This window comes from Musca vetustissima, unplaced genomic scaffold, assembly GCF_032173495.1.
Source record: "Musca vetustissima isolate MV318-11 ecotype Yass unplaced genomic scaffold, APGP_CSIRO_Mvet_v1 utg37816, whole genome shotgun sequence".
Classification (NCBI taxonomy): domain Eukaryota; kingdom Metazoa; phylum Arthropoda; class Insecta; order Diptera; family Muscidae; genus Musca; species Musca vetustissima.
Window position 1 is genome coordinate 1 of NW_026886553.1, and position 72089 is coordinate 72089.

At 32.8% G+C, this 72089-nt stretch overlaps 4 protein-coding genes across 4 annotated transcripts; 2 read left to right on the plus strand and 2 right to left on the minus strand.

Moving 5' to 3' along the window:
• Positions 1-8904: 8904 nt before the first annotated feature.
• Positions 8905-10200, plus strand: LOC133334058 (threonine aspartase 1). Its single transcript, XM_061542356.1, has 3 exons — positions 8905-8932; positions 9047-10023; positions 10100-10200. Exons 1-3 carry the CDS (start codon positions 8905-8907, stop codon positions 10181-10183), a joined length of 1089 nt encoding a protein of 362 aa, XP_061398340.1. The 3' UTR covers positions 10184-10200.
• A 2175-nt stretch (positions 10201-12375) lies between these two features.
• Positions 12376-29797, minus strand: LOC133334059 (girdin). Its single transcript, XM_061542357.1, has 12 exons — positions 29670-29797; positions 19541-19957; positions 19160-19470; positions 19002-19083; positions 18749-18945; positions 18400-18685; positions 16597-18333; positions 15671-15909; positions 15505-15580; positions 14047-14213; positions 13880-13984; positions 12376-12817 (listed from the first exon to the last, which is right to left on the minus strand). The coding sequence occupies exons 1-12, from the start codon at positions 29736-29738 to the stop codon at positions 12376-12378; spliced, it is 4128 nt and encodes a 1375-aa protein (XP_061398341.1). The 5' UTR covers positions 29739-29797.
• Positions 29798-41779: 11982 nt separating this feature from the next.
• LOC133334057 (uncharacterized protein DDB_G0292642) lies at positions 41780-50283 on the minus strand. The gene is made up of 8 exons (XM_061542355.1): positions 50259-50283; positions 48785-49088; positions 45878-46287; positions 45222-45733; positions 42602-42907; positions 42329-42518; positions 42010-42246; positions 41780-41945 (listed from the first exon to the last, which is right to left on the minus strand). The coding sequence occupies exons 1-8, from the start codon at positions 50281-50283 to the stop codon at positions 41896-41898; spliced, it is 2034 nt and encodes a 677-aa protein (XP_061398339.1). The 3' UTR covers positions 41780-41895.
• An 18556-nt stretch (positions 50284-68839) lies between these two features.
• On the plus strand, positions 68840-70391 carry LOC133334060 (electron transfer flavoprotein subunit beta-like). Its single transcript, XM_061542359.1, has 2 exons — positions 68840-68913; positions 69708-70391. The coding sequence occupies exons 1-2, from the start codon at positions 68840-68842 to the stop codon at positions 70381-70383; spliced, it is 750 nt and encodes a 249-aa protein (XP_061398343.1). The 3' UTR covers positions 70384-70391.
• Positions 70392-72089: the final 1698 nt, after the last annotated feature.

The following is a 72089-nucleotide window of genomic DNA, read 5'->3' on the forward strand; positions in this document are numbered from 1 at the left end:
TTATTTTTTAAAATGCGAACAAAAAAATCTTCATGTTAGAGACATGGGACACCAATAGTGTCATATACCAATAGATTCGTGTTGAGGAGCCCATTAAGGATATTGAGTGATCTTGAGAAAACACTCTCAGTTCCCATGTTAAGGATTATTTTTTAACGGAAAAAATAAACGTTGATTTTTAACTGTTAAAAATGATTTTTATTTTTTCCGTCAAAAATAAAAGTCTTTTTGGGATTTTTATTTTTTCCGTCAAAAATAAAAGTCTTTTTGGGACTTTTATTTTTTCCGTCAAAAATAACAGTTTTTTTGGGACTTTTATTTTTTCCGTCAAAAATAAAAGTCTTTTTGGGACTTTTATTTTTTCCGTCAGAAAATAAAAGTCTTTTTGGGATTTTTATTTTTTCCGTCAGGAAATAAAACTCTTTTTATGTAAAGAAGTTTATACAACTTGTAATCAGTTATAAAATTACAATTTATAAATCTCTGTCCTTATTACAATAAGTGTACACATAAGTAATCAAGATCAAAGGTAAAAAATATTTGTTATAAATTTTTAAAAAATAGTCTAGTGTACCAAATCATGAATATAAATTAAAGAATCATTACCCTGACTATTAGGTCAAAGGTTATATAACTGGTACCAAACTCTATATGTTTATTTACGTAAAAAGACTTTTATTTCCTGACCGAAAAAATAAAAATCACAAAAAGACTTTTATTTTTGACGGAAAAAATAAAAGTCCCAAAAAGACTTTTATTTTTGACGGAAAAAATAAAAGTCCCAAAAAACTGTTATTTTTGACGGAAAAAATAAAAGTCCCAAAAAGACTTTTATTTTTGACGGAAAAAATAAAAATCCCAAAAAGACTTATTTTTGACGGAAAAAATAAAAATCATTTTTAACAGTTACAAATCAACGTTTATTTTTTCCGTTAAAAAATAAATAATTAAAGTGGATTTTTTTATTTAGGTCACATAATAACAGTTAATAATGTAATATCACAATCCTCCTTACGGTCCCCAAATAAAACCTATGCCAGTATTCTTCAACCTACAAGTGTCTACAATACCAAACCATCAATTGTGAACGAGTTTCTTAACATTTTTCTTCAACCGGATGAGCTTACTCTCGAGCAAGAAATCAATATTTTCCTAGCGGAATTCAACAACATGTCAAAGGCAGACGCTAAAAACGAGTTTTTGCGTATTTTGAAAAAAGTCAAATCTACTTATGGACCATAGATCTTTAAATCTGCTAACATTCAACGTTCGATCTCTTTTGGATCGCAGCAAATTAAACTTAGCAACTGTCTTGCAATTAATTGCTTTTATACAGAGTGCCATCTCCGTACTAATAGGAGAGTCAAAATAAAAGATTACACGTTTATATATGATTACTCATCAATTGGGGTAGCTATATTATTAAAAAAATCGCAAAATTATAAACGTATTGTTGTTGACGATATACATTTCAATTCAGTTTTTATAGAAGTGGAAACCAACCGAAATAGCATTAAGTCTAAATATTTATTTGGATCTCTTTACATCCCATGCAATTACAGTACTCAGAGGATTACTGCGGGGTAAAATAAGTGTCTATTAACCTCGACTGAGTACGATTGTTTCATTCTTGGTGGTGACCTCAACGCTAGACACTATTCTTGGGGTGACTCAACAGATAACACCAATGGAAGGTCGATTTATAATTGGATATTGGACAATTCTACAGATGTAACTCGAATATGTAACTCATCTCCGTCATATCCAAACGGATCGTCATTCCTGGACCATTTTTTGTTAAGCCCAGGTCTGACTAGAAATATTAAAATATCAAGTCTTCCATCGTTTTCGGATCATTTCCCCCTTAAGTTGGAAATAAAATTCAACTTAGATAGCGTGATCCAGAGATCATCTCAAACAATTACGTCATATAAGTCCACGGATTGGAATATTTTTCGTCAACAATCTGAAACAGCTTCGCGTCGAATTTTGCCTCCTGAAAATAGAAATCTTATGAATACGGAAATAGACAATTATATCAAAGTTTTTGAGAATACATTCCACTCAATACATGACCAGCACTACCAGAGAATCGAGCTAAAAGACCACAAAATACCTCTACCTGAAAATATAAAGAAATTTTACAAAATCAAACATCAGTGGCAAAAAGAAATCAAAAGAATATTTCACAGGGATGGTATCAGGCTGAGCAGAGAATATAATATTATTGTCTAAACAAATTCAACTGCTGAAATTGATAATCAGAGATCTGGTAAATAAGGAAGAAGCTAAAATGTTTAGTCATAAATTGAAAAAGATAATGCCGGGGCCTTCGGCTTTTATTGAAGTCAACCAAATTATTGGCAAACACAAAGCTCCATTCTGTAATAAACTTCAAAAAGACAGTATGATAGTTACAGATACTACTGAGATAGCCAATATTTTTCATGACTATTACGTCGAAATTTTCAAAGAAAATATCCCAAAAACCCGTCTTTTTAACGTTGATGATAGCATCAGAGTGCACATGGAACCTATTCCAAACCATATTTATTCTTTCAGTGACGAATTTAACTCATTGCAAAATTCTGATCATTACCATCTTACTGATACTGCCACCGTTAAAAGTCATATTGGCTATGTAAATAAGAAGAAATCCAGCGGTATTGATGGCATATCCAATTATGTAATAAAAAATTTCCCGGAATCCGCCTTAAAGTTTCTCACAATAATCTTTAAAATTTGCTTAAATAATGGGTATTTCCCAAAATCTTGGGAAGTGGGTAAAATTATACCAGTAAAGAAGAAACCTAACAGCATAAAACCTGAAGAGTTCCGACCAATATCCTTATTATCTAATATTGGCAAAATTTTTGAACGCATTCTTCGTGAAAAACTTGAGAACGAATTTATAACATCAACATTGATCCATTTTTGAGAAGCTACTCATGAATTTTTTGACAGACAGAAAGTTTGCTGTTCTCATAAATAATTGTATGTCTATGTTCGGATCTGTTGGAAGTGGAGTCCCACAGGGAAGTGTTCTATCTCCGCTTCTTTTTAATCTGTTTTTATATGATTTCCCCCATCAAGCTGGAAACTCAAAGGCGATGTTGTATGCAGATGACTGTATAATATATAGTCATAACAGTTCACCTATTCGGGCTCTAAACGATGCAGCTTATCATCTTCAAAAAATAAAAGCATATTATGATACTTGGGGAATCTCTATAAATGCAGCTAAGTCTGAAGCAATATGCATTAGAAACTCTTCCGGTAAATTCCACAGAAGCGTAGTCCCGGAATCAAAAATTCGGCACCTTACCCTCGATGGCGTGGAAATTCCGTTTAAAAATAACTTTAAATATTTAGGTATAAATATCAATAAGTTATTCAAATTCAATGATCACGCTAGATCATCTCTGAAGAGAGCCAAAAAGACCGCTGGTCGTTTTTCATATTTGATGTGCAATAATTATCTACCACAGGAAACCAAATTACTGTTGTACAAAGTGGCCATCAGACCAATTGTTAGCTATGGCTTTCCAATTTGGTTTACAATCTCTCCGACAATCACCAAAGAAATTGAAATTTTTGAAAGGAAGATTATAAGGAAGTGTCTTGGGAAGAGCTTCCAAAGTCCCACCAAGAGATATTCAAATCAGCAAATTTACAGTACTGCAAACATTCTACCTTTTTGCAGATATGTCCTTGGCCTCCAAAAAAGATTCGTGGAAAGATTATCTGGGCATGAAAATAATCTATTAATCGAAATTTTTTATTCCGAAGAACATAGAAATAGGATTGAAACTACTTATCTATCGCCTATTGGCATCATAAATGAGAATTTGGAAAACGATCTTGATCCCTATGTACTACCAAATTTCTACATGAAGACAACTCCTGGAACACACAGAGGATAACTAAATAATGACTGATTTTTTTGTGATATATATAATAAGTACCTATTTATTAATTACCCACATTGTACCTGATTCCTTTGAGGATGAATCATATAGTTATTATACATTAAAAAAAACTCTGATGACATGAATTAAGAATAGTGTTGTATACACAGGTCAAGGTGTATTTAATAAGGTGTATGCATCAGATACAACAACAAATATTTTACAAAAACAACATTGTTGTTATAGAAATTAAATTGTCATGCTGACAATAAGTTTTAGACAAAAATAAACAAAAACAATGATAAATTCTTTGAGGAATAATAATTAATGAATTCGTGTATTCTTGGGTTATTGGCAGTTTTAGGTCAGTGAAAAATAAAGTTTAAGACCTGGTCGCGATTAATTTTGAGTTTCCCACATGTAGCCCATGGCTTCTTGTGATGTTGTGTATATTGTGGATTAAAATCTATTTTTTCTGCGGAGTGGCTTCAAATGTTGCAATCTTAAAGAAAATTGAAGGACATAAATCCCCGGCCAAAGACCAAACGTAGACGTATTTAACCTCCGCCGAGTATTGTGAATAGCACCAAGGGCTAACATAATATCCTCGATTTTATGAGTAGCTGGGATTTCTAGACAGATTTCAACACATAACATAAAATATGTGGACCATTCGGTGTACGGGGTTATAACTGAGCCTAGGTTTCCTTTTCGTCCTCCTCTTTGAATGTAGTTTTCTTGAATTTTTATAATTTAAAAAGCATCAATTTAAAGACCCTTTTTGAAATCGAAATGTAATATTAAAAATGTTTTTGACAATTTACTTTACAAACAATAAAGAAAAAAGTTTGAAACCATATGATTGTCACTTAGACCTTATTAAATACACCTTGGAACAGGTTAATTCATGTACGTAATTCAGAGAGCTAACTACGTTGTTCGAATGCCCGTCAGAACATGGCATAAGGTAACGTCCCTCTCTGTGAAGTATCGTCTGTTCTGTTTGTCAAGTGTTGTTATAAGTTTGAAGTGTGTTTTAATTCCAGTGGACATCGCTGGAACATTTAGAAAAATAATTTCAACACCAATCGACATACATAAAATTTTATGGAATTTATTTTTCATATATATAGATGAGTACATGATGCAATAATAAGGTGATGTATACCGACAAAAACCTTTGTTTTTGTCTCGATTATCTGTCAAATTTTTCCATATAATATTTCAAATGGTTGGTAACACAGCACATCGAATTCAAGTAGAAATTCATGGTACAATTATAAAAGGTAACAGCAAATCCCAGCTGATTTGATTCCAACGTAATACTAGTGTCAATAAGAATTTGACAAATTATGTTTTAAAAAACCACACAATAGGAAAATTGGGAACGCATACAATTTGAATTTGTTCTTTATTAAATGTGCTCATGTATTCAATTTACTCAATCCGCCTGCTGGGAAAGTCTGAGGATGCAAATCTTTCTTCAAGGAATAACTCGCTATTCCCAGCATTTTCATATGTGTTACACATATATATGGCAATGACTCAATTATAGGAAAGATGTGGAAGCGATAGAAATATAATGTTGAAAGATTTTCATTCATGTTTTTCAATTTTTATTTTGAGGATTCGAAAATTGTTCATTTTCAAAATAAAAATAATTTGATGAAAGTTTGTTTGTTTACATTTTTCTGTGAAATGAGTTGACACTAGTAGAACTTACAACAACAAATTTCCATGTGGTTGTTGTATCGTTTTTTGTACAACAACACTTGCTGTTACCTTTTATTATTATACCATGGTAGAAATTATCCAATTTGACAGTTAATCAAGACACCAGCTGCGCTAAATGGACTACCTATTCATTGTGCCATGGATGAGTACAAATTAAAAAGGGTTGTCAACATAAAATTCACAAATGAGACTACCTTCTTCAATTATCCCATGAATATGTATTTTTATTTGAATGAACAAGCCTGCTTGAGAGTACTCAAAACAATACAAAAAATGTATAATGTTGTTAAAAGTTACAGAATAGGCCTACAGATATGTTATTTATTACAGAAACCCAATCTAATTCGAGGTAGAGGTGTATTTTCCCTTTGTTGACGAAGGGAAAATACCCTTTCTTCTTCTAAATCGACTTTATTTGTAAATCGAGATTCTGGTGGCAAAAAATATTCAATCAGTATTTTCATAATTTGTGTAGGAATTGCTCTCCCTTGGTCCTAAATTACATATTCGTTAAGGGGAGAACACATAAGAGGACTTCAGGCTTGGCATGTTTGGCTTACTTTTTGTGAAATAATAAAGGATAACGGCGTCCAAATTAAAGTTTGATTTCATAAAAAGCAAGGTAGATATATAAGGTAGCCGCATCGCCGAATATCTACAACAAACATCGGTTGTTGTAATTTGATATGTCAAAAATATTTTGCCAAAACAAAAAGAATCATAAGATTTTTTTACACAAATTATTGTAGAAAATGTTAAAAAAAGTATTGCCAAAAAAGATCTTCAAAATTCGGAGATTTTCATTCATAATTTTGTTTTTTATTTTTTGGTTCTACATCACAACAACATTTTTGACATTTATTTGCCAATGCGGCTACCTTATTAAATATACTGTTACGAATATAACTTTAGATTTAAGTTAATTTAGATGAATTCCGTTAATTTAAGAATTTGAATTGTAACGTAAATTTCTACTATGCAGTTTATTTGAATAACTTCACAACAACAACCACTGTATAGATTTTTCTACATCCTTCCATTTCCTCTTTCATTTTCTATTTTGTTATTGTCGTACAATTCTTGTTAAACGTTATTCCTCTTTCTTTGTTATTCCCTCGCCTGTATATGTGTTGTTGTTATTCCTCTTTCTTTGTTATTCCCTCGCCTGTATATGTGTTGTTGTTATTGTAAGTTTGTTTACTCAAGTTTGTTGTTATTGTTCACTCAGTAAGTTTGTTGTTGTTATTGTTACTCAATGTGTTTGTTGCATTGGTAGATTGTTCGTGATCTAGGTGTTACCAGATCGTCTAGAAACTTCTGTAGCGACAGGCAGGGCTCATATAAATAGAGGGAATGGAAAGGCAGTGAGTCAGTTGTGAATCAGATCGCGAATTGAAACCGTCGTGTAAAGTAAAGTGCAAAGTAAAGTTGTGTGAATAAAGTCATTGTAATAATCGTAATCTGAACGAACCCGCGTTTTATTTGGTACGAACTGTATCGGGAAATAAAACAACGTCTACACGGGAATAAGTGAAGTCCAAGAACGTAACAATACCTTGATACAAAGCCAATATCAGCAATATTTTTTGATATGCTATTATCATGGTACAATTATAAAAGGTAACAGCAAATCCCAGCTGATTTGATTCCAACGTAATACTAGTGTCAATATGAATTTGACAAATTATGTTTTTAAAAATCACCCAACAGGAAAATTGGGAACGGATACAATTTGAAATTGTTCTTTATTAAATGTGCTCCCGTATTCAATTTACTCAATCTGCCTGCTGGGAAAGTTTGAGGAAGCAAATCTTTCTTGAAGGAATTACTCGCTATTCCCAGCATTGTCATATGTGTTACACATATATATGGCAATGGCTCAATTAAAGGACAGATGTGGAAGCGATAGCAATATAAATTTGATAGATTTTCATTCATGTTTTTCAATTTTTATTTTGAGGATTCGAAAATATTTCATTTTCAAAATAAAAATAATTTGATTATAATTTGTTTGTTTGTTTACATTTTTCTGTCAAATGAATTGACACTACTAGAACTTACAACAACAAATTTCCATGTGGTTGTTGTATCATTTTTTGTACAACAAAACTTGTTGTTACCTTCTATTATTATACCATGCGCTATTATATTGAGTTTTAACGTATTTTGAAGCATAATTTTAGGAGAAGAGATTTTTTGGTGCAAAGTCAGGGCTGTATTTGAAATTATCTCGATTTAGTATATGATTTCGAGCAAATCGAGATATTGAGTGGATTTAATTTTGAATTAAAAATCGAGATAATGCACATAATCACGGTAAGGCTAACGCCATATTTGGTAACAAATGTTACTAAATGTTGTCTGTTTACACAAAAATCCAGTAAAAGAGAGTCAAGTGAAAGAGCAAGTTTGACAGTTCAACAACAACAAACTTACTGGAGTTTACTGAAATTTTATGCAGTAAGATTTTGCAAAGTCAGCATTTTTGGATCAGCTGTTTTATGACCAAACACAAAAATTATTCAAAACATTTTTTTAATTTGCAAAGGCATGTTCCAGATAAAGGGGAATATATTGATGCAGGGAGCCTAAATGTTCCCGGGGAACTTACCAAATCAATTTTTCTTTTATTGTTCATTTTATTTTTAATATTAATTGCAATACAAACAATTGTGTTTGTCCTTTGTTTGTTTGCTTATTTTGGCGCAAATCAAATTTTTTCTTGAATCAGCTGTTTGTTTGCTAAATCTTACTAAATGTTGTCTGTTTACAAAAGAGAGAAAAATGGCTTACTCTCTGAACTAGAACTTACTGAATAAATGTTACTGGAAAAGTAACCGAACACACCTAATGTGACAAGATCTGCTGAACGAGTGATACAGAACGAAGAATAGTGGAACGTGATTATCTAGTTTCAATCGTTTTATCTCTATTCTACACTTCGCACTAAAACACTAGTTCACGTTCAGTTTTCTTTGAACATCAACCATTCTTTTGTCTATCTTTCTAAACAAAGGTATTGATATTTGCGTTGTGCATTACACTCGTTCGTAAACAATATCATCATCGCCCTTTTGCTTCGAGTTCGTTCTTTATCGCACGTTCTCCCGTTTCTCCCTCTGTTCGTTGCATGAAGACGCCTTTAAATTAGGTCGCCTTCGTATGAAAGAAATGTTTTAGTTAATGTCTTCATTCGGTAAAGGGAAGACATCATTCCGCCGATATCATATTGGTTATTAATTAAGTGAAATAAATATGCAAAATGTCCGGATTTATAGCAGTTCATACAGGTGAATATTAACTTAGCTTGGAGCGAAAATCATAATTAAGAGGTTTTTGAAATTAGGATGTATTGTAATTGGTCCGTTCATTGTGTATGTATATGTGTTTGTTTCGGTTTGTAGGTGCGGGCAATATCGTCGATGAGACCAAGTATCAACGAGTGATTAAGGAAGCCTGTATAGTGGCAACGGACATTTTAAAAAATGGGGGTTCTGCAATGGATGCTTGCGAAGCTGCCATTATCCGTCTTGAGAATTGCGGTAACACAAATGCTGGCTTCGGATCCAATTTATGTTGGGACGGATACGTCCAGTGCGATGCTTCCATTATGAATGGCTCAAATTTGCATTTTGGTGCTTGCACAAATGTATCGACAGTCAAAAACCCCATACAGTTGGCAAGAGTATTGTGTGAGAGACAGGAGAGAATGCTGTCAATGGAACGCATACCCCCAATGGTCATGGCCGGAACTGGCGCTGAACATTTTGCTGAAGAAACGGGATGTACTATGATTGACGCAAATGCAATGATATCGTCCAAGGCTAAGTTTACATACAACCATTACAAATCGAAGGTGGGTGACGGAGCAAAAGTCACAAGCACCAAACTAGAGAATAACACCGAACAGTCGGAAACAGTGGAAGCCTCCGAAGTAAGTCCTCTGGATACTGTTGGAGCTGTATGTGTTGATAGTACTGGCAACTCAGCAGCTGGATGCAGTTCCGGTGGTTTGATATTGAAAGTTCCCGGGCGTGTTGGACAGGCTGCATCTTATGGTGCTGGCTGCTGGGCCACGGACACCGATGACCTATCCGTTGCGACTTGTACTACGGGCAATGGGGAATACCTAATGAAGACGTTTCTAGCAAAAGAAATATGCACAGACCTATTTACCTCCGACTGCGCCGTTACTTCTCTGCACAAAACATTTAAAACCAAGTTCCTTGAATCTCCGTTTCTTCCGGCAGACCAGTGTCTTTATGGCGGAGCTCTGTCACTACTATATTATCCAAAAAATAACTGCGGAGAGGTGCTTTGGAGCCATACAACCAAGTCATTCTGTGTCGGCTATATGTCAACACAACAAAAAACGCCAAAAGTTTGTGTCAACCGTTCTATATACCGTCTACATCGTTCATATTGTTATTGTTTGTTTTTTCTTTTCTCCCATACAGTTTGTCTATTCACCATTGCCAGCGTACAGTCAGCCGGGGAAGTCAAGTGTAGTGAATGGACACAATTTCCATTTGCGTGTATAATCTGTTTAAATGTTCCTTTCCATGTGACGTGCGTTCATACATACAAGCATGTTGTATACAAAGCGATGGACTGCTCGACTCTGAAGATATTGATGTCTCTGATGGTCAAGATTAGCGAACATGACAAAATTATAACAGTGCCACTAATGCTAAGACTAAGAATACGACGACGATGATGATGATGACAATGACATCTTTTATTGAAGATTATGTTTTCCAAGCACAAAAATAACACTTGCGGTTCTCTCATACAAAAATACATACATATATCTCATCACAGTATTTAGCAGTCGCATCAATGAAACATAAAAACGAAAACAAACAAACAATATTGTATGATATATGTATTAATACCGTTTAGTAGCAGCATCATCATATGTCTCGAGTTATATAGAGAACGCATATGAAATTTCTTGAATATGGAAAAGATATTATTCTGGCATTTGTTCTCTTTCTCTTAGCAGTGTACTATGTTTATATGTATGTTTATTTGTTTGCTTCTCTGTGCTGCATCATGAGTTTAAATTTGATTTACGTTCTGTCTATGTATACTTCAATAAAAATATATTTCCACACAGACACACGACTGACTGGGCACACAAATAGAGCAATTAATAAAACAAAAACACCCAAGGAAAACTATTGGAGGATAAACAAATGTTATGATAGATTTCTTCTAGTTGTATGTAGAGGGTGGGTGTGCATTGGCAAGGTTTTTGGTATGTTTGTTTATGTGTGCATCTGAATCCGACAAAATCACCACCCTCTGTTAGGATGTGTAATACATATGTATATTGAATTCTCTATTGTTTAAAATATTTTATATTAAACCAAAGACACTATAGACAAGTGATAGACACCACACAACAGCCAGCCTATATGTTCCTTATGTATTACATATTGGAATGATTGATTTTTAAAACATTTCGTCTATACACCTCTCACATGTTCAGTTTTATTTGTATGCTTGGTACATTCCATCATTTTATTTGTTTGGGAAAGTTTAAACAAATTCGGTCATAAATTCTAATTATTCTTGTTGTACCCCCAAACATCACATTGTATTTTATAAGTGAGAACACTAGTATTTTTTAGAAATAAAAAAATGGTAATTTAGAAATGTACACCACACAGCAACTGTGTTTTATTTTTATTATTTGTTAATAATACAGTTATAGAAAAAGTACAAGTTATTTTTTAATGAAGTACAGTGATAGTAGTTTAAATTTATTGTCATGTATACATTGGAGATTTTAAAATTTTTGTTTTCAAAATTACAAAAAAATTCTGTTGTCGGCAGTATTAGTAACAAACAAGTTCGTGCGTTCATTTTATCGCATTGGATTTTTTTACTTTTGTTTGTTTTGAAAATGTAATAAATTAATAATTTGTTTGGAATATATTTGAGGATAAAATTGCATTTAAATTAATACTTATATTCGAAGTTTTTTCGTTGCTTACGATGAAATATATAACGGTTTTATACAATAAATGGTAAAATAAGACACTTTACAATGCGTATTCTTTACGAGGTCTAACCATTCTAATAAATGCGGCCAGAATGTGTTTTTTTATATTAACAATTTAAAAACGTAAGGCGATCATGTACATGTACACATTGTAGTTATTCGAGCAACTATTGTGGATGGATTTCTGTATCAAAAGCACTTTTTAAGGCGAGAGTAACTTCTAATATATGAGTATATGTTATCTAATGCTTAATCAATTCAATTCTTAATCTAATAATGAGAATATTTATTGCATGTGGATGGAGGGGCAAGGGATATTTTTAAATGAAGCACATAGTACCGTCGTATGTCTTCAATGTCTATTGTTGTTTGCGAAATGATTGTATGTATTCTAATACTGGGTGTTTGTAAATGCTTATCCTTTGTATTGTATGCAAAATTGTTATGGTCATTTTAAGTAAATTCATATTTCTGAGAACAAAAAATAATCAGACTTATTACAACTGATCGTTTAGACATATTTTCGTTTATAGGAGTTTTAGATTGGTCCAGAATATTTCATGGCAGATCAATATACTAAAATATTAGGAAATTTCAATAAGGCTGATGAAGTAGATATTCGCACATTATTCTCATTGAAATAGTGCATAATTGTGCGTAACATTATTGTTCTCTTGGCAAGTAGTTTGCTTTGTTCGCTTTGCTCTCATTGTATTGAGCTTATTATACGCAACCGTATTCATACCAAATACTATTATTTTTGTCTTCTGTCCGTTTCCGTGCCATTTTGTTGTCCTGATCGTGTTGTGCATCTATATCACGGTTATTCGCATGACTTCCAGAGGGTGTATCACTATTGCTGCTTACATTTAAAGAATTTCCACCGACAATGTTATTAATACGATTGTACATTAGAAATGTTGTTGGATTTTCCATTTTGTTAGTTCCACTTGGTGTCTGTGGTTCAGCATTGTTGTTTGGTGTAGCACTTAACGTTGCTGTGGAACTGCTGTTGCTGCTGCAAGCACCTGGCCCATGCAGTGTTGGCGACGTTGATTGATTATTTTCGGGAATTTTTTGATTCTCATCGATCAGATACACGGTCCGCCTAGAACCAGCCGTGCCTAGTGTTAAACTGCTTCCTGTTACATCAGGCGCCTCCAAACTGTCGTTGAAACAAAACGAATGACAACAAGAAAAAAAAATTAATAATTCATAAACATTTTGTGTTAATTATTAGTTACGAGCACAGAAGCTATTAAAAAACTATTCACAATGAGCGCTCAAGCGTAAAAACAAATGCATTCGTCTATCGTTAATTATTTGAAAATATTTGTGGTTGTTTTTTTGGCAATATTTCGGTGTCTATTTTAACAATATTACGTTAGACAATTTTAACCCGTCTTTTACTAGCGTACTATGTGGATGTATTTATTTCTTAAATATTACTTTATTGATCTTCGATATAAAGTGCACAAATTATACAAATTTGGAGTATCGGTTGGGTTCTACAGAAACCTCTCGCAAGTCTATAATCATTGGACGGCAGAGGGTTAAGCAACGACTATCACGTGAATATAATTGGAAATCATAATAAAGGCCAAATACAAGAAAAATATTAGATACTATGTAAATTAAAAAAAAAAACACCCACGCGACGGCATTAATTGTTTTTATGTGCATTTGTAAAACAGAACACTTTACACATAGAGTAAAATAATATATTTTAGTTGAAAGCGTCCATTCTATGTCTCTGCTAGCAATAATTGTCATTTATAAGACAATAAGCAGCTTTAACATATGTATTAATAAAAATATAATAACCAAACATAGATTTATCTTTGGGTTAAAAGTAGCGTTTCCTCGTTAGTTTAGCTTCTCCCAGAGGCAACATGGGAATGTTAATTTCGCAATAGCGTAATAAGAGACAACAATATATATATTTACCTAATCACATTAAACATTTCCAGATTTTAAAAATAATTTTACTAAATGAATAATGATTAAAAAATATTGAAATTCATTAAGATTTGTGATGAGGGAAAGTGTTTTTTTTTAATCAACCAATTTCTAGTCTTTAAATAATAGATAACCTGTTCAAAATAATGACTTTATTGTTCCATGCTAAAGTCATTATTAGGCTATATCCAATCTCATTGTTAAAAAAAAAATAAATCGATATGGCTAGACTTAAATTAATATTAATAAACATCAAAAGACACATTACCCGTGCACACTATTCCTACGAGAATTATTCAAATCCGTACGTTTTTGTGTTTGCAAGCTACTTCTCATCGTGCCACCACGAGAAATGGAATTGTCCAACATGTCACTACATTGAATAAATGTTTTATATTATAATTAAATTGTAACGCAGATTAATATAAATCATACCGCTGCAAGCTTTGACGGATTGGTATATTTCGTTGAAATAGGTGAGTATCGGAATTGATGGAGATGGGCTCTTCAGCGCTATTGTCAGAATCATTGCCACCCGATTCAGATCCAATCATAAATTGGGATTGTGTTAAGCGAGAATCATCAATCCAAGAACGGCGATTCTATTAAAACAAGAAAAAATCAGTAAGGAAAGTAGTAAAGTCGAACTGGGCCGACTATATAATACCCTTCACCACTTTGGGTATATTCTACATATGTATCCTAACAGACGTCGCGTGTTTGTTATATATCTATATCTAAACCGATTTTAGGCAAATTTGCCAGAGACTTATGTATATTACTTCAGTACGTTGTGTCAATTGGCCTAGCTACGGCATTTTCACGAAGCTTAGCAACATCATTCTAAAGTTAATTCAGTACGCTATGCCAAAATTCGTGCAAATGAAAAGATTTCCAGGGACTTTGGTGCACTATTTACCTAAAATCAGGCGAAACTATATATGGGAGCTATATCTAAATCTGAACCGATTTTCACGAAACTTTGCACACATTATTCTAGACTTAATTCAGTACGCTATGCCAAAATTCGTGCAAATGAAAAGATTTTCAGGGACTTTAGTGGACTATTTACCTAAAATCGGACGTAACTATATATGGGAGCTACATCGAAATCTGAGCCGATTTTCACGAAACCTTGCACACATCATTCTAGACTTAATTCAGTACGCTATGCCAAATTTCGTGCAAATCGAAAGATTTATAGGGACTTTAGTGGACTATTGACCTAAAATCGGACGTAACTATATATGGGAGCTATATCTAAATCGGAACCGATTTTCGCGAAACATCTAGACTTAATTCAGTACGCTATGCGAAATTTCGTGGAAAACGAAAGATTTATAGGGACTTTGGTACACCATTTACCTTAAATCGGACGAAGATATATATGGGAGCTATATCTAAATCTGACCCGATTTTCACGAAACTTTGCACACATCACAGTAGACTTAATTGAGTACGCTATGCCAAATTTCGTGCAAATCGAAAGATATATAGGGACTTTGGTACACCATTTACCTTAAATCTGACGAAAATATATATGGGAGCTATATCTAAATCTGAACCGATTTTTCCCAATTTCAATAGGGCTCGTCCTTGGGCCGAATAAGTGAGCTGTGCCAAATTTCATCCAATTCGGATTATAAATGGGACCTGTACTTTGTTTACAATTTAACATGGACAGACGGACGGACGGACATGCATAAATCGACTCAGAAAGTGATTCTATGCATATTCTAAAAAGGAACCATGGGTCTATCTCGATTATTTTTTCCTGTTACAAACATATGCACAAAGACATAATACCCTGTACCACAGTGTGGTGAAGGGTATAATAAAAATGCTCATAAATATATCAATGCAATAGAAACCAAATATACTCAAAACACTCACTCTACTCGGAACTTTATTCATTAAATCTGAACTGGCCTTTTTAACTCTCCTAACCAAATTACTGCCAAATGGTTTTCTGTAAATAAACAACGTGTTTTCATATTACTGCAGCCAGATTCTTAAAAAAACACACACACACAATAGAACAAATTGTCAGATGACTTACTTCTTTGGAGCAACAGCCTCCGATTTTTTAAAAAGTTCCATAATTTTTTCCTCTAATTTTTCTTTTTGACGATTTAGATTATGCACACATTCCGTATAGCTTTTTTCTTCTTCGTGGAAATGTTTTTTGTCTTCTAGACTTAAGTTCAAGAGCTCATGATATTGTTTAAGTAAATGCGAAACATTTTCCATTAGAGTTTTACGTTCAGCATCCAAATCGACATTTTGAGTCACCAACATCTGAAAAAATCATAATAATCAACACATAACATCGATACAATAAGTGACATGAATATGAATTTCATTCACGGCTTATTGACAAAATGCTGGAATTAAATTAAACTTCATTATAGTTGCTGAATAATATAATTGGCAAAGGATATTTCCTTGGAAATTATTGGAATAAATAGAAAATCTGAGACGACCTTCTAACAAGTCCAGTGTATTTTAGTGAACCAAACTTTCAGGCAGCTTTTTGGTGTAGGGAAATCGTACACATGTATTGTTTCCATGTGATGTGGCAGCGCCAATCTCCCGTATTGGGTGAATTTTCTATTCCCACTAATAGCAGTTGGAATAGGAAAATTAAATTTGGTCTGCTAGTGCGTTAGTTAAACAAATTTGAGATCAGTCAAAAGTTTACCACATTAAAAATGAAATTATGTTTCAAAAAACTTTACGAATTACTTATCAAAATGTTAAGTTTACCGTTACTTTTCATAAATATGTTTCGATTTTTTCCTTTAAAATATTTATTGAAAATTGCAAAAATGGGGCTAAAATATGACTTTTCTTGGAATTTAGTTCAAAAAAATTTTCTAGTTTTTCCGAAACTGCTCTATGTTACAAAAAAAAAAAAATAAAATAATATAATAATATAAATTTGTGCAACAATAAGTTTTTGATTAATATTTTTTAAATAATTACCTCACAACGTTGAGCAGATTTGGCATATTGTATTTCCAAAATTTTCATTTGATCATTCTTACTTCCCAGTTCGGTGGTAAGTTCATTGTTTTGCAGCTTCAATTTACTATTTTCCATTCGGATCATCTTGTATTGTTCTTGAATGTTTTTGTACTCGTTCTTAAACCGATCGCTGGTGGCAAACAAATTACGGAAATCGTCCGTAAGTTTTGAATGTTCGGTGCGTAGGATGGCAAGATCTTCGGCGCATGATTTCATCGATTGGTTTTGTTGCTTAAGATCATCGATTTGTGTCTCCAGACTTACGATTTGCTCACGTAAATCCCTTGTTTCGTTTCTTAAGTCACGGACAACCACCTTAAGATGCTCCTTGCCCTTGTTTAGCGATTCATATTCGGCCGATAGTTGATCGTGCAAGCATTGCAGTGTCACCTGATCGTGTATAAGATTCTTATGTTCCTGCTTCAGAGCTTCGTTTTCTTTTAGCAAGACGTCTTTGTCGGCAGCCAGCTGGGAGTTTGCCAATTGCAAGGCAACATGCTGGGTATTCAACGAAGTGATTTGGGAACCCAGTGTGGCCACATCAACCTTGAAGCGGGCATTTTCTGCCTGTAATTGGTCATTAGTTGATTGAAGGGCCACATTAAGTGCACTTAGCTGTGTGTTCGCTTCGGACAGTTTTGCAACTTCGGCTATTTCTTTGGCGTCTGGCACTGATGACAACTCGATATTTCTCTCGACAGTGAAGACTTCCTTTCGATGACATAGGACACAAATGTCTGATTTTGAAGATTGCTCTTTTGAAACACTAAGCATTATTTCGCGCACGGTCTTGAATGTCTCCGGATTGCGGACAAGTTTCTCCACCACTGTCTCAACATTTATTTCAGCTTTGTCATCTGTAGGGTCAACATTCAATCCTAGTTTTTCCAAGTTATGCCTGACTTTGTTTGTCGCCAAAGTTCCTGTGACCAGATCCTGTCTTAAAGTTTCAATTGTTTGTAGGTCGATCTCATGCTGGGACATCAAATCCTGATTTTGGGCTTCCATTTCGTTGAAACGAGATTTTATTAATTCGGCCTCTTCTAATGCTTTCGACAATCTTGTCAGTTCTTTTGATTGGGTCTCTAACAATTCGACCGATTGATCCAGTTTAACCGATTTCTCTTCAAGGTTTTCTTTCAACTTGGACACTTCCTTGGATAGACTGGCGTTCTCGCGTTCGTATGTACTTAATTTGGCTTGAAGTTCATAGAGATTTTCTTTAGTTTTTTCAAATGCTTCCAACTTCTCAGAATACTGTTCGATTTCTTTCGTGCGCGAATCAACCATTCGTTCCAAGTCGTCGGCACGACGTTGAATGCTTTCGTTCAGAGTTTGAATGCGTTGTTTTTCTTTGTTCAAGGTCTCGACATGTTTCTCCAAATCGATTATCTTACTGCGTTCCACTTCCCGCTCTTGGCTTTGCTTCTCGTAAGCCTTTTGCCTCTGATCCAACGTAATTTGCATTTTTTTGTTTTCCTCCAAGGCATTTTTAAACACATTTTCCAGTTCATTGTTCTGCTGGGAAAGCCTCTGGATATTTTCCTGCATCTGTTCTACTTTTATGGTAAGTTTTTTCTTCTCCTTTTCCAATTCCAGTAATTTGTTTGTCGATTCATGGAATGAGGATTCTTTCAGCTGATCTAAAGCAGCGACCAAACGTCTATTTTCTAATTCAAGTTTGATAGCACGTGTCTGAAAATAAAATTGTGAAACGTTTACGATTTACGATTAACGAGTATGTGACTAGAAGATATTTACTTGAGCGTTGTTAGTCAGTTGCTCAGATAAGCTGTTGTCTCCCGAATTACACTCCTCATCGTTGTCGGAAAATGATTTGTCAATATCCAAGGTGGTATTCAGATTTTTGGCCACTAACTGCAGTTGTGTGTTCTCCTCAATTAACTCCTCCAGTTTGGAACGGTCCGAATCTCGTTCTAGAGCCATATCGTTCAGTTTTTGTTTATATTTGATTATCTCTGATTCCAAAGTCATTACGTGTTCAGACCGTTTTCGCCACCTCTGCAATTGTTCTTCCAGCATTTCCCTAGTGAATAAAGTATAATAAGTAACTGTATTTTTATATATGTAGTTTTATTTGGCCAATTACTTAGTTTCGAGTAGCATGCGATTGTCTTCGCGCAATTCCTCAACGCGAGTCTTATAAAATTCCGAATCTGTTAATTTCTCCTTGAATTTTTGAAGTTCGACTTCTAGACGATCAGCTCTCTCAGTTCGTTCTCTCAAAACATCAACTTCGTCTCTATAAGCGGCCGACCTTTTGGCTTCATTATACCATTCTTGACTCTTAAATGGAATACATCAACATCGGGTCCAGAAATTGTACAATTAGAAATACTTACTTCGTGGCGCAGCTTTTCATATTGGCTATTTTTATGTTCCAACTCTTCTCGCAATTCCAATAGACTTTCGGATTTTTCTTCCCTATTACAAATTGAATATTTTAAATAATTAAGTAGCGTGGGACCCTGTAGGCAACTTATATTTAATTGGTACATACAATTCTTGACGTAATTTCCTCATTTTCGATTTGAGATCTGCCAATTCCACTGCCATGTGATTGTTGTCCGCATTAGATGCAGAAGATATGGGTGTTGACGTTTTGCCACTAGACGACGACATTGTCATATTTAATGCATTATCTTCGCAATCCGACGCATTGACATTACGTTCGGCACACACGGACGATACCCACTTCAAATACATATTGTCACGCTCCTTTGTTAAACGTAGAATGTGATCATACATATCCTGTGGCGTTAACAGCCCCAGCGATTCTTCTGTCAACACCAAGCTATGATTATCGGTAACCTGCCGTTTATTAGATGCTCATTAAGTACAAATATTTGTCTAGTTATATACAATGAATAAAATTTATCACCTGCTTTATTAATTCAACGATAGCATGTTGTGTTTCCAAGTCTAGTTCCTTGATGCGAGCAATAAACAGTTCCTTGTTTGGGCACTGAACTGCAGCCCCTAAAAGCAGTGTTAGCAAAATTTTCATTTGCTCCAAACCTTGTTTCGTTTCTGGACTATGACCCAGAACATAACAATCAGGTAGTGCCAAAATGGTTTGTCCTAATTCTTCCTCGAACAATGATTTGAGATTGCGCACAATACACTCAAAGTTTTTAACACGACCATTGCAAAGTGCGATACCCTCCAATTCATTAATATTTGCGGGAATATGTTGGGGTTCCGGATCAATCTGTAACCAGACATTGTGAATGATTTGACCGTCCAAAAGCGATGAATATCCCGTTAATATTTCCGGACGGGGAAGACATGATTCCAACTAAAACGAGAAAAAATATCTAAATGTTCTACACTTTGCTGAAAATTGTGTAAAGTTAGGTAACAATTCAGGTATAAATTGAAAATAGTTTCGTGCAAACATACAAATGTTTACATGTGTTTCTAAATTATTATAATAAAATATAAATAATAATTATAAATTATAAAATTGTTTCGTGCAAACATATACATGTTTAAATTTTCTTCTAAATTGTAATAATTATGTATGATAGATAAATTTAGTAAAAAACTCGGTAACATTCGAATATAGAATTCACGAAAATATATTGCCGAAAGATAAGAATGAAATTTATAATCAATTTACAAGAAATCAGCTCGCCATAAAGAAATCGATTTTCACAGGTTTTCAGCGTCCTTTTCCAATTTTATTTTTTTTTATTTTCAGAGAAAACTGCATATGTCAGAAAGAACAATCCACACATTAATATCGACAATAAATTAAATTTGGGTAACATTTAGTACCAAATTTCATGATACTAGCTCTAAAGGTTCACCCAAATCCAAATTTTACAAATTTTCCATTTAGCACACATTATTTCCATAAGTACCCTCCTCAATAACCTAACTAAACATCCTGCATACCCCGATCAGGATTCCAACTCCATTAATTCACTCACAATAAAAATTTAACCGAATTTAGTAGTAGAATTTTCAAAACTTCCAACTTAACCCAAACCTACACCCCGACTGTGATTCTAAATCCAAGTTTCAGGATTTCAACTCCATAGGTTCACCCACAATTCAAATTGTACCAAATTTAATACACAGTAGTATGAAGTTCCAAAACCTCTTAGTTACCCCAAACCTACACCACCACAGTGATCCAAAATATAAGTTTCAGGATTCCAATTCTATCGGTCCACCCACAATTCAAATTATACCAAATTTTGTACACCGTAGTACGAATTTCAAAAACTTCCACATATCCCAATTCTACACCTCCACAGTGATCCTAACTTTATCGGATTCTAACTTTATTGGTTGACCCACAATTCAAATTGTACCAAATTTCCAAAATTTCCTACTTAACCCAAACAAACACCTCCACAGTGATCCTAAATCTAACTATCAGGATTCAAACTCTATCGGTTCACCCACTACTCAAATTGTACTAAATTTAGTACACAGTAGCATGAATTTCCAAAACCTCTTACTTACCCCAAACCTACACCACCACAGTGAACCTAAATATAAGTTTTAGGATACCAACTCTATTGGTTCACTCACAATTCAAATTGTACCAAATTTAGTACATAGTTGTACCAATTTCCAAATTTTCCTACATACCCCAATCCTACACCCCCACAGTGATCCTAAATCGAAGTTTCAGGATTCCAACTTTATCGATTGACCCACAATCCCAATTATACCAAATTTAGTACAAAGTACTACGAATTTCCAAAATTTCCTCCTTAAACCATACCAACACCCCCACAGTGATCCTAAATCTAAGTTTCAGGATTCAAACTCTACCGGTTCACCCACAATTCAAATTGTACCAAATTTGGTACACATTAGTACAAATTTCCAAAACATTCTACATACCCCAATTCTGCCTCCCACACTGATCCTAAATCCAAGTTTCAGGATTTCAACTCTATCGGTTCACCCACAATTTAAATTGTACCAAATTTAGTACACAGTACTACGAATTTCTAAAACATCCTTCTTACCACAAACCTACACCCCCACACTGATACTAAATTCAAGTTTTAGGATCACCCACAATTCAAATTGTACTAAATTTAGTACATAGTAGTACCAATTTCCACATCTTCCTACATACACATGATTGTAACTCTATTGGTTCACCTAAAATTCAAATTGTACCAAATTTAGTACCATTTAGTACCCATAAGTATTATTTTCTTAAACTGAATCCTGACCCCAATCCCACACCCCTACAGTGATCCTGACTCCAAATTTCATTGTTCCCGCTCTATAGGATCACCTAAATCCAAATTGTACCGATTATAGTACGATTTAGTACTTTTCGTACATATAAGTAACAAATTTCCAAAATTACGTTCATATCCCAATCCTACACTCCGACGGTAATTTTAATTTCAAATTCCAAGATTCCAGCTCGATTTGTATCTCCAAATTAAATTTGTACCAAATATAGTACCAAATAGTACTTTTCGTACACATGAGAACACGCATTCAAAACCATCTCCTTAAATGGACTTCTCAACCTTAATTCACACTCCAAATTTCAATTTTTTAACGCAATCCGTTTACATGCTACATAACTGTACCAAATTTAGTACATTTTCGTACTTTTCGGATAGTTATAGCTCGAGTTTCCAAAAACCCTTTGGTACATCTATCCTACACTCCAACAACGACTACCAAACCCAAAGTTCTAGCTGCACCGGTATCACATTTAGTACTTTTTGGTACTCCTTGTACCGTTCGAGTACGAATTTAAAAAACACAGCCTTATCTGTCACATTTGGACCAAGAGTGACCCTCACTCAAAATTTCAAGATTCCAGCTTCAGCCGTTTCTTTGGGCGTTGATGAATCGTTAAGTCAGTCAGTCAATCATTTTACTCTTTTATTAGTATAGATTTTGGTAACCAAGCTGATATAGCCGTACTTATACTAAATCTTAAAAATAGAATAACCAGTTCGTCCTCGGACGGCTCACAAGAAAGACGTAAAAAAAATTTTAAATGAGTACTACACGCCCACGGGCTTAAAAATAGATTTTTACAAAATGGCGGTTGTTAAGCGTTCGCTTAACTAACACGTGTGTTTTTAAATACGGATAACCTATAAATTACGAGTCGTTCAACAAAATCCAAACAGCTGCGCATGAAATTTTTAATTTTCGTAAATTTAATAGCAAAAGAAGATGCTTTTCGCTACTATGTGACTCCTTCACAGTAGAAGAGTTCACTGATACACAAGGCTTAGAAAGTCTGAACATTGTGGTCAAATTCTTAAAGAAGATAGTCAACCTGCAAAACACAAACCACCATCTATGGATAAAGTCAAATTCGTAGCAAAGCTACATACGGATACATGGCACTAAACCTTCTATCCCTATAGAAAGTGGGCCAACCAAAATAATAAAAAAAAAAAAAAAAAAAAAAAAAAAAAATAGAATAACAAAATTTGAACAATTTTTAAAAAATAAAAAATATTTACATAAAAAGATTAAGATTTTTTAAGTTAAAAAATATATATAATAACAAAATATATAACATTGTATAACTCTGAAAAATAAAAAAGGAAATATATTTTTAGTGATAATTAATAAAAATAATATTAATGCATACTCAGCTATGAGAAAAATATTAAAAATGGATACAAAAATAATAGATATTTAAATATCATGAGGTAGTGCAAGTCTGGGAATAACAATTGGACAATTCCTAGCAGATTTTCTTAAAGAAAATAAATTAACAACCCTTAGCGGAACCTGCAACAGTAAAGTTCATTATGAACATTTGTCGGATTCGTCAGAAATATTTACCATAAATATATTTCATTTGTTCTGTTCCAGTACTTTTTTCATAATAAAACAAGTAAAAGGGAAAAATATCAAAATCGCTCTTAGAGTACAAACTCATACGAAATGTTCTGGAACGGAAAACTAGTAAAAATGCCCAAATTATATGGCAGTACTTCAAAATCAACAGAACAATCAGAAGTAGGCATTTTTACTCGGCCAAATTTCTCGAGTAAAAAGTTTAGAAAGAGAAAGCCATATTGTTTTCTGTTCTCTTCAATTTGGTTGAACATCTTACTAGTTTTGTGGGTTCTCGAACGGGTTTCGAGTTAAAAGTTGGAAAACTTGTAAAATTAGTAGAATCTTTTAGGTTCTGGAACGGAAATATTATGTTATACACGTACGTAACATTTATTAGCGGGAAACAGATCCTGATCGTAAACTTTTTAATCGGATTTGCAAAAATATTTCCCACATTCCTCAATTTGACTAATAACCTGCAAAATGTTGCAAAGCATTTATATATGGTAAAGGAAGGAAATTTATCAAAGCTGTCAAGTTACCACAAACCAAAAAAAAAAAAAAAAATTATCTGTATAGTATTTGTGAAAAACGTGCTGGCCAACAAATAAAAATAATTATGTCTGTTGTGTACATCCGCAAATTCCATGTTTGTAGCAAAACACAAGGTTGTTATAATCTAAACATGTGGGGAAAGCAAATGAATTTTTTTTTAATGTAAACAGTAATTTTTACATAAACAATGTACTCGTTATATTAAAAAATTACCTTTACTATATAGTGTTGTTTCACAGTTTGACAAAAGGAATGTAAGCAAGATTAATATCAGTATAACCACTTCAGAATCAGTACGACGAAATGTTTAAGAAGATTAAGGCTATAATCATGGTAGAATTGAACGAGGAAAATAGGAAGAAAACAACTCCGTAGTTGGATTTTTAATGTATATTTTCTTATAAGCACATACAAAAGGTTGATTTGTTTGACTATAATTAAACATTTCGTGTTCTTTGAGGATAAAATACCACTTAACAGAAAATTTGAAACATATAGCTCCCATACAAGAGTACTTTGGTATCTAATGTACATTTTTTTTTTTGAACAAGTAGTAACCTTTACATACAGCTCTGCCAAAGAGCATTAGAATTCAGTAGTACCGTGCATTCGGTAATCCACACTTATTGTACTGTACTGAGGTTATAAGTCGTGATCACATTTGTCCTTATGCGAACGAGTTTTCGACTGAACGTTTGATAGTTTTTTGACTCTATAAAATATTTTTATTTCAGACGCAGTCCTGTTTACATTTTCTAGATTGGTGAGAAACAAATCTTTTTGTACGAATATCTCATAAAAAATACAAAATAACTGCTGTTGTTTGTTGTGTTTCATAACGATATGTGATCCGCTCCCAAACATGTTGCCTTACAGCAAAATTGTGATTACAGCAAATTTTTGATTTAGTGATGCAGAATTGTTCGCTATATTATAAATCATGTTGTGTGAAAAATTCAAATGGAAATCTCTTTCACACTCTGATTGGGAAGCTGTAAAAGTTCCTTGGAAGGTGTGAGTCAATTGAAAACTTAAAACCCATTTTCTAAAAAACAAATTTTTTGATTTATGCCGGTCTTGCAGCAAATGAGCGATATTCACACGCATTAAAGTGTTTAAAGGAACATTATATAACAAAAAAGTGGACCTTGTTTTGCATTAAATTGATTTGACAAAGGTAATTTAATTTAAGATAATTTTGAGATAAAATATTACAATTTTAAAACATGGTGCCAACTTTGCCGCGTTATCCAATTCTCGGCATGGCTAGATAAGGGATTTCAGAGGTTAAAAGAATTTAAGATTAAAATCATGTCTTCCATTATGTAAAACCACTCAAAACTGATTTTTTATATAGAAAACCCTTAAAAAATTGTGTTCCTAAGGGCGACATCGATAAAAAAAAATACAGTTACAAATATAATGATTTTAAATTATTAAGTATTCTTCTCTATGTTTTTTACCATTATGAAGAAGATCCTTGTGAAAAATATATAATTTTAATATAGTTACAAGTCTTTTGAAATCGATATGCCCAGTATTTTTTTCATAAGAAACATGAATTATCGCTAGTGTTGACAGACCTCATTGAACAAATGCCAAATTTTGACTGAATTAATGTACTTAGCTCGATTAAATTGTATACATAGATAGGTTGCAGTATTATTGAAGGTTATTCAAGGTAATTTTGAAAATTTTGTATGATTTTTTAGTTATTTGAAGTTATATAAAACCGATGCCGACTATTGGTACATGCCGGAATTAGGTGCGTGTACTCTATATTGGACGAATATTCACAGCATTCTTTGAAATTACTCCAATCGAGCGAAACAATTTTTGCATACACGGTTATCCATTTCGTGGATTTAGATTTATGGGACTGGAATTTGAGATTTCTCAGTTGAAAGTCTGACATTGATAAAAATGGATCGCTTAACTATATCACAGCGCTTAGCAATTACTAACTGTCACAGCCACATATCTAGATTTAAGGGGAGATTGAGGTAAGGTAATCGTTGTGCAGTCCCGAAATTTTAAGACATATTTTTCATACAAATCTTTACTGTTATAGCAAACTACTATATCGAACTCAGTTTGCACCAATAGTCGGCACTTTAAGGATTTCCGTATTTTAAACGTTTCACCATTCCGAGAGGATTTTTTCACTATATTGTATATAGATTCACCTGTTTCGAAATTTGGTTTACTCCCCGATGGAATACAAATTTGTTTAATTAATTTGTATTAAAGTAGATTAAATTAATAATTATGTAAAATAGTGTCTTTGTGCCAATAGTCGGCACTTTTTTCCAATTGTCGGCATTTTATGTTCCAATAGTCGGCATGCCGCATTTTAGTTTAACAAAAATTATATATTTAATAGATTTTTCTGCTATTTGCATTAATAAATTATTATTATCGGACGTTCCATCAGTGTTGTATTGAAAAAGTTATATAATGCCATGTTCTGACGGACATTCGAACAGCGTAGTTCGCTCTCCAAATTACGTACATAAATTAACCCGTTCACACAACACTATTCTTAATTCATGTCATCAGAGTTTTTTATTTCAAACTTTTGGTTTTTTGTTTTACACCAGTGGTGGTCACAGAATTAAAACATTTACTGTGGTAAACATTTTTTGATCAGCCCTCGATTCGTTTGAAGTATTTTTGAAATTTTTTTAATTCAGAACACTTCGATATACTGCACTTAAAAGATTTAGTGCGAAAATAGAAAATTATTGCATGCAATTTTCCATAAATAACGGTTTTTATGAAAATACATCGATTTTGAAGTGGCCATTTAATTAAAACATTGTGTGATTTTTTACTTTACTGTATTTTTTTTTTGAAAATATTTTTAAAAAAGCTCATTAATTTAGTTCAATTATGTAAACTAAGCACTGATAGAATCATTTACAGATAAAAATATCTGAAAAAATCTGTAAAATCTATCAAAATTGCCAAAAAATTTGTACAGTACACCTAACATTCAGAAAACACCCTTATTATAGAAAATAAAGGTCCGAATGCACTAGAAATTGCTAGAATTAGTAAAAAACAATTAATAATTTTCAAAATGAATAAATATTTGAAATAAAAACGCAAAAAAATGGAATTAACCTAAAGGAACGATTCAATTTCAATAGCCTTTACTAAAGAAGGCCGGAATATTTTTGCAGTATGTGAGAGAAAATATCGATTGATATTGGTATTTATTATATCAAATCGATTGTTCGAGTAGTACAGAATATATTTTATCAAAAAATATATCAGTCACAACAGAACGAACAGAGATCAAGGCCTATGTTGACGAGTAAAGGTTTCTGGCACACAGCAGTATTTTTGATGTTCAACACAAGTCTTCAAATATTTGTCAAAGTGTAAAATTTTTCCTAATTTTTTACTAAAATAGATTAAGTGGAAGTTATTCTCTTCATAAAATATTATTTTGGAAAAATATTGTCATGTTCAATAGATTTTAAGGGTTAAGAGTTGACCATCAATCATGCTGCTGTGTGCCAGAAACCTTTACTCGTCAACATAGGCCTTGATCTCTGTTCGTTCTGTTGTGACTGATATATTTTTTGATAAAATATATTCTGTACTACTCGAACAATCGATTTGATATAATAAATACCAATATCAATCTATATTTTCTCACATACTGCAAAAATATTCCGGCCTTCTTTAGTAAAGGCTATTGAAATTGAATCGTTCCTTTAGGTTAATTCCATTTTTTTGAGTTTTTATTTCAAATATTTATTCTTTTTGAGAATTATTAATTGTTTTTTACTAATTCTAGCAATTTCTAGTGCATTCGGACCTTTATTTTCTATAATAAGGGTGTTTTCTGAATGTTAGGTGTACTGTACAAATTTTTGGCAATTTTGATAGATTTTACAGATTTTTTCAGATATTTTTATCTGTAAATGATTCTATCAGTGCTTAGTTTACATAATTGAACTAAATTAATGAGCTTTTTTAAAAATATTTTCAAAAACAGTAAAGTAAAAAATCACACAATGTTTTAATTAAATGGCCACTTCAAAATCGATGTATTTTCATAAAAACCGTTATTTATGGAAAATTGCATGCAATAATTTTCTATTTTCGCACTAAATCTCTTAAGTGCAGTATATCGAAGTGTTCTGAATTAAAAAATTTTCAAAAATACTTCAAACGAATCGAGGGCTGATCAAAAAATGTTTGTCACAGTAAATGTTTTAATTCTGTGACCACCATTCATCATTTTAAATTTTACTAAAAAAGTTTGAAAATTTTATAAATATTTTCAAGCTGTCAAAATTAATTTATTTTCGATAAATGGTCTCAAGTGTTAATGATGGGACAAATTTCTGGGTTATTCTGTATGAGGTTATTTTGTATGGGGAACTAAGTAATTACTTCATAATTAAGGGTCGAACAACGAATGATAGAGCGAACAACGCACGCCATAAAATAATTTTATTTATTAAAATATTACAATTATAAAACATGGTGCCGACTTTGGGAAACAAATTTGTATTCCATCGGGGAGTAAACAAAATTTCGAAACAGATGAACCTAAATACAATATCGTGGAAAAGATGCATTTGGAATGTTGAAACTTTTAAAAAGCGAAAATTCTTAAAGTTATAAGTCCTTTAAACTCGACATGTCCACTAATTTTTTCTTAAGAAACATGAATTATCGCAAGTGTTGACAAACCTCATTTACTCAATAAATGTACATCGCTCGATTAAATTTTATACAGAGATAGGTTGCAGTGTTATTGAAGATTATTCAAGGTATTTTTGAAAATTTTATAGGATTTTTTAGTTATTTGAAGTTATATAAAACAGATGCCGACTATTGGTACATGCCGGAATTAGGTGCCTTTACCCTATATTAATTTGGTTATACAAATATGCGTAATACTGACGATGACAACCCTCACAAATGTTAATTTTTATGTCAAGTTAATTAAAAAAAGAGAAGCAGCATAAGAATTGTCGAAATGACCAACTTCTAATTGAATATATACATATTTATTCTGCAAATCCTATAACGAACTTCTTCTTTGACGAACTTATTTGCATGGTCGTTACTAGTGGGCGAAATGCATACTTCCCGAGATATAGGCTTCCAAATTTCGGAAAAATCATGGAATATAATTTTAAAGTTGATTAATATTAATTTTTTAATTGTAAAATATACAAAGAAGGGGTTTTAAATAGCGGGTCTTCGGGCGGGGGTTAAGACATTCTCATATGTATAAAAAATACATTTTTGTAACTTATTAGACGACATAGAACTTAAAAATTACAAACGTGGTGGTGATTAGAAATATGCCAGTATAAGCTGCTATTCTAAGGGGTGCAGTTATTGTCCCTTTACAGCTACTTCGTTCGTCTATTGTTTTTAGAGTGACAAATGAAATCAACCCCTATCCAAGTTTGAACACGAACAACTATCTCTGCGTATTGTTTAAATACATTAAATACATATATGTAGTTATCAGTTATCTTGGCAAGACAATGTATATAACTTGTTTTCGCTGAAACTTCGTTTGTGTGGCAGACATTCACCTCTGCTTTAAGGTACACTTTTTCCTTCATCACTCTCCTCTGCGAACGATTAGAATTAATGGCTACCTGTAATAACACACTTACCCACGAGACAAGGGCACCATTGATGAATTCATCTATTTCATTAGTAGCAGCACCACCAACACCTGCCATCGCTTGCTCGATTCCTTATACACAAATCGATGTGAAGGTTTATTAACAAAACAATCCGATCCGATTTTAAGAAACTAACTTTGCACTATACGACGACACACTACATACATATAAACAATGATGTGAATTTTATTTTCTTTTGGGTGATACACAAATGAGGCACGAAACTGAAACTAGTTACCATTTCGTATGCAGAGTGGCGAATGGAAAACTTTAACGTACATCAGAAGTACTGTAGCTTTTGTGAAAAGTTCCACCTCATTTTGCTTCACTATATATATATTTTTTATATTTCCACACTAAAATAAAACTGAATTTTTTTCACTTTTTTATTTCTATTTTTCTACAGCTTCTTTTTCATCAGTATTGTCTATCGTGCGTACTTTCTTTTCATTATTTCGCAGCAACAGTGTAATTACTGAAAGTAATGTGTTTTGGAGGTTACTCATGCAAAGTAAAGAAAAAAGAAAAACGTTCCACCTGCTGCAAATAGGGGAAAAGAAGAAATGACCAATAAAGAGGAACTCAAAGTGGAAATTTGAAAATTTACGAATAGGGTGGGATGGACATAGCGTGAAAGTCGTTTTGTTGAGAAAGAGAAATGGGGAAATTGCCGATTAGGGACACCGCAAGTCGACGATAACGGGAGCACTATCGATAACATCGAAAGGGTTGAACTCACTTAAGCCATGTTCAAACGAGCATTCAAAAAACGTAATTCGCTCTCAGAATTACGTACATGAATTAACCCGTTCATACAACACTATTAATAATTCATGTCATCGGAGTTTTTTTCTTCAAACTTTTTGTTTATTGTTTTACACCAAAATTTCAACTTATACCTAAGTTACTTACTCAATTCATTTTATAATATGATTTATAAATTTCACGATTTTTCAGATATTGATTGAAAACTTCGTTTAAGCGCAAGACGTTTCGCTTATCCGAAGTTCTTTTAAGTTCAAAATTAATTAATTTTCGATAAATACTCTCAATTGCATGGCATAATTATACAAGGTAGTCTCCGCCTACGGGGAGCAGAGCTGAATGCTAACGGACGCGTCCACAGGTTGCGGATAGTGGGAAGCCCAATGCTATTCGTTGGGTAACTGTGAATAACAAATTAACAGTCGCGGAATCAGGGGGAGAGTATCGGAGGAAATGACCGAGTGCCTATGATCCCTGAGCCGTCGAGGCGAGAATGGCGCCCCTATATAACCATCTCAAAGGTCTGGGCCACTACCTTCTTGACTTGCCTGGTATGGTAGTATTCTACCTAATGGAGATGGGCAAAGTTGGTGATATAATCATCGGATGTGACGCCAACGCACATCACTTCCACTGGGGAAGCAGCAACAATAATACACGAGGTGAGTCCATTTTTGAGTTTATACTTAGCTATAACCTTAGAATTTGTAATAGAGGCAACACACCAACATTTGGAAATAGGGGGAGAGGTGAAGTCATCGACATAACCCTCACGAATATGGACGACTCTGGGGTCATGCACTGGGAGGTGTCTGAGAAATGCTCCTTTTCGGATCATAGACTCATATCCTTCCAGATTCCTACCTCTAGAGGAAAACAGAAACCTTATAGGAATCCTCGGAAGACAAACTGGGACAAATTCAAAGCTAAAACATCAGCCTCGATCCTGGATCTTAAAGATCTAAAAACGGTTGAGTATGTGGAATTAGCTGTGAATAATGTCACGTCCACTCTTCCGAAGAGCTACGAGCTTCTTGTCCCCTAACATACCCTGGGAAAAAATCTCAGCCGGTATTGTGGTCACTAAACCTTGCAACCTTGCGAAAGGTGCAAGGAAAGCTTACAATAGAGCTAGTAAGACAAATCTCAGTGCAGATTTGGATGCGTATAAAAGACAATTCAATAGGTACAAGAGCGAAATCAAGTTAATCGAAGGAGTCAACGAAGCGGCCAGATTCCTCAGAGTACTATCTAAGGATCCAAAATCCATAGGTAGTATTAAGCGAAGTAATGGAACGTGGCAGTGAGACTCTTGATCTTCAATCATCAACCCACTTTCCTGGTTGTAAGGACTATAGGGAGGGTGCACATTGTGTGCATCAGCCTACAGTTCGGACGAGGGAGGAGTAGAAGTTGATAGAAGATACTATAAGACACACAAAACTGGTATGGGCGATGGTATAATACCGGCCATGCTGTAACACGCAGATAAACGAGTTATATCATCTCTACAGGACATTTTTAGAGCTTGTTTACGTCTGTCGTACATACCAAGTCTATGTAAAGAAGTAACAGTGACCTTCATCCCGAAAGCCGGGAAGCCGAGTCATACGCTACCAAAAGGCTACATAACGGTTAGTCTTTCTTCCTTTCTATTGAATACTTTAGAAAGGTTACTAGACTCAGAAATTAGGAATACCATTGACCATAGTAAACTTAGAAAATCCCAGCATGCATACATCAAAGGCAGATCAGTGGATACTGCATGAGGTGGTTGGGGGCATCGAGAAGAATATGGAGTCCTCTGGCTACACTTTGGCAGCATTCCTCGATATTGAGGGAACTGTCAATAATGTGAAGCTAGAAGCCATCCATTCTGGTCTCGTAAGCACAGGTATCCCCTCACTCTGTCAACAGAGGCACACCATAGGGAGGAGTACTATCCCCCTTTTGTGGCTTCTGGTGATAAATGAGACTTATGAAATTCAATCATCTCAGGATAAGGGTTGTAGCCTATGCCGATGATGTAGTCCTGCTGGTTTGGGGGTAAGTTTCTAACGACAATTGCAGACATCCTTGAGGGTGCCTTTCAACCCTATCTAATTGGGCTTGCACCATAGGTCTTGGTGTAAACCCCACTAAAACAGAACTGGTGCTCTTCACTAGGAAACGCTAGATTCCTAGTTTTCGTCTGCCATCACTGGGAGGAGTGACTTTAACCCTTTCTGAAGAACCAATATATCTTGGCACCATCCTTGACCGCAAATTAATTGGGAATAGGAATGTTGAGGAACGCTCTAAGAAAAGATTGCTGGCACTCTACTCATGTAAGAATTCCATAGGTGGAATAGTCAATTAGTGACTATGTTCCCCCTCATAGGGACTTTAATGACATCAAAGTTGAATTTCCTAGTAGGGAATCCTAGACTAGTGGCTCCTTACCTCTGCCAGGTCTGTCAATCTTTACAGACGGGTCTAAGATGGAGGAAGGCACTGGCACTGGCGTTTACTGTAGGGAATTAGGAAGCAGAGATTCTTGCAATCACATTACGGGACCGGTGACTATATATGTCGATAGTCAGGCGCCCCTTAAAGCGGTGAAGTCGCATACTATAAACTCGAAAGCAGTTCATGATTGTAAGTCCGCTTTGAATGATATACGACAGATAGTTGGTTTATGTTGGGTTCCAGGACATAGTGACATTGAAGGGAATGAGATAGCCGACGAGCTTGCTCGAGGGGGCTCACAGTCGTCCAATCTTCTGATTGAGAGATCTATGAAACCTCCCATCGCCTATTTCATTGGCAGAAACTGTGCGGTCCTCTGCGGGGTAGTCGGTAACAGATGGCTAAGGGAACCTGCTTGCAGAAAATCTATCTGGAATGAATTTTCTCGTAAAAGAACGTCTTCGCTGCTGACACACAATAAGAGGGAGATCAAAATCGTTGTGGGGATCATAAGAGGTAACTGCAAAATTAGATCTCTCACTTCGAAGTGGGACTCCAGTGGAGAGGATTACTGTCGTCTATGTGAGGTCGAAGAACTGGAAACAAGCCAGATCTAGGCTTTGTCAAAAATTTGACATGGCTAAAATAACATCTCTTCCGCTCTTCTTCTCTCACTATCCTTTCTCCCTACTCCTCCACTCTCTCTTTTTCTTTTCTTTCAGTATATATAAAAGGATGATCACAATCGACATAATCTCCGAGTGGACGGTTGTTATCAACAACCGTACATCCCTAACCTAACCTAGTCTCACGCAGTCATATGTTTCCAATTTTTTCATAAATTTACTTTCGACAACATTCAGTTTTCAAAATTTAAATGAAAACCCCTTCCTTCGAAATGAACGGTGTATAAGTTTGATACGTTCTGACTCAACTTCCCGAGCTCAGTCAATCACGGCTGCTGGCTGACACAACGGGCATCTCCTCCGCAAGTTCCCTCAGCGGAGACCGTAGAGTGCAGATGCCACCGAACGGTGGTTGTTGCGGTTTTGCTCTCCTTGCTTAACCTAGTAGTAGTAAACGACAACCGATCATCAGCGATCACCGCAATCCTCTGTGATTGCATGAACCACAGCGTTCACTTGTCGACCAACCTCCTTAGAGTAAATTTAGTTAAATAACGTGTTGCATGTGGCTGCATTATTTTTTTATAAAAAAAAACCGGCAGCAATTCTTATCGATGTGCTTCGTGGCTGCCGGTCTAGGAGAAATAAGCCGGATGCGGTAGGCTATGAAGTTGGTTGCATATAAACAGTGTTGCTAAGATGGAATAATGAAATGAATCATGAATTGTAGTTAGTGGATGCGGTCACGTAACGTACATGAAATGCAACACTGCGTGACCGTAATAGGTTTGGATGTAGCATAAAACAGACATAAATAAATGTCGGAAAATTGTGCGAAAAATGAAAAGGAGGGAAAATCATGCTTGGGTTTCGGCCATATAAAAGGAGCGAATGAGAGAAAAATCGCCATAGTTATTTGTGTCAATTAAAAATCCCATTGGATTTTTTGCCCAAAATAAAAAAATCAAAATCAAAAAAAAAAAAAAAAAAAACCTAATTGGAAATAAACATATTTTTTCTTCAAAGTTTATTGTGGTGTTGTTGGTGCATGTTGTGCGTATACCAAAATGTAAGCATGTTGTTTAATGTGTTTGTTTTTTGTCGCTTCAATATCTTGTACTTTTTTGTTTTATTAAAGTTGAACGCCTATAAAAAACTGCACACCGCCGAAGAAACTGACCCCTCCCAAATATCTGCGAGGAGGAGGTCAGATAAAATTTTGAAGAACATTTTGAAGATAATTTGTGAAAACAGCTGGAAAAAGCCGTGAAACATTGCCATAAATCTTGCCAAAAATCCCAATTGAAATCCGTATGGAGAGGGAACAGAAAATCCTGGTGATCCTTGATGATTCGCTCTGTCGCTGGTAATAAACCCCTAAAATAAAGAAGCCAGAGAAATATATATTAGTTAAATGGAAACCAGGTAAAACAATATTAATATAATACTTACCAATTCAAGCCAATGCTGGAACATTAAAATCACCGGATTCTTTGAACAATTTCGACCCGTTAAGAATCTGAAATGAGAGAAAAAGAAAGAATACGTTAAAAATCAATTTTATTACAAAAAAAGACACGAAAGCTATAAAAAAAGACAAAAAATATAATTAAAAAAGAATATATGTTAGTATTAAGTTGTGAATGTTAGTAGTTAGTTTAGGATTAAGAAATTTTAAATAAATATATTTTGTGAGGATTTTTAACCCCTTTTGTAACTGGTGAGCTAGATTACCACATTTCTACGTGGAGCAAGAATTTAATAATTATGCGGACGCAATTTAACCGCATACGTCACCACTAATAGAGCTCTCTTAGGTAGGTGTAGTTGTCTAAGGTAGCCTAAATTTGGCAGTGTAACATGCCCTATGTGAAGTGCTGGTAATCGACGAATTGATTCACACTGAGAGAAAAGGAGTTAGGAGTTCATGAATTGACATAATTTTTTTCATGTTTTGTGTTAGATTAAGTTCCAAAAAAATGTCAATAAATGATTTTTACGTCTGATTTTATGTTATTAGAAATTATGTTGTGTTAAGTTTTCTTTGTGAGAGAGGGAATTAGGTTAAGTTTTCGTGAGGTAAGTGTGTGTGGAATTTGGGGCCCTTTTAAATAGAGAACTTAATTAATTGGACTAAAGGGTCATGGATGGGCGGGCATAGTGGAGGAGCACTAAACCAAGCTCCTTCGTCATAGGTGTATGTTGTGTTTGTTTATGTTTTTGTGTTTTGTATGATCCAAAAATTTCTAGTTGTTCGTTCTCTAGGGTTGATGGTGGCAAGGGTTGAGAACTCCCCTGATCGAAAAGTGTTCCCAACGGAGCTAGTGCGAACCCCGCCATAACGCCGCATTAGGTCTAGAACGTAACAAACTTCTACGCGTTATATAAAATTTGGAATATTTTTTATGCTTATTAATGTTTCGAAGATCCTTGCCTCTAAAACCTATTAATACAAGTTGTAACACCCAAATTTTACACCTGGAGAAAAATGGGCAGCTTTAGAAAATATAAATTTTTAATTTGTTGAAAATATGCTAAACGACGTACACACAATTTTATGGAATTTATTTTTCTTTTTATTTGAAATTGATATATGAGCATGGCATAATGCAGTCATTTGTTTCCATTTTTTCATAAATTTGCCTGTCAATTCTCTAAAAATGTCATAAAATGTTGTGGCGGAACATGTAACCATGTGTCATAACTCCACTGTTATGCGTCTCTACTTTGCAGAGAATCTACATAACATGTTTCTTGGTATCGCTGTTATGCGATGACCGTTCAAACAACCATGCTGTCGTCTATTTTTAGATTCTCAAACAGAGCGTTCTCCAAAAGTACTTAGGCTTGACGTTGTTGATGTAACAAAATTGGGGAAGAAGGGTTTTTTGTTTAGTGGTGGTGTTACATGACTCCCTGGGACAATATCCCAAGCAAAAAACTAAGAGAATTGATGAGGATTTGTGTCGAAATCCGAAACTATAGTCTTCTCTGCCTTTTCGGTGTTTGCTCAAAAAATTTTGTATGGGGAACTAAGTATTACTTTACAATTAAAACGGGATATACATTAAAACTTGTTAGGGGTTAACCTAATTTATAAGGATTTAAACGGCAAAGGAATTGACAATTGAAACCCACTGGGTTAACGAAATCCGGTTAAATGTCAACGTACTATAACGAATGAGAGAGTGAACAACGCTAGGCTGAACATGGCATAACATACTGCACAAATTTAGCTTGTTTGATAACGCAACTGATGTCTTGGTTAACTGTCAAAGTGGGTAATTTCTACATGAATTCGATGTGCAGTGTTGCCAACCATTTAAAATATTATATGGAAAAATTTGACAGATAATCGAGACAAAAACAAAGGTTTGATATAAAATTGATTAACAGACTCTACACAGGTCATACATATGGAAATAAAAGTTTCCAACACAAACATCTGCGAGACTTGCAATACAACAGAAACTGATGACCATGTCATTTTCAGCTGTCACAAAAACACCACAATTAGTAAAGATTTTGCCTTTTTCGGGAACTTAAATAACTTATCACAAATATTAAGCACTCACTCTATTCCACTATTACATGATCTTTGTAAATTCATTCATAAAGCAAGAATCAGCCTATAAACGCCACGAAAAACACAACAACCTAAAGCGGTGTACACACTATAATTTTTGAGTGACAGTTTCGATAACTTATCGGTTGTTACAGTTTTGTTGTGTTGTTGTTTTTTCAAACCGACTTTCAAATTTATAAATTGTGCTAATAAGACATCGTAAAAACTAAATATATTAATAAAAATGGATGACAAAAAAATTGGGTGTGCATTTTTAATAATTGCGTTGTAAGATAGTGAAAAGAAAGTTATTGAAAGAACGAAATGGGTGAAGAAATGGATAGCCTCGCGAAAACAACATTCACATGTGAATATTTTAAAAGAAATTCGAGACTCTGAGCCCATGGACTTTAAAAACTATTTCAGAATGTCCAGATGTTTCAGACTGCTTTATTTTTTGAGTTCCCTTCTATAGGATGAACGTATGGTGTTTATTTCTTTTTTCACGTCATCCACAGTATATATAATTTTTATAATGAACAGTTGTGGTTCATGATTGCTTAGGGTAATCGACCAACTCTAGTTTGCCCTCATTGGCAACAAAATTCCAAAAAAAACAAAGGTTTTTGTTTTGATACATCACCTTATTATTGCATTATGGAATTCATCTATCAATTTTAAATAATATGAAAAAAATTCCATAAAGTTTTATGTATGTCGATTAACATATTTTCAAAAAATTAAATAAAATATATTTTTTAATGTTGAACATTGCTTTCTAGATTTAACCATGGTTATTACAGCTTATATTTATAAGTTTTAGTGGCGGAGAACTTCAAAATATTTATAAATATAAATTATTTCATGACATGCGTACATTTCGAATGAAATTTAATTTTCAATTAAATTTTTGAAAACTGAATGTTGTCAAAGGCGAATTTATGAAAAAATTGGAAACATATGACTGCTTGAGATTACCTTGCATAATTATGCCATGAGCTGAACATTGCTGTCGAGATTTAACCATTGTTGTTACATCCTTTATTTATAAGTTTTAGAGGCAGGGAACTTCAAAATAGTTATAAATATAAATTATTTAGAAATTTTTGCCACAGCAAGGAATATATTTTCATTTAAATTTTGAAAGCTGAATACTGTCAAAGGCAAACTTATGAAAAAATTAGAAACATATGACTGCATTGGACTACATTGTATAGTTATGCCCATGGTACAATTATAAAAGGTAACAGCAAGTCCCAGCTGATTTGATTCCAACGTAATACTAGTGTCAATATGAATTTGACAAATTATGTTTTTAAAAATCACCCAACAGGAAAATTGGGAACGCATACAATTTGTAATTGTTCGTTATTAAATCTGCTCCCGTATTCAACTTACTCAATCTGCCTGCTGGGAAAGTTTGAGGAAGCAAATCTTTCTTAAAGGAACAACTCGCTATTCCCTGCATTTTCATATGTGTTACACATATATATGGCAATGGCTCAATTATAGGAAAGATGTGGAAGCGATAGAAATATTAATTTGATAGATTTTCATTCATGTTTTTCAATTTTTATTTTGAGGATTCGAAAATATTTCATTTTCAAAATAAAAATAATTTGATGATAATTTGTTTGTTTGTTTAAATTTTTCTGTCAAATGAGTTGACACTAGTAGAACTTACAACAACAAATTTCCATGTGGTTGTTGTATCGTTTTTTGTACAACAACACTTGCTGTTACCTTCTATTATTATACCATGGTTATGCCATGACTTTTTGTAATTTTATTTTTAGAAGAAAAATCTCTTCTACTCTCACAAGAGAACTTACTGAGTATTAATTTATGGGAAAGTACGCAGACAGACCTAATCTATTTTAGCCTCAAAGAAAAAAATATTTTACAGTTGGACAAATATTTGAAGTTTTGTGTTGAGCTTCAAAACTGCTGCTGTGTGCCATAAACTTTTACTAATCAACATAGGCGTTGATCTCTGTTCGTTTCGTTGTGTCTAATATATTTTTTGATAAAATATGTTCTGTACTACTCGAACAATCGATTTGATATAATAAGTGTCAATATCAATCGATATTTTCTCACATACTGCAAAAATATTCCGGCCTTCTTCAATAAAGGCTATCGAAGTTGAATCGTTCCTTTAAGTTAATTGCCATCTTTTTGAAATATTATTTCAAATATTTGTTTATTTTGAGAATTATTTATTGTTTTCTACTAACTCTAGCAATTTCTGGTGCATTCGGACCTTTATTTTCTATAATAAAGGTGATTTTCTGAATGTTAGGTGTACTGTACAAATGTTTGCAATTTTGATAGATTTTACAGATTTTTAAAAAAATTTTTTCTTTAAATGATTTTATCGGTGCTTAATTTGCATAACTTACCTAAATTTAAGTGATTTTTTAAAAATATATTCAAAAAATGCAGTAAAGTAAAAAAATCACACAATGTTTTTATAATGTAGCCCCTTCAAATACGATGTATTTTCATAAAAATCGTTATTTATGGAAAAATTGCATGCAATAATTTTCTATTTTCACACTAAATCTCTTAAGTGCAGTATATCGATGTGTTCTGAATAAAAAAAAAAATTCAAAAATACTTCAAACGAATCGAGGGCTGATCGAAAAATGTTTACCGCAATAAATGTTTTAATTGCATGACCACCACTGTATGTCAAATAAATCCTAATAAAGTAGGTTAACCCGGTCAAAAGTTCGAATGAATATGCCGTTTAAGCCGGTAAAAAAATTCTAATGTAAATGACGTTTTATCAGGCGTCCTTATATTTAAAATTGAAATGAAATTTATTTTTTCAAGAATAAATAATCAAAAAGTATTTTTATTCGAATCAAAATATAGGTGCGCATTACTATAATTTTTTTAAGATATTTTGAGTTTTTATAGACCTATTCTGGTCAACATACCATTCTCATCATGATCTTTTAGATATTTTTTCAACAAAATCTATTTTGCTCTACTTAAACAACGATTTGATATTACTGATGCCATTATTAATTGATATTCCTCATATTCTGCAAAAATACACCGGCTTTCTTCCTCAAAGCCTTTCGAAGTCAAAGGGGTCCTTTAAGATAATTACTAACTTTTGAGTTTTTATTTCGAATTTTTGTTTATTTTCATAAAGATTTTTTGATCTCTAGTTATTCTAGCAATGTCTGGACTATCCGAATCTTTATTTTTATACAAAGGCTGACATTCCCAAGTTTTTTTTTAATTTTTTCATCAGACTATTTGTTTTCATTTTTTAATATCAACGGCATTTAATTTAACAATTCCAAGATGTACTAATTACGTGTCACCCCTCAAATTTGACTTGCTTAATAAATACCGGTAGATATCACAAATTTCCCGTGATAATTTTCTGTTCTCATACTAAATCTCTCTAAAAATTTATTTAAAAATATTCGAAACGAATCGAGGGTTATTCAAAACACTTCTCCCTCCAAGTGTGTGCTACTTATAGGATTTTATTTGTTGTTTCTAAGTTAAAAACATAAAACCGTTTATAATATTCAAAATAGACATAGAATAATGGAGATCTTTTTTTCATAAAAATATTCAATATTTATTTTTATATTTTCCTTTCCGTTTATTAGCCAAACAATTCGCATAAATTGTCAACACATTCTCTCCCTCCCTTTCATTCAGAACAACTATTTTTCATTTTAAACTTTGTTTAAAGTAAGGCGAATGCGAAAAAATCACTTCGAGGCCTTGTACAAAATAACGTTAAAGGGAAGAGCGAACAACTGCATAGGATATTAAAGTACAGAATAAGCCTGAAAATGTTAATTTTCTTTTCCTCTTTTTGGGATGTTCCCAATCAGAACCTTATGTTTCCAATTTAATGAAAAGTTTGTATTCCTGGTTAGACCCCTCCCAATCACATCTAGTGATTTTGGGATACATATGTACCTTTTACCATTCAGCTATATATATTTTACGACGGTGGACCTTCTGATTTGAATTTCACCCTTAAATTTGTTAAAACCCTGATTAAATATTTCTTATAGCCGTTACACATTCGGTACTAGCAATAATTTTCGCACAAATTGTCGTCATATTCCCTGCCTCCCTTTCATTCAAAATAAATATTTTTTCACTTTTGAATTAGACGAACGTGAAAATGTTTTATCACATTTTTACGTTGCACTATGAAATGTTGTTCAGAATAAGTCGAAAGGGGAATTGACGTGCAGAATAAAACTGTATATTTGTTGTTCTGCTCTAACAATTAATCTTTAAAGAAAACCTTCATTTCGATACTAAAAATGAACATATATAAAAATAATTATTTATTGTATTGAATTTTATGAATTTTATTGTGTATGCACTTTTGGGATCCTAATTGTTTTTATTTGTACAATTGTAAATAAAAAATGTAGTAAAAATCTTTAAAATAAATAGAAGACAATAAATTGCAGATATAATTTTGCATTCCTTTTCACAATGTGCTCAACAAATGATTTTTACAATTATGTCAAAATGAGATTGTTGAAAAATTTACTAATGTAAAATTATTAATTTTTTTTAATTATAAATTTTGCATTTTGTTTCAACAATTAGCTGAACATACATATAACATATAAACTTATACTAAACACACATACATAGATGTATGTATTATATTTACTTAATATATACATTAAATATAGGTACGCACTTATGCTACTTATCAAGAAGACTTTTAATTCCTAAATGGATGGCAGAATATTATCATGAGCTACCACTAATTTCCATTGCACTATTGTATATTTCAAAAACGTTTTCAGCTTTCCCAAGCTTCATCTCGTTGTTTGGCAGCTAGTAGTTTACGTTCTGAAATATATTTAAGAACATATATCTTTATTTGACTTGATCAATATAGCAAAACTGAATTTACCTTTGGCTTCGCGCAAAACGCGTTTTTCATTCTCTCTCTCAGCAGCTGCAGTCTTAAGTCTCACTCCTAAAGCTCCGGTGACTAGACGGCGGGCTAATGCTGCGCATGTCTCAGGGCGGGGACGATATGGTTGTAATGATGCGGCACATTTCTTAGCTTTCACACGAGATTCAAGTGTTGCCTCAGCCAATGGCTTTAGAACGACAAACGGGTGTCCCATGGTAAGAACTTCGGCAGCTACGAAGAAACAAAATATGTAAATAAGTTACATCCAGGAGAAAAATCAGATCCATTTTATTTTTTATTTGTTTATGCTCACCAATGCGTGAACTACTGAACACGGCCAGGGCATGTGTGTCGTCTACCCACTTAATGTCAAACCCTGATTCTTTGTACTGAGAGAAAATCATCAGCAAATCCTGATTCTTAAATTCCACCGGGAAATTGGAAACCTCCAAAACATGTGGGAATTCCTCGTCATTCAATATGGATTGTTTTGTTAAAAACGCCTAAAGGTAAACAAAAAAAAGAAACAAACCAATTTAACTATGAAAATGCTGCACACAAAGGTAAATCGTCGGGATTGCTTTACGCTGTAATCCATTTTGGGCAATTCAATTTTACACTTGCCAACCGACGCAGTCAATTCTTGCATAATCTTTGGATCTAAACATTCGCCGTTTTCATCGTACATCTTTTCCCAGTCCTCTTCATCGTCGTCTTCTTCAGAATTACTCTCCGCTGTTTGTTGGTTTGTTGTTGTCACAGTTTTCTTAACAGCTGTTGATAGCGTTTTTGATTTCAATTCGTCTTCATCTTCGGCAATGTGATCGGGGATTTGTAGAACGTCGGATACGAACGTTTGTTTCATAATACGACGATTACTGCGATTGATTTCCTAAAATTTAAAAGAAAAGGTGTATATAAGTTCGCGTTTGATATACAAGTACTTTTATATAACAAATGTCGCTAAACTCCTATTCCATATCTATTCACAACATCAAATACACATGTTATACGGAAAATCAAGCTTTCGGAATCATGTATTTCAGAAACTTTTAGCTCTATCGAATGTATAATTTTAATTATAATCATATTTGTCCCTCCAAAGGATATAAGAAAAATGTTGCCAATACATGTACAAATGAGTCGTTGATCAAGGTTTAAGTCCATTTTAAGTTCTGATACAAAGCTTGGGTTTAAGTAAAGTTTACAAAACAACAAAAAAAAGTTTAAGGGTACAAAGCCACAAACAAATTAATACGACTTTACAATATTTTTGAAACAATTCAAACACAAACCCTTAAATATCTTAATATAAAAAAATGGACAAAATAAACCACTCAAATATGTATTTGAGCGAATAAAACCTGTTTATTTTCCACAAACAATTTCAATCTTGATATAGTGGACAACCTCCGGATACTCTGAACGGTCTTTGCAAAAATTAGTACACTATACACAGACATATAGTATTATAACGGCATTGGAAATGTTTGATGCAATAAATATTTTTTATTGAATAATTGCCCATTTCAAGCATTTTTTTTGTTTGTAGTAATTATAGTTCTTCTCGTTCGGGAAGAAATGAACTAAGTGTCAATTAGTCCCGATTTGATTTTTCCTCGAAAAAGTGAGGTTGAGGTTGGCTCAGGCGATAATTGTATATGGCTTGGAGATTTATTTATACTTAATTCCTAAATCTTCTCTTCTTATGGCAAATTCTTTTGTGGTTAGAACACCCAGAATATTTAATATGTTTCTTATTTGTTTGTGTCTCAAATATAATATATATATATATTTTTTAATTGCTATTAATTGATGTTTATTTATCTGCTTATTATTATTTTTTCGGTAGTTTGTCCTATATTAGGTTAAGCATTTCATATGCATTTTGTAAATTATCTTTAATAGGCCTGAAGGCTTTGAATCACAAGTTAAATAAAATGGAATTGAGACAGAAAACTAAGAAAACTGATGGAACTGTGGCGATATCCGAAACTATACTCTCCTTTGAATTTCTCTAAAAAAAATTAATATGGTTATAACTCACTTAAAAAAATATTTCTTTTTTGTGTTGGTTTCTCGCGATAAGGAAGCTTGGAAGCAAAGGAAGACTAAGTGTGGTTTTATATTTGTCGGGATTGGGATTGGTGTTGAGAGTTTCTCTCTCTCTCTCTCATTGGTAAATTGTGAATTGAGGAAAATTTTATCACAGGTAGGAACAAAAAAGTACGAAAAGGTACCTAAAATTCTACTTCAAATGATAATAAATCATAATTATCGAGAAATATTGGCCAATATTTATACCAATTATTTGCATAAATAATATATGTTATAATTTAAGCGTAAATGTATTCACGAATAATAAAAAAATCTTTGTTTTGGTACGTTTATGTCAATTCGTACCTTTTGTGAACAAAAAGTACGCTTGTTACAAAATTAAAAATGGCGCAACTCCAATTACTCTCTCAAGAGAGAAACTCTCAACACTAATACCAATCCCGATAAGTATAAAACCACGCTAAGCGTGGTTTTAAGATTTATTTCACTTCCGAGTATAATTTCTTCGACGACACAAACCTTGACCTTTGTATGGTAAATCGTGGTGATATTTTGATTTCATTTGCTAAAATATGTATAGGTCCACAATTTTCGGTACACAATGAAGTCGATTTGCAGTTCAAAAAATGCATATTATTGTTTTACACCGAGTTTATAAGCGCATTCCGTATCTTTAATTGGATGAATTTGCATTTTATTTCGTGCAAAGCGTGATGTACTGATTTAAGTACCTGCTAAAACAATTTCTTTATTTAATGTAAATAGTATTTGTGCACCAAAATGAATTTATTCAAACTAAACTAGCTTTCAAAGTAGTATCTGCATTTCAAATGCAGTTTAGCTTATTAGAAAATTGGGAACACGAGAAAATGTTATTACAACACGTAGCAATTTGAGATTTCTACTGCGCCCATTTTAAATTGAAACATTGCAAAGTTTTTATTTCCAAATGATATATATCATATATATATCAATGGCGCATATATATATATATATCAATAGTCTCAACAATATACCCCAACATCTAATTAATCTACATTTCCTTTTATGGTGCCATTTAAAAAAAAAACATAACAACAAAAAACACGTTTTCATATTAACAAATACCCCTGTATATTAGCAACAACAACATCTATTGTCTCACTTACCTTTGAAGCACGTTGTAATTCCTGTTCTTCGATATCACATTTGGGTGTTTGTGCTACTGCAACATCCTCAATACGTAAATTAGGCATCTTGGCATTATCCACAACAGCATTGGATGTCTTGTTGCCATTGTTTTGTTTATTTTTGTTTGGCTTGGGCATTGCGGTAATATCGTTGGTAATGTTTGTGAGAGAGTTGGATATGTTTGCGAAATTTTTACTAACAGTGTCAGTAGGTTCAGACAGCAATTGGGTGGTAGTCTCGACAAACTCGTTTATAACAAAATTATCGCCGTGATTGAAACTCAAACGATTCGGTAATACATGCGATTCCTGATTCAACTCAATACCATTTGACGTATTCAGCACTAAATTGTATTCTTGTTGTTCTGTATCGCAGTCTAGCACATTGCCTACGGAACTGTTCGTTTTCTGACTACAATTTGTTATAGAATTTACATCGGCGATTGACGGTTGTGCTGGTGGTGGTGGCGTTTTTTCTCTTTGGGCAATTACTATAACAGTCTGTGGGGAAAATTCGTCATCACTTGCTCTTCTGCCGTTTATATTGTTCTCATTCGATTTTGTATTATTTTTAGAATTATTATTTAGTTGTATTTGCTGCTGTTGTTGAGCAGATAATAATTTCCTTGACGCACGATGTTCTCGACGTTCTCGCGTTTCTTTACTTGATTTTTCTCTTTTCTTTGTTATTGTGCTATTACTGCTTGTTGTTTTGCCAACTTCGTCCGTTTTAGACGATGGCTTATCGGTGACTGAAGCAGCTGTTGTGTCGTCCAAAGTAATTGCCAATTGTTGGTTTTGGTTTAGACTTTTGCTGTTTGTATGGTTTGCAGTGGTGGTTAATGTTGTTGTTGTTGTGGTGGTTGCCGCAGCCGTATGCCCATTCACTGCTGTTGGGTCTTGTACCGATATAGATGGTGCTAGCTGTGGTGGTGGTGCTTGCTGAATTGATGTTGTAGTTGGTGGAGTTGTTTGACTACGTCGTGCCCTTGGAATATAAACAGCTCTATCTGGACGTCGTTCACGTCTGGACTGCTGTTGTTGTCTGTAAAAATTGATATGTGTAGTGCAGTTGTAAGTTGTATTCACAAACAAAGCAAAGAATGATGGTGAGAAAGAACACACGAAATAAATTTAAATGAGCAAAAACCTGCACACAATAAACCGTGCTAGTATAGGTATATCGTAAAAGCAGCGAAAGAGAATAAATGAAAAAGAGGTCCAAAATAACCGAAATAATGACGACACGTTTTTTGTAGTATGCATTATTTGAAAACCCGACTAGAGCAATTATTTGATATTTCAAGCAGCAATAGAACAAATTTGATTTATATAGGGTACAAATATATAAACATTTCAATCGCTAGCGAACAAATTGGTTTTTACATACAGGTATATAGAAATAGTTATTGAAAATAAAAAATAATAAGTGTTCCGCAATGTTACAGATCCCGATATAATTGTAAATTTGTAGTTTGTAAATTGTTTGTACCCAAAAAAATGCCTACATAAAGAAATTAAAGTTTTTAAATGCATAATACAATTAATTCAACGCATAAATAGCAAAAAATTGGGGTTTTATATTAGCTGTGTCTGGTTACTTTTCCAGTAACATTTGTTCAGTAAGTTCTATTTCGTTTTTATTCTCTACATTCAGTAAGATTGGGCAAAATATTCCACAATTTCACTTAATATGCTTGAAATTTACATTTTAGACTTATTAAGGAATACAATTCATAAAATAAAAGATGTTTTTGTAAATTAACGAATTGTGCTCGATACATGTAGTTTATTTATTTTCGTTTTTTTTCTCATCTTTAACGAATTTTATTCGTTTATAGATTTAGGTTTCCAATAAAACTATGATAAATTTTGTGACGATATTTCTGAGAAATTTTACATACAATATCCGATTTCGTCTGCACACTTCAACTATGAAAACAATATTTCTGTAAGTATTTACTTTATTATATCAAATATTCCTGGCACAAACATGTTCTAATTTTGTTAAGAATATATTCTTGGTTACAAAAAAAAAAAATACTACGTACACTCACAACAGTACGATCTTACTCTATATTTCAACCAGCGAAATAACATATTTGTGACTATTCTTTAATATAACCAATTTTATCCATGTGAACCCTTTTATTATAAAAAAGGACCCTATTGCTCAAATAACCATTATTTCCGTTAATTTCTGTAAATTATTTCATTTTGTTTGTAACACAACTTCAATTCTTACATTAAGTTTGAACATTAATTACACTGTGCAGCACTAAAATCTTGAACCAATCGAGACCCCCAAAATCTTGAAGCTTGTGTTGGTGGAAGAAAATCCCTAGCTGGGTTTTGCATTATTAGCTAAGGTTTTCTTTTAAATTAATTTTTAACATATTCGACTAGGGGTGGATTTTAGCACAATTTTCGAATAATACGTACTTATTATTGAGTCTATATCTCGTGAAATATTCGAAATATTGCTTTTCATTCTTAAGCAATATTTTTCCTCTTAATTAGATCTAAAAATTTTCTCTTGAGATAAAATCAATAAAATAAAAAGAAAAATGCGACATGTCTTCGAAAAAAAACCAAAGGGCCCAAACATTTTAATTTTTACTTCAATTTTGTACCTATTTATTGACAAAAAAAACAAAACAATTATTATTTTTATAAACATACAATTGGGAGTGAATTTCTTTGGTTCATTTTGATGAATTTGTGAGGCTATAACTATGTGAAGGAATCAACCAATGAAATCGGGGTTTTAAAAAAAGTTGTTTGATTTGCTATTGGCTATCTTCTTGTCATATATTGTTTTGTCGAGTCAGATGCAGTTTCTGAAATAAGTGTGAAAAAACATGGAAAAAGTATGTCGAAATTTTATTTTTTTTACACTTGTGCTATTTTCAGTATGATGGTGTTGTTTTATTGATTTTATCTCAAGAGAAAATTTTTAGATCTAATTAAAGAAAAATATTGCTTAAGAGAGAAAAGCAATATTTCGAATAGTTTACGAGATATAGACTCAATAATAAGTACGTATTATTCAAAAATTTTGCTAAAATCCACCCCTAGTTGAATATTTAAAAAAAAACCCTTAGCTAATAATGCAAAACCCAGCTAGAGATTTTCTTCCACCATCACAAGCTTCAAGATTTTAAAGTTGAAAAATGTGTCACTGTGTTATTAAGTTTTTAAGAAATCTGAATTAGAATATATGTATGTTCTTAAAGTCAATGTTTCTGTTCCGACTTCAAAATACCCCAAAATGTATATAAAAACCACTTATAAAAAATTGCAATTCGTCGGACATAATCACGTACGCAAATGTGTGCCCTTAAAAGGTTAACACAAATCAAAACTCTGTAATCAACAACCAAAGCCACAAATATTCAGTAAGAAGTTCGTATGGATGTACGTTTGGCCTTCGAGGTCGTTGACTGTATGATAAGTGACGACACAGCGGCAATAAAAAGTGTGTTACAAACACACAAACTATTGGAACTCATTCTCAAAACAAATACAAGAGCTATACTAACCTTTGCGGTGGTTTACATGTCTCGTCTGCTACTTCTTGGTTTTGTTGTTGTTTTTGTGGATTTGAGTCCAAACCATTTTGTTGTGTCGAGGTCGTATTGTCCACAATGCCATTTGTACTTGTTTTTGTATGTATTGGTGAATTATTACACGATATCGAGGTAGCAGGAGATTCCGGTGTCACAGAAGAGGAATGAATTTCATGAAATGTTTCGTTCTGATTACCTGTTTGTATCCTTGAAGAATCGCTGACATTATGTCGTAATGCCGGTGGTCGATATAAATCTAAACTATTAGATTTGGTCACTAGAAGCAGAAAGAAAGATAATTTAAAGATATATTACAAAAACTTATTTGTTGAAGTACCAAAAGAACACCATGCAACAATAACAGCTATGCTCAATTAATTCAAAATAAACAAACAAATGATCATATGCGATATGTATGTATATAATTATTGTTATTGCTTTTGTTGAGGTACGCCATGGGCTCCACAAATGTAGAAATACATAAAACACTTTATTATAATTCAACAAAAGTATGACTAGCCGTCGTTGACGCAGCTTGACCTACATAGAGTGGTTATTTTTATGCTCTTTTATTTTCGTTCTCTCCCATTCGAAGCTTCGTCATTAATTTATGGAAGAGATTGTCAATTGAGAATCATTCGATACAATTAAAAGCCAAATTAAAAAATGACAAATAAATTAAAACATATATGAACATATGTACATACATACGTGACATTCGGGTACATATATTCACAGTTAGTCCCGAATGTCTGAAGTGCCAACTGTAGGGAGACAGAGTGTACGTGTCGATATAATACAAAAATTATAATAATGACGATTCTCAAAATTTAAGGTGAGCACGACTAGCTTAAAGATGAACAGAGAGCGTCAGAGAGTTCAAAAGAGAAATGGATTTACAATTTTACGCATCAAAACAAAACAAAAGCAGGTCTGTTGACTATGGCATCATATAAAATGAGGGCGACCTTGAAATTTTACTGTATTTAAGGTGAGTGTAGTGTCAGTCAATATGTATGCTTGTGCATGTATTTCCATATATGTATGTATTTCTTAGTATTGTTGTTAATAATCTCCGAACATTTATAAATTCCCAAAACAAGATTTATGATATCAGAGGAGGGGGAACCGGCATTTTGACACAGACTTAAATTACATTCATCGGGAATTCTAGCGTTTGTGTTTTTCATATATATATATATATATATATATAACGCAGAATGTTATGAAAAAACAGTTAAATAGTTCAATCTGATGTTTTAGAATATAGAATTTTAATTAGAATATACATATTGATCATTTTTAGTTACTTAACCTTTTATTTGTGCTCTGTTGCAGAATTTACAAAAATTTACTATTATAGAAATTTTGATAATATTTTCCGCTTAATAATTTCATAATGAAAAATTTACGCCCTTCCAATGTATGTGTGTTTATGTGGACAAACCCGCATCGCCCCGGTTTAGGGACATATTTTTATCTAATTGGGTATAATGAATAACTATCTAATCTAATCTATTTGAATATATTTTGAATTAATATTTACCTCTAAGGTAATATCAGTCTGTCAAAAAAAAAAAAAAAAAAAAAAAAAAATAGTAATTCAATTTAAAAATATAATTTTCCGTGTTGGTCACTTTTATTATTCGAACATTAAGTTCAAATTATTAGAAAAATATAGTGGTACAAAAACATAATAAAAATGTCAAACCAAATTAAGGAGTATTTAAAAGTCCTTAAAATAAAACAAAATTAAAGAGGACCAGCGAAAATAAAATATTTCTTATTACTTTTCCGCCACTCTATACCGCAGAAAACTAACGTCCTGGCAATAATGTGCAAATCTATCTATACTAATAAAAGAGTAAAGTGATTGTCTGACTGAGTGATTTGACAATTCATCAACGCCCAGACGAAACGGCTGAAGCTAGAATCATTAAATTTTGGGTAAGGGTCACTCTTGGTCCAAAGGTGACAGATAAGGCTGGGTTTTGGAAATTCGTAAAAGAAAGGTACGAAAATCATTTGGCAACCCTGTCGTGAATGTTCGCTAATTTTGTGGTGCTCTGTGCTCGTTTAAAAAATATTTAATTTCTAACAATATAATCTGTGTTTTTGTGGTAACAGTGTTTATTTATTTATTTATTCATTCAGTAATAAGGAAGCCTTCACGGCCAATATTATATTACAAGTTCAATATATGCCTAAGAATAATTCAATATTAATAATAAATTCAAAATTTATACATTTATTATTTACATATTTATAATGAACCAAATACTCACTGATCCCCACCATAAAAAGTAAACGAAAATAATATACAAACTAAAAAAACTAAGAAGGTCGTGCCAGTAATAGATTCTTCAAAATTTGACCTAACTTAGTTAAGAAAACGCATCAATTTCAGGCGGAAAACATTATTGGAGTGCGAGAAAATCCTCAAGTCATAAGGTAAGCTGTTCCAAATCCGGGCTATACGCACAACAAACGACCTAGCGTACATAGATCGAAAAACGCGTGGTATAAAAATTTGAGGGTTTCTAGTGGATCTAGAAAAAACAAAGAACGAACGCAAAACAGTAGGCTTACCAGTCTTCACAACTTTGTGGAACAATATTAAATTGCGACATTTGACAAAGTTTTTGAACGAGCAGCCAAGAAAATTTTTTACATAACTTGATATATGATTCCTACTAGGAACACTGTAAACAAATCGCACAATAGTATTCACTACACGCCTTAGCTTAAGAGTGCAATTGCCAACAGTGCCTGAAACAACCTCTAAACCATATACAACTTGCGACAATAGAAGCGAACGAGCTAAGATAGTTTTTTAAAAGTGTTGTGAAATAATTTTTGTGCATTTTGATATAATTGGAAGTGTGAAATATAACATATTTTTCCTAATATCAATTAATCTTTTTAATTCTAATTGGCATTTTGTTTCCATTCCCAATTGTTCCTTTGTTACATTAGCTTATATTGTTGTTGTAACATTTCTTTTATTTTTATTTTGTTTTGTTATTTTGACATCTCAAAACTGAGTTGCCAAATTTTGTGTTTTATAAGAAATTCAAGGGATAGAAATTCCAGTAAATTCATAAATTAGTTAAAAAAAATAATAATAATTTTTAAAAATGGTTTGTCCTTACGAATTATGTAATATTTCCGTAGATGATGAGTTGTGTGTCACTTGCTGGTTTTGCCTTAATCAATGGCACGTTAAATGTGCTCGAATTAATGCAAAAGTAGTGGACACAATTAGGGATAATGTTGGTGTCCTTTGGTGCTGTGTCCATTGTCGAAAACTTTCAGCCGACTTTTATAACTTTGTAAAAGACTTGCAGTCGGAGCTTAGTTCGATGAAAAAGGAATTTACATCGTTATCAAAACGATTTGAGAATTTTTCAAATTTGTTCGACAAGTACCAAGAGCTTGATGAATTTGTATCATCACCGTCTGTTTCTGGGCAGAAACGTAAAAGGTCTGCGAAAAAGGCTCCCAATAAAGTCGTGCCTAGTCGCAAACCCACAGTTTCTGTTGGGAATACAGTGCCACAATCACCTTCCGTCAATATCACAGATACAACGGAAACTGATTGTGTCCAGACATATGCTAGTGTTGCGTCACATTCGGCCTCGGAAATCGTTAAGGATGTAAATGAAGTGATTAATCCAAAATCTGTGAGTATAAGTAGTGCTAGTCTGGAAAAGACTTCAAAACCTACTCACGGAAATCGGGAATCATCAGTTCAATCATCTAATGCGTCTTCCGTAGCTGGCACTAGCAATTCCCTCCAACCTGGTCAAAGACCATTATCTATGGCTCCCACCATGAAAATGGTATTTGTATCTAGGTTTGCACCAGATACCTCGGCTGAGGATATAAATTATTATATAAAATCAAAAATCGATGGAAATTTCTTTCTACGTTGTTATAAGCTCCGGTCTGCTTTCTCAGAAAGTAGATCAGGGTCACTGACGGAATGTAGAATAGATATAGCAAAGAGTTTTTTGGACATTCGAACGGTGAGGATTTAGTTTAAGAATTTTATACTTATTTTAATTTTAGGTGAACCAATAGAGCTAGAATCATGAAATTTGGAGTCAGGATCACTGTTGAGGTTTAAGATTGAGATATGAAAAAGTTTTAGAAATTTGTACTAATGTGTACTAAATTTGGTACAAATTGAAATGTGGGTGAACCGATAGAGTTGGAATCCTGAAACATGGATTTAGAATCACTTTCGGGGTGTAGATTTGGGTTTAAGTAGGAGATTTTGGAAATTCGTACTACAATGTACTAAATTTGGTACAATTTGAATTGTGGGTGAACCGATAGAGTTGGAATCCTGAAACTTAGATTTAGGAGCATTGTCGGGGTGTAGGTTGGGTTAAGTGGCAAGTTTTGGAAATTCGTACTACTGTGTACTAAATTTGGTACAATTTAAATTGTGGTTGAACGAATAGAGTTGAAATCCTGAAATTTGAATTTAGAATCATTGTGGGGGTGTAGGATCTGGGTATGCAGGAAGTTTTGTTGGATGGTTGAGGAGGGTACTTATGGAAATAATGTATGCTAAATGGAACTAAATTTGATCAAATTTGGATTTTGGTGAACCTTTAGAGCTCGAATGGTGAAATTTGGTACTAAATGGTACTCAAATTTAATTTATGGTCGATATTAGTGTGTGTATTGTTTTTTCTGACATTTTTTCTGTGAAAATAAAATAAAATAATATGTTAATACATGTTTAAGTATTTCCTACATTCGCTAACGAAGTTGCGGGCATATGTTAGTGTTAAATAAATTAACGGCACTGAAAGATATATTTGATTTTACGAATCACAACCCATCTGTGACAAAAATGCTGGGAACCAAGGTATTCGTTACCGATGGATTATAGACCGACATGATATGGATCCAAAAACCTCTGCCCAGTCCTAAAATAAGTCTCTAAATCTCCAACCACTGGAATATTTAGTTAGTTTTCAAGCAAACGGAAGTGTCATGCCATCGTGACACTTCCGTCTCGTTAGAGACTGTATACCACAGATATTAAGAATTTATGTGAAATCATTCCATACAGTGCCTACCTCTATCCGATCTGTGGTGTCAGTCGACCAATCTCCTGTTAAACTACTTATAGGGACGATGGAACATCTACTCTGTTTATGGCAAATGCTTCGCAGTAACAGTTTCTAGATATAAGAATGATACATTAACAATTTTTCCGCAATAGCTCCCACCATAATTTATAGCATCGCCTTAAATCTATTCTAAATTCATTCCTTATTTTCTTTCCTCCTGCCTTTCATTTTTTCAGGTACTCGGAATGAATACAATCAATCAAAGGTCTCCGAGTGTAGCAATCGTGAATATTATTTTCCCATTATCCTGCTAAACATATTGATCGGATAATGAATCATTCACTTTTTAGTTGTAACACATGTAAAGTGAAACTGACAAATTTTTATGAATGTATACATAGTTTTCGAGTTAGTCCATTCTTCTTCACGATGGTTACAATGGAAATTTGAAGAATAAATTTTACTCAATGGCATTATTAAAACATATGGCTTGGAAAATACCAAATGCACATTTTTTAAATGTAGCAGTTTGTTGGTATATAATTTATATAGTTCTACTGAACACACTTAAGGAACTGTTTTACCTAATGAATAACGAATATATTTCATTGTAATACAATATTTTAAAAAAAAAATACAGTTGTGAGTGATGACCCAATTCATATGCTGGTACAATAAGTAGCAAATGTGAAATATAGGTGGGCACTTTCCACTTTAAAAATCCGATATGTGTAAATAAATACATATATACGTTGTTATGATTTTGATATTTTTCACATCTTCATAACAAACCACATGTCTGTGGCTGGTAGTTGTTGCTGTATAGTATCTAATTACCACAGCAGTTGTCATGCAAGCAAATACCATATCTCTTTGAATCTCCAAAGGTAACCAAACACACAGACATACTGTCAGTTATTATAATAGTTGCAATCCTATATCATTTTTTTTTTTTTTTTTGCTTACTGAGAGAAATACATTACGAAAATGTGGCACAAATTCATATACAGATTACACGAAATATTCATTAGCAACAAATTTGGTGAACACATATATTAATGTACATCACATATAAACGACACAGCAATAAATACATATGTATGTATTTTTTTTAAAAGCAGCAAAACAAGTATCCACTTGAATGGCCAAAAATATCTTATAAATCCAATATTATTGTTAAAAGTATATAACGCACGCATTCAATTCACTTACATTTAGCATCAATTAAATTTCTGTCGACTCCCATTTTCTTCTCTCGTTTTATATTATTTGGCGAATAATTATAATTGTTGGAAAGTGGTAAGGGCTCGCTTTGTCGTTTATCTGACCGCCAACTTCTTATTTGCTTACTGTTATGTTTAGTTCCCCTGCAAATATCAAATACGAATATATATTAAATTTTATAAATAGTTTATGAATAATAAAAAACTTACGTTTCGAACGAATTTGGCGCAGCATTGGCAGCAAATCTCTGTGGTTCTATCAGCTGATTTTTAAAACAGACTACTGTTCGTCGGAATGGACCCTGTCCAACGGAGAATGTAAATATATCATATTTCTGCCGAAAATTCTCACATGCCTGATGAATTAAAAATCGACGAAAATTATTAACTGGAGGGAATAGTAGAACACTGAAAAGTATTTAAAAAAATGTGAAATAGTTGAGTTAATATATACATATAGGAGTTATAGAAAAGGGTTTCGAATAAAATCATAAAATTCAGAAATGCACATGAGATCTTTATTGGAATAGATAGTACGGCTCATATAATTTAATATTTGATCGGTTATAAACAACCATTTGGAAGCTAATATCATTACTAATAAATTTCCTGCTTAACAGTTAAATAGGTCTGGTGGCCAGCATTAAAATAAATTTACGTCCAATATATGGAGAATATATTTGGGAGCAAAATTATCTGGTGTTTAGCATTTGAATAAGTTGTTGTTTAAGGTTACATAGGTCCACATCCAAATTTCAAGTTGTCGAACAAAAAAAGAAACATTGTCGAAAAAATAATACACTTGTTTGACAAATATGAAAATGAGATTTCATATCCAACAGCTTGGGCTCTAAAGAAAATAAGACAAAAATTCAAATATCTGACAGGACAACTAATAATGCTATCATTACCATTATTTTCGTCGATTTTAATGATCACATTATTAGTATTAGAACATACACATATTTTATGAAATTAGAAGTTTTGGTCTAACCACCTAATTAAAAAACCATATGTCTTAAAAAACAACAATTCATTTAAACATTAAAGCTCAATAAAAAAAATGGGGGATTGTAAATATTACTTAATATATTTGTTTTGGCGGAACCATAAAGGCACATATAAGTTAGACACAAACAGCATGTAATGCGGAATTGCCTCCATGTAGGATTCGAATTTAAATGTAGTCTTCCCGAATATAAGAAAATGTTCAATAATACCTTCGTATTTTGTTGACGTATTTGTAATCGTATATAGCGAATTACTAACATCATTGAACTGTATTGATTACTTTGAGAGACGTTTTCGTTTTTACGGTTCATATAATTTAATATTTGATCGGTTATAAACAACCATTTGGAAGCTAACATCATTACTAATAAATTTCCTGTTTAACAGTTAAATAGGTCTGGTGGCCAGCATTAAAATAAATGTACGCCCAATATATGGAGAATATATTTGGGAGCAAAATTATCTGGTGTTTAGCATTTGAATAAGTTGTTGTTTAAGGTTACATAGGTCCACATCCAAATTTCAAGTTGTCGAACAAAAAAAGAAACATTGTCGAAATAAATAATACACTTGTTTGACAAATATGAAAATGAGATTTCATATCCAACATCTTGGGCTCTAAAGAAAATAAGACAAAAATTCAAATATCTGACAGGACGACTAATAACGCTATCATTACCATTATTTTCGTCGATTTTAATGATCACATTATTAGTATTAGAACATACACATATTTTATGAAATTAGAAGTTTTGATCTAACCACCTAATTAAAAAACCATATGTCTTAAAAAACAACAATTCATTTAAACATTAAAGCTCAATAAAAAAAATTGGGGGATTGTAAATATTACTTAATATATTTGTTTTGGCGGAACCATAAAGGCACATATAAGTTAGACACAAACAGCATGTAATGCGGAATTGCCTCCATGTAGGATTCGAATTTAAATGTAGTCTTCCCGAATATAAGAAAATGTTCAATAATACCTTCGTATTTTGTTGACGTATTTGTAATCGTATATAGCGAATTACTAACATCATTGAACTGTATTGAATACTTTGACAGACGTTTTCGTTTTTACTAAAACATAAAAACATATGTCTATGTATTGGTAATTTTCTCAAAAATATTACTGGTGTAGTTTCCTATTAAAGACACGGAAAAGTTTCGGTCAGTGGCCCAAATATCACATGGGATATGTGTTGTATTTATAAGTTCAAAACAGTTTGTTCAATTATTGTGCGCTTTTAAGCATCCTTATCCTAAAGTACTTGGGAAGTAGTAACAAAATATCTATTTAATTGCCTTTAATTCGGTATTTCACATAGGGTAAGAAACTTCCCTCATAATTGCGGTATAGTTTTTAGTATAGGCTCCACATAATGGAACCGCTTAATCCTTACTTTACCATGTCTTAATGTGTTTTATTTTAGAAAAATTTCACATCCTATACATACCATCAAATTTCTTCACATAACATAACTTATATTTTCAAACTAAATAAATCTTAATTTTATGGAAAACGTGAGCAAATAATGATAGCGATTAATCTTACTCTCTCTTTTCGATTTATTATTATTACATTTAATTCTAATGAAAATATAAATTTATTTTCATATACAATAGTTTATTCGAGGCAATGACAATCCAATTAATTGTAGAAAATTAACATATTTTGAGAATTTTCCATAATTGAGAATTACTTAAAGATATACGCAGCCCATTTTGGCCCAAAATATGTCCAAAAAGAACTACGAAGAGATGAAACCATAAAGGTTCGATATAAAATGTGGAATGCTAATATCTTTCAAAATATATTTTGTAACATTTTCGCGGATTTTTCTCAAAATGTCCTTTCATTAAACCCTTTCCACTTCAATTACAGACTACTAACAGAAACTTTAAGTCAAACTTCAAGTCAATTTTTGGAAGATTTTCGCGGATTTTTCTAAAAATGCTCTTTTATAAAAACCTTCCTACTGTAATTACCGACAACTGAAAGAAATTTTGAGTCCGTGTAGCGGTTTGTAAATCACAGCGACAACAAAACAAGATATTGAGGAAAAATATTTGTTGTTGGTTCGAAAAAATAATGTCATCATATTTATTTTTTTAATTTTATACAAGAAATTTCAGAACAAAATGTTGAGGTTATTCTGCTATTTTACCCGAATTTCGCCGAAAAATTGACATATATAAAAATAACCACTTTCGCTGAAGTTTTTAAAGTTCTCTTTTCGAAAGATCATAATCCGTATGAGGTCATTTATTGAAGCGGAAATGATCCACAAAAAACGCAATTAAATCCGCGATATTTTAAAACACATTTTTTTTGCCAAATTTCGTGTTTTTGGAAGGCCAGTTCCCGCCGTTCTAGTAAATGGATTTTCACGAAGAAGATTTTATATAATCCGAAACGTAAAAAACCTTAATGACCGTGGAATGAGAGGCTTAATCACAAATCGATAGAGAACATAAAAAACTGGTTCGCCTCAACCTGTTTTTACACATTTTTTTACATTAAAGTAGATACAGCTTCCACCAAAATAAAGTTTGGAGGTCAATATCATGAACAGTTTGCAACGACAGATCAATTAACCCAAAACTATTCACTTTTTTTCATATACTTAAGTAATTCCCGAGTTATAAAGGGGCGAACCTCCGCTTCAGCTATGTTAAAAAATTGGCAATATTGACCATATAGATTTAAACAAATTCTGAATGAGCCCGCCTGTGATTTAAACTTTTTGACAAAAACATTACTTTTAAAAATTTGTTAATAAACTTTATTAACCTGATAAGTTAGAAATGCTTTAATGTATAGAAATGTCCCATATCCCCATCATTATTGTGAATAATGAAAACCAATAATATGATATATTTATTGATGACATATTCTACAAACAAAACTTATTTTTGAGTTTTCATTTTTTCATAAACATTATGTTAAACAATATTCTCTACTTTATTTTGTATCTATAAAATATTTTTAAGTAGCGGGCAATAACCTTCTCTATTTTTGTTTTGAAATGTTTATTACATCATCAGGTGACTTGACGATTAAGCAAAGAAAACAGACATAAATGTATTATCGAATGGTATGGTTATTTTCGGAATTCTTATAAAAAAGACGAAGACGAAAACTTTCGGCAGTTATTTCAATCCAGAATTAACGTTTTATTCTGTTTGTCGTTGTAATCTCATAAAATATACAGTTTGTCAAAAAATTATTTTCAAACTAATAAAAAAAGCGGAAAGTTGAAATTTGATTCTGATATTTCAATTTTAATAACATAATTAATTTTGAAAAACCGTTTGCCCAAATCTAATACTGCAATAAAAAGTGATGTGTAAATAAATTTAAATTGATGGTACTAAAATTAAATTTGAGTAAAAATATAACTAATTTAACGAAATATTAGGAATATATACAGGCTTTAATAGATATTGAATTTTACTGGCGACTTCTCCGAACTGCTCATTTCTTAAAGAAGAGATAATTTCAATCGGGTTTTTGCTAAACATAACACGATCGAAATGCAACTTACACCGAAATAACCAAGGTGATAAAGTGTTAATTAAAATGTTAAATTTATTTTTATTCAACAATAACATGTATACAAAGACTTCAAGCCGAATAAGAGAATACATTATGCTTAACAAATTGATTTAAGTACCCCAACAAAGGGACACTTCTGACATGTCCAAACTAAAACCATGAAAAACAACTCAAAACTATAATTTTTAACAAAAAGGGATCATAAAAAATAACTATAATTACTATATAATAAAATTTTACCTATGACACACTATACCCTGATTGGGTGGCATTTTTTAATTCAATGGCTAATGCGTTTTTCATCCGCGTAACACGAACTGAAAAGTGATCATTCATGAGATGGTGTATAATGGGAATCTGGTTGCGCCTAGTAGACGAGCAAAAAACAAAAGATGTTACCAAAAATTGGAGACATTGATTCTTGGCCATTTAAAAAAAATCTAATTAGCAGACTCTTACGTGGAATGACTTGTCCACGTGAAGAACTAAAAATAAAATCATTTAACCCTTTGTGGCCCGAATTTTTACCCCTGCCGATAGAACTATTTTCTGTGCACAGATTTAACGTAACTATCCTAAAAAGAATATGAGCAAAATTTGACGTCGCTACATCCTTGCATTCGTGAGATACAGTACCTTCTTTCCGAAAAATAAAAGTCCAATATCAACAAAAGTACATGCAATATCGACGAAAAAAGCACTTTCAATTATTCTTTAAGTTTTTTTTTAAAGACTCAACAAAAATTTAGACTGTGCAATTCGTACTTTTCGAATACGAAGGGATTTAAATATTTTGGACTGTACAAACCATGTGGTACTGTATATTTTTGCACTCATCTATGTATTGAAAAGCGTATAACTTGACCAAAATTTTTAATTTTTTTGAATTTTCTTTTGATATGTGTCGTCCATAATCAGCTCTAAACATATGTAATCCATATAATATATATTTACTTGCCGCGTATTAAATATAAGCTCTGGAATATTTTGTTGCCTGTGGGCAACATTGGGCCATAAAGAGTTAAAAATACAATTATGTTAGATTTTATAAGTTCAACATTCTTGCAAAAATCTACATAGAGTACACAGAATTAAAATCATACAAATTTTTTACTGAGTGGATCTCCCATAGAATAATTTGTGCGATGAAAATCTGCATATAATAGTTGATAATATCTACTAGATCGAAAAGGAACATTTATTCTAATAGATGAAATTAGGAAATCAGAGGGTATATTACCATTTAATATTTACTACCATCATAGTGTTCAACATAATTCAATGTAGGCAAACGAATTAATTTTAACCTGCTAGTATAAGATGACAACACAAAATTAATATTCCAATGTAAATCTCTCAATGCAATAAGTAAGAATTGTTTCTGCGCTGATTCTTTATCGGAATATATTGCATATTGAGGATCCCATATAACAGAACAATATTCTAATATAGGTCTAACAAGAGACGTGTATAGTTGTTTTGTTAAATAAGGATCCGCGAATTTTTTTGCCCCACCGTTTTATAAAACTTAATATACCATACGCTTTATTTACCATTGAAATAACATGATTGTTAAACTTTGGATCCATTAAAATACCAAGATCCACGAATGTTTCAACTGTTGATAAAATCGAACCGTTAATATTGTATTGCCTCATCAATGAAGAATTTCTAGAAAAACACATATGTTTACATTTGTTCAAATTTAAATCCATACAATTTAATCTGCACCATTGAAAAAGGTTATTTAAATCATTTTGGAGTAAATTGGCTTGTTTCTCAGAACTATGGGTAATGAATAACTTGACATCATCTGCATACATTAACAATTTAGAATGTACTACAGAAGTTGGCAAATCATTTATAAAGAAAAAGAACCGGCCCGAGGTGACTTCCTTGTGGAACACCTGAAGGTACGTTAATCGATTTTGAGAGACATCCTTCAAACAAAACTAGCTGTGATCTATTTTGTAAGTAAGATGATATCCATTTAACTAAGTTTATACTGAAACCCATATTATCTAATTCTTATTATAAGAGTTCATGGTTAACCCTATCAAAAGCTTTACTAAAATCTGTGTAAATGGTATCAATTTGATTTCGCTGAACAAATCCCTTTATTACAATTGATGTAAACTCTATATGATTTGTTATTGTTGAAAGACCACTACGAAAGCCATGTTGATATGGACTTAAAATTGATTGAATTTGGTGAGAAATAACAGCAGTAATTAATTTTTTGGGGATATCACTTAATTTTGCAATTCCTTTGTAGTTTGAGACGTTTGATAGACTACCAGACGTATGTAACGGTACTATAAAAGATTTCTTCCATATAGTAGGAAAATAACCAAAATTTAGGGAATGATTAAATAGCAACGTAAGAGCGTTGCCAATATTTGAGAATTATGCTAGGTATACCATCTGGACCTGGAAGTTTAATTGGTTTTAGAGTACGTAAATTTTTAGCAACATCTTGACTTTGTAAAAAAGTCATATATATTTAATCTATTTTTGGATAGCTCAATAGGATATGAACTTATATTTGGACAAACTGCATATGAATTAGTAAGAAGGTGGTGGCGACTGTATTGCAGTTGAAGCCAAACATTCCATTAACTTAATTCATTTAACTGATATAGAATTTGTCTGCATATCTATGAAATTGGGAAAAATTAAATTATTTGTCACTTGCTCATACATTCCTCCCTCATCGCAATTTGATATTTATAATCAGCATATATTAGCAATAAAATCTATAATTAATAAAATGAATTACTCGGATCGAATTTTTTGGAGTAGTTCATGTATTGTTGTTTATGATATGATTATGTGATATACTGTTAATTTTAAGTAGTCCATGTAATGAAGTTTTTGGAATCGCTCATGGCCCTTTGGGCTAGGTTCTGGTTTATGAAATAAAATTGAATTGAATATTAGTTCTTGGTGATTTTAAAATTCCATCTGTTGGGTTGCCATCACCAAGATTGTATAATCTTTACTTAACAAGATTAAGGATCATTTAAAAACTAATCCAAAGTCATTTTATGAATTTGTTGAGCTAAAAATAACATTTCTTCAAAACCTTTAATTTTGAAATGTTATAAGCAAGAATTTATAAAAAAACCTTTAATTTTTTGAAATGATTTATATCCTTATTATCAAAAATTGCAAGAATTTATAAAACCAATTAAAAGTCCAGGTCCTGACGGTATACCTAGCATAATTCTTAAGCAATGTTCAAATACATTAGCAATACCTCTAACATTACTATTTATTTCATTTCATTTCATTTATTTCATACAATGTAATATAAAAAAGCCAGCATTTCATTTATTTATTAATTACACTGTGCTACAAAATAACAAAATTTTTTTTTTCAGGGGTTGTAATGTACCAATTCTGTTTAGTTGGAGAGTCTCTGGACCACGAAAATACCTTTGCTTTTTTTGGGTCACTTCGAAAATTAATCTTATAACGGTAAATATAGAGAAAAACGTGGTTTCATGGATTTTCAATTTAAAACTCGAATAACTTATTTACTTTTTAACAGATTTATATTATTCTTTTAATAAAACTTATATGGCTTGATATCATAATTTAATAAAACTTATATGGCTTGATATCATAATTTCATCGTACAGTCCGAAGAACAATAAATTTTGTTATTTTATGCGTATTTTTTCACATTTCAACCGCTGTAACTCAGCCAATCCTCAACCGATTTACCAAATATATATCTTGTTTGAAAGGAAAAATTGTACTCTTCGAAAGAAAAAAAAGAATAATATAAATCTGTTAAAAAGTAAATAAGTTATTCGAATTTTAAATTGAAAATTCATGAAACCACGATTTTAATATATATATAAATCTGTTAAAAAAATTAATTTTCGAGTTTTAAATTTTAAATATCCACGTTTTTCTCTATAGTGTTACAAATAAAATGTAGGACCAGTTTTTTTAGTAAGAATACATTTCCATGGTGTATCATGAAATTTATTGACAAACTCGCAACACTTTTTTTTACACATGAAAGTAAACATATTTAAGTATTGTTTAGTGCAAAATCGTAACTTATTGGAAATATTTATTGTCTGTAAATGTCTTTGTACCACGGTAAATATATAAAAAGTATAATTTTATATACATTATTTATATAAAATATTTTGTTAGGTCTGAGTTATACTGTATAAAATTAATAAAAAAGTTTCAGTATCATTTTAATATTTAAGCTAGTAGTTGCATCATAAGATCTGTCACACCCGTTACACAAAAATCAAGGACAATTTTAAATTAATTTCAAAATATCAATATCACAACTTCAGCTATGAAATTCAAAAATAGAATGCAAAAATTTCGGTTTGAGTTGAAAAAAGATCAAACTAAATTAAAAAACATCTGGAAAAAGAAAGAGATAAGATCTCTGAAGAAAGCTGTGACCAAAGTAAACAAAATTTTTCCGCAGAGCTCATCAAAAAAGAAAGCTGTTTTATTCGAAATTGCTTCTGAAATAATTTCTTCGAAATTATCAAACGCTTTGCATAATACCGAAAAAAGTAACTCAATTCCTAAAGAGGTGATATAAAAAATAAAACAGTTTTTCATTAGAGGTGATATAAGTCATATATAAGTCCCGGGGTCAAAGATTATAAATCCATAAAAGATCCTATAACTGGAAAACGGATTCAATTTCAAACACGATATTTAATAATGAGTCTTAAAAAGTCTTATCAGTTTAGACAAGAAAATCAGGACGTTAAAGTCGGAAAGTCTAAGTTTTCATACCGACCAAAAAACATTTGCATTGTTGGTGAAATTCTACATGAAGTTTGTCTATGCGTATATCACTCAAATTTCAATTTTAAAGTAACACTGAAGTATAAACATGAATTTGTGAATAAAAATAAATAATTTTTATTTCGAAAAAATCATCTGCATTTATTGGTTTTACTTATTAAACACCTAGATTGAGACTGTATCACACCCGTTACATTTGCATGTCACACCCGTTACTTATTAATAATAATGGAAATGATTTGGAATAATGTTTATAATAAACAGTATACTATCCATAATCCATGAAAAAATATTTTGTTAACGAACCATACAACAAGTTTACAGTATGCAATACACAAAGCTGCTGTTCAAGATTTAATGAAAACTTAAGGTCACACCCGTTACGTTGATATTCGAGCCATATCTTTTTTACTTAAAATATTATTAAATTTCCTTTTATGTCCGTTTGTAACTACAAAATATATATTCTTAAATTACTCTTTGGGAATTAATATTATAAATTAAATATCCCAAAATAATGAAGATAGTCAGTAAAAATGTCACACCCGTTCCGTTGGAATCACCCTAATCTCATACAATCTATATCAACCATAAATAAAGGATTTGTTCAGCGTAATCAAACTGATGCAACTTATACCGACTTTAGTAAGGCTTTTGATAGGGTTAATCATTAGTTTTTACATTATAAATTAAATTATTTTGGATTTAGTATAAATTTAGTAAAATTCAATATTTGTGCGATGTAAATGTTATGGGCACTTAGCGTTTCTAAAACACCTACAAATTGAATTGTGACCTCTCTAATTGTTCTGAAAGGTATTTGATACAAAAACCCTTAATGATGCAAATTTATGATACATAGTATCAAAGTGTTTACACCCTAATTAGTCTTAAAATTGAAATATTTTCTTGACAAAAGCATTGAATATATTTGCTTGGAAAACTGTATATTTTTTCTGTGTTCATTCTTCCTCCATGTTCTTTTGCCTACATATTAATACCACATTGTTTACTTCTTGATCTTCGGTGTATATGTCTACGAACGAATTTAGCAGGTAGTATGGTTATGTATGTATAAAAATGGCACACGTATACTGGAACAAATAGATTTTTTTCTTTCAATTTGTTGTTGCCACAACCATTGTAGACTAAAAACGCTTCCAAACGAACTGAGCATGGCAAACAACATAACAAAAAAATACTCATTGAATAAATATAGCTTTGCCATCATAACCGTGTTAGCAGCGTAACTCTCAACATTTGTTCGTTGTTGCAGCAGTCTAACAAACAGGTCTTTCTAGGTATTATTTGGAACTTGTGCTACAAGGTGGTAGTAAAGTTATTTGCAACCAACTGCATCAAACTGTGATCGTAAGAAAAATGCAATAACGCGGAAAACAAATGTTATATGTAATGTTTTTGGAAAACTGCATACACGTTCCTTTTTGCACCGTACCAGGGCAAGATTTTAATCGAGTTGAACTGTTTTATACTTCAATACAATAACCTGTGTGTGGAAATGTTACAATTTAAAATACGTAAACAAATAAATGAGAATACTTTCGGGAAAAGAGAAAATGGGAAATAGGGCCAAGAGCGATTCCGAAAACAATAATAAAGTAAAGTTCGGTTATAGCGAACTAGTAGGGACCAAGAAAATTTGTTCGTTATTATATTCAAAGTAAGGCAAACACTAGACTCAGTAGAAAAAATGTATTCAGTTAGAAATTGATAGGTTTCGTCTCCATTTTGACTTTGATGAACCTGACAGTTTTGGTATAGGTTTCCAGAGCTAGCGTAACAATTAACTTTTGTGAAAATTATCATCGTTAAGTATTTGTAGCATTTTCTTTATAACCAAACTTAAATAAATGAACACTAAAAGTTGAAACCGAGGAAATAGTTCGATATAAAAATCGAAATATCCGTAGTTCGCATTTTATAATTTTTCAAGTTTATTTCTCGATTTAGTTTAGCTCGCTAAGCGATATTAATAATATGCTCAAAATTCATTTATAAAAAAAAATAAGTTTTCGGTCCACTTCATCCCAACATTATTATCTGATCATCACCGAAAATTATCGGCGTTGTCATTCACCATAAATGGAACCCCATGGAACATTTCAAAGCGATCGGCGCTATATTTCCACCCTCTAGTGTGGTAATGGATTTTGTAATTTTTCACACAAAAGTCCGATCCTTATGTATGACCAATCCTTATGTATGTTAATGATATGTTCAGTTAAATTAATAGTAGAAGTTGTATGTCATTTGCGTTTGCAGATGATATATAAATATTATTTAAAGGAGAATATGTGTTCATGGATGTGCTGCAGTCTTCGATTGATTCCACTGTTAATGTATTAGTTACGTGGTTGTCTACCAATATGCTCTCAATAAATACGGAGAAAACCAAGGCTATGTATTTTGGCAACATGCGAGCGGATTCAATAAATGTTTCCATCTATAGCTCGTTTATGATGTTGTAAGCTCCATGAAGTGTCTTGGATTGTTACTTGGTAGTGGTTTGGTGTTTGATGTGCATGTTAATTTGTTAGTGTCCAAGGTAAACTTTATTTTACGAAAGTTATACTGTTTGGATGTTGCCTTGCCGAAAAGTATTAGGATACAGGTAGTATCATGCGCCGATTATGCCTCACTTTATGTATTGTGTTGAGATTTTTGGTGGCAGCTTTGGTTTTGTCCTGCGCAAACTTAGGCTTTTATTCCACAGAGTAATGCGTTATGTGTTTGTACTTAAGTTGCGTGATCATGTTTCTCCTTATGTTAAGGAGTTTCTTGGTACATCATTTGATGATTTCCTTAAAGTCAGATGTATGCTTTTTTTCTATAAGGTTTATAAAACCCAAACCCCTTCCTCAGTAGTAGAACTATTTTCATTCAGTAGGTCTGTGAGAAATACTCAAATCCAAGTGCCTCGTTGGAACTCTTTGTTGGAGAAATCTTTCCATGTAAGGGTGTTCAATAGTTTGCCACAGGTTCTTAAAATATTCAGTGTTTCGTTAAAATGTTTCAAGAAAAAGTTGCTTCAATATGCAGATGTTCATGGATTTGAATGTATATATTTTGTTAAATATTTATAGCTGATTTATCCTATGCTTAGTTTCATATATTTTTATTTTTCGTATATTTTAATTTGAATTTATGAATTGATTAATAATTAATCGTTAATTAATTTTAAGCCTTTGGAGTAGTTCATGTATTGTTGTTTATGATATGATTAAGTGATATACAGTTAATTTTAAGCTTTTGGAGTAGTCCATGTAATGAAGTTTTTGGAATCGCCCATGGCCCTTTGGGCTAGGTTCTCGTTTATGAAATAAAATTGAATTGAAAACAGGCATGCTTATTCGTTGTCCCAATCCACTTCTCCATGTAAAAATTCGCGATATATGGGCCATAATTGCGGCTCTGGAGCGACCAGAAAAACCGACAAAAATTATGTATTTGGTCCATTTCATCCCCTAAATATTATTGTGGTCGTCATTGGGCCGAACCCATCCTACATGCAAAATTTCGTGAAGATTGGTCCATAACTGTGGCCTGTATCTTGTTTACAAATTATAATGGACAGACGGACGGACGGACACACATGTCTAGTTCGACTCAGCTAGTCGAGATATGACGATCGGTATACTTAAAGGTCTAGGACCAATATTTCACGGCGTTACAAACTCTTTATGGACCGATGAAGGTAATTGAATACGGCTGTAAAGCGTGTACATTGTAGACTTTCTCCTACTGACAGTTGGAAAATTCGGATACACCATTAAATTTTCTTTTAAACTAAAAATGCTCTTTCGGTCGAGTATTTATAAACATGTGCAAAATAAGGCCGCGTGATCAAAATTCACTTTTAAATAACATATTTTTCCGAATAGACCCCAACATTACTACTCAACGGGCAATTTCGGAAAATTCCACAACTTTATCCATATGTTGTTCTAATCAGAACATGGTGGCGGTGGTGCCAAGCACATTCGGCAGGCGGAAAGAGAACATTTATTCCTCAAGTGGATTGCTTATTTGGAGGCACAAAAACTGTCCAAATTTGACTTTTTTATTCAACAATTCAATTATACATACCCGTTATTGTGTCTTTGCTTTATGAAGTGTTCAATGTCACAGTTGACGTTATGAAGAAACTCCTCGTCTGCAATCGATAGATTGGTGTTTGATAATTTACGTGAACACTGTTCCAACTCCAGTTTTGCTATTTCGTTTGCGGCTTCTTAATAGCCGCTGACCACTTCCAACAACAACAACGTTGACGCGAACGTTGTCACAAATGAATCGGAATATACGAAAATGTATATAGGAATATATGCGGGAAGCAATTGATCAGCCAACAAATTCCAATGTGAATTATCGCACAATTCTTTTAGTTTGCTTCTCGCCGTAACAGATATACGAGAATATGTAAATGTGTGCGTGTGTACATATAAAACAAAACAATTGTTTCAAATTGCAATATTTCGTAGAATTTAAACCGAACGCATATATAACCACTATATTCAAGCTTCTTAGTTATTGTTTAATAATATTTTTTATCAATTGTTTTCGTTCGTCAGCAGATAATCAATTATTCTGGCATTTAAACGATGAGAAATAATCTACAATGTGATAGCTTTGCTATTCTGTCAACAAGAACAATTCTGACAGATGGGACAGTGTTGCCAGTTTATGGGATTTATCCCTATATTGGGGATTTTTCTTTGGAAATGGGAATCAGTTTTTGGGGATAGACACCTGAGGGTCGTAGTTAATTTAATTTGTGCTCCGTACAAAAATACTCACCTTCTCACCTTTATAGGGTTTATTAGACGTCCGTATTACCCATGGTACACTAATACAAGGTAGGACAGCTTGAGGTGAATAACAAAAAATCAACTATGCACGTGTGGCTTCTTCTGCCAAAAATAAAATAAATATACGCAACAAGTGTATGTGTTCATTTGACATTTTTTCAACACAAAACTAAAATCCAGTCGGGAGTACCATCAAATGTTTGTTTCATCCATAACAAAGTAATTACTTCCAGGTGAACATGTTAAAAACATAATTTTCATTTCAGTTAAATTTGAATATGTTTCAATATATTTTGAATTTATTTGACATAGTATTCAAAACCTTCATTAACCTTTGGACTTGTCATCGTTAAATCTGATGTCTTTTCAAGAAATTGATTGAAGAAAATTAACTAAGCACTCTATGAATCCTTTCGATGAAATCGCCGTCGAGGAAGCCGTGAAAATGAAGGAGAAGAAGTTGGCTAGTGAAGTTATTGCCGTTTCCATTGGCCCCAGTCAATCTCAGGAAGTAATTCGCACAGCTTTGGCCATGGGTGCTGATCGTGGTATCCACGTTGAAGTGTCTGGAAAGGAATACGACTTGTTGCAGCCAATTCACGTTTCAAAAATTCTTGCCAAGTTGGCCTTGGATGAGAAAGCCGATTTAGTAATTTTGGGCAAGCAAGCAATCGACGACGATTGCAACCAAACTGCTCAAATGACTGCTGCTGTGCTCGACTGGCCACAGGGAACATTCTGCAATAAAATCGAAAAGACCGATGCAGGTTTAACCATCACTCGTGAGATTGATGGAGGCCTTGAGACCATTAAAACAAAAGTGCCAGCTGTTCTCAGCGCTGATTTGCGTTTGAATACCCCTCGCTACGCAACTTTGCCTAGCATCATGAAAGCTAAGAAGAAGCCATTGAAGAAGGTTGGCGCTAGTGATTTAGGTGTTGATACCAACCCACGTATTGATGTAATCTCGGTCGAAGATCCCCCAGTCCGTCAAGCCGGCGCCATTGTTCCCGATGTTGATGCTTTAGTTAGCAAACTTAAGGAAGGTGGTCATTGCTAGACTGAAAAAGGAGAGTTATATATTTTATAAGTTGAAATTATAGGATACCCGTGCATTTATAAAAATACTAAATCAGTTTATAATGATTTTGCAAAGCATATCAAAGATTGTAAATGACAGTTTTGTGTCAATAAATTTATAGCAAATTAATAAGAAAAAAAAAACAATACACACACATACACAAAATGTGTATTTTGATTTGATGGAACAAGCCACCTTGAGAAAAAATTGTAATCAGTTGGTGGGCACAGCTACCAACTGATTACAATTTTTTTTTCAAGGTAATAATTATACAATGGTACGACCCTGAAGTGTTTTGGGTTTTTATCATGGTACAATTATAAAAGGTAACAGCAAATTCCAGCTGATTTGATTCCAAAGTAATACTAGTGTCAATATGAATTTGACAAATTATGTTTTTAAAAATCACCCAACAGGAAAATTGGGAACGCATACAATTTGAAATTGTTCTTTATTAAATGTGCTCCCGTTTTCAATTTACTCAATCTGCCTGCTGGGAAAGTTTGAGGAAGCAAATCTTTCTTCATTGAATAACTCGCAATTCCCTGCATTTTCATATGTGTTAAGGGCTAAGCAGAATGCTCTCGTTGAGCCATCCTTATGTTAGGCGAAAAACGTAGGGTCCTGGTGCACCATTAAAAAATCGGACGAAAAATGAGCCATCCGTCGCCTTATATGTTATCGAAAATACAACAACCACAAGGAAACGATAACACAAACGCATATCGTTTCCTTGTGGTTGTTGTATTTTCGATAACATATAACGCGACGATCTAGATAACGATAGATCGATACGATGTTATAATTTTCATTTTGATAAACACGGAGATAAATTCATTACCTTTTTTTGTAATAATAATAAAACAATTGAATTACGAAACACGAAATGTATAAAAATGATCTATTTCAATAAATATTTAATTTGATTTTGCAAAATAGTCAGGCTGAATCCCAGTTGTTTTTATAAAAAAAAACAACTATTTATTAGTGGGGAATGTACGGCATTGTCCGCCGACAACATTGTCCGTACCAACAACAACGTTATGTGCATTCGTCGCAAAGTGACGACACATAACAGTGGGAAATCCATTGTAATTGTCTGCAAATGCCTTGTTGACCACGTCAGGCGCCAACGAAACGTAATTCTCATTGGGGTCGTATCGCTGGTAACGTAAGAACTTCGAATTGTCACAAGAGACATTTGGGTATGAAAGGTTTTTTGTGAATATGCTATAAATAGCTTCTGGGGATAATATCCCAACAAAAAACTAAGGGAACCGATGAGGATCAGTGGCGAGATCCGAAACTATAGTCTTCCCTGCCTTACCCCTCTGCGGACAATGCCGTACATTCCCCACTAATAAATAGTTGTTTTTTATAAAAACAACAAACTGGGATTCAGCCTGACTATTTTGTAAAAACAAAATACAAATGGTATCCCAAATAACCCGCCAACACTACTATTTAATTTGATTTAAATAGTGCTATGGCCTTTTAAACGGCATTTACATTGTAAATGTAAACGTACTATAAAGGTCTAAACCTGTTCGTTGAAGTAATTTGAAATTATAATAGCCAGGACATAAACCGTTTTGTGTGGTGTTGGCAAATGAATTAAACTTTCGTTTTCATTGGCAACACATGGACAAAAACTCCAGTCACTTCTATTTATGCTATATTTTAAA

Bases quoted from the DNA above. Each gene is read 5' to 3' on its own strand.
- LOC133334058 (XM_061542356.1), top strand. From the start codon at position 8,905: ATGTCCGGATTTATAGCAGTTCATACAG. The intron at 8,933-9,046 runs GTGAATATTAAC...TTCGGTTTGTAG, and splicing joins ATTTATAGCAGTTCATACAG to GTGCGGGCAATATCGTCGAT. The intron at 10,024-10,099 runs GTTTGTGTCAAC...TCTCCCATACAG, and splicing joins CACAACAAAAAACGCCAAAA to TTTGTCTATTCACCATTGCC.
- LOC133334059 (XM_061542357.1), bottom strand. From the start codon at position 29,738: ATGGCAGGTGTTGGTGGTGCTGCTACTAATGAAATAGATGAATTCATC. The intron at 15,581-15,670 runs GTAAGTCATCTG...GTTTATTTACAG, and splicing joins GAGGCTGTTGCTCCAAAGAA to AAAACCATTTGGCAGTAATT. The intron at 13,985-14,046 runs GTATGATTTATA...TATTCAATGTAG, and splicing joins ATCCGTCAAAGCTTGCAGCG to TGACATGTTGGACAATTCCA.
- LOC133334057 (XM_061542355.1), bottom strand. From the start codon at position 50,283: ATGTCCCTAAACCGGGGCGATGCGG. The intron at 45,734-45,877 runs GTGCGTCAAGGA...AGACTGTTATAG, and splicing joins GCGAGAACGTCGAGAACATC to TAATTGCCCAAAGAGAAAAA. The intron at 42,519-42,601 runs GTAAAGCAATCC...GTTTACCTTTAG, and splicing joins TGCCCAAAATGGATTACAGC to GCGTTTTTAACAAAACAATC.
- LOC133334060 (XM_061542359.1), top strand. From the start codon at position 68,840: ATGCGGGAAGCAATTGATCAGCCAACAAATTCCAATGTGAATTATCGC. The intron at 68,914-69,707 runs GTAACAGATATA...AATTGATTGAAG, and splicing joins CTTTTAGTTTGCTTCTCGCC to AAAATTAACTAAGCACTCTA.